Source organism: Coptis chinensis, chromosome 2 (genome assembly GCF_015680905.1).
Source record: "Coptis chinensis isolate HL-2020 chromosome 2, ASM1568090v1, whole genome shotgun sequence".
NCBI lineage: Eukaryota > Viridiplantae > Streptophyta > Magnoliopsida > Ranunculales > Ranunculaceae > Coptis > Coptis chinensis.
The window spans coordinates 20084531-20156619 of NC_141457.1; the positions used below are offsets into that span (position 1 = coordinate 20084531).

Sequence of the window (72089 nt, forward strand, 5' to 3'; positions counted from 1 at the left end):
CTGAAGAGCAATGACTAAGTGTATCTATACTGTCCCACATTTTAACTGAGCTAGCTTGTTTATTTTCACCCTACTTGATCGAACTAGAAACAACAGTTAAAAGTTCAAATAAAAAAGTCTGTTTTGAGATTGGATACAGAAGCATGAGAGAAATAAGAGACTGAGATTTAGATACATAGAATAAAGACATTGATCTAAGATAATTCACTGCATTGGATAATAAGGGAAGGTTGAGGTGCAAGGGTTTCTGCAGCCTTTGCCGAATGAAATTGATATTGCTAATAAATCTGTCTTCTTGAAAATATGACATTTGAAAATAGTTGATTGAAATACAATCTCAGCGCATTTTGCAAAAGTACAAGATTTCCAACAGTATTTTGAAAGAAAAGGAAAAAATAAACACATGAGCATAACCTGTAAGGCTGTAACCACTACCAGACATTCCATTATGTTTTCCCTTAACTAAGCTTCCTAGCTTGGAAAAAGACAAACCATTCTTCCATGGCCAGTTTATTGATTTCAAAAATTAACATAAAAGCAAAATTTTCACTACTTCAAACAAGCATTGGCATTCATAAATCACAACAAGATGCTCAAGAGATACTATGCAATAGTTGAATCAGCAATATTATTGAAGCAAATTACAAAAAGATGATGAGATATCCAGTGTACTCCTATAAAAACCAAAGAGACTTACTTACTTCCCTGTTGGGTGCGACAATGGATCATAGCTTTTCCAAAAGTATCCCTTTATATCCAGGATTAGGTGAACTTCTTGATTAAACCGTCTAAAATGACATAAACCCCGTTTATTGTATCACAAATCAGACGGCAAGGAAAGGTCGCCATCTTCCAAACAGATAGCCTGAACTATGTCGTTTGCTCCCACTGCAATGGTTTCCTGATTTATCATATAGAATGGTGTAGTTTGAACTACTTACATTCCTAGAGAAGCAACCTCCAGTACCATCATAGTTGTATACTTGTTGAGTACTTCCCAGTCCACTGGTCACCAAGTTTCCCTTTACCACTATAGAACCTTGTCCATTCTGCACATTCTTGAGTGAGCTAGCTAAGAAGCCAAACCGGCTCTGACCCAAAAAACTTTCCTCGTTGTATCCCAGGGAAACATTCGCGATTGAAGTGTAACTGCCATTTCCTTGGTCCACATTCTCATTGTACAAATAAAAGGGGGAGTTTTGGAATAATCTGGCCTTGTAGATATGAGATGGGAGTTTGGAATCAATGCTGCAGTTAGAGTTAATTGTTTGACTCACAATTTGCAAACTTCCATTTTTCCCCATCCGCATAAAGTTCGTGAAACTGAATTCTTGGAAGGAATGTGTAACTACCTTTCCATGAGACGACTCCACCCATCCACTTGAATAGATAGACCTACTTGCCTTAGTCAGGAAAGTCCCATCTAGACCACTAAAATTTGAAACCAAAGACACCGCAGGAGTTGGGCTCTTGTATTCGATCAAAGTTCCCTTAGTTTCCACGCTCTTACTGTCCAACCATATATGCAAATTCGCGTCAATGTACCACACATCCAAAGCATTTGTAACACCAAATCCAAACTTATGTTCCATTCCATCCAAAATTCTCCCCAGAAAAGGAGTAACTTCAATGTCGTAAGAAGGAAGATCAAATGAACCAATTCCAGTAATCGGTCTCCAAAGGAGTGGATTAACCCCTCCGGTATAGATCACAGTAAAAGGATAAACAGCACCAACTGCCTTACCATCAAGACTGATCAAAACTTCTCTAAAAGGTCCATTCCCAGCCAAACCCGTAAGATTATTGGCAACTATATAATCATTAGGAGGATTCCCAAACCAGAATTCATCGTTCTGATGGAACGACACGTACACTTCCAATACCGCCCTATATGCATTTCGTGGTATGGTAAATTCCTTCAACTGTACATCAGTAGAATTCTGAACTAAAAACCACTGCCCATCATTCAATGGCAGATTTCGCGAAATGGGTAGGACTAAATCAGCAGAAGAATCATACCCAGATTCTAAATTTCCAAAATGTCGATTAAATCCATGAAAGTGTTGTTCTAGTTCAGCAGGATAAAAATGGAATGTTACATTAACATGGTATATTCCAGTATAAGTTGAATCAACAAGATTACCAAGATAAACAGCCAATGTTTGAGGATTCTTAAGCAATGAAGAATACCTTGTAATATCTTTCTCAACACTCCAAACTATCCCAGTTGCTCTTGGTTCAGCAGTGCAACTTCTAAAAATCTCAACACCACCCAACCAAACACCAAAAATGCGATCAAATTGCCTTCCTTTACATGTTGCTTTCCATTCGAGTATTATTTTCGAGAAGTTTTGTGATGGGCATTTTTTAGGTGGGTTGTAGTTAGCAAGAACAGGTGGTTTACCATAAGTGTAACCAAAGTCATGTTGAAGGACAAGTGTAGAACATGGTTTAGTTTTTGGTAGTTTTATTGGTTTTGTTACTTGGAAATATTTTGTAATGGGGATGTCTCGTTTTGCATTTTGAGAGAGTAGTAGTTGTGATCTTAAGAGTTTAGTTTTGTGGAAATTTGCATTTGATGTAAATGGTTGGTAAACAAGGATGACAGAAAATGTAAAGAAAGCTAGAAAAGAAGAAGCACCCATTGTTAGTTGGTGATCAACTTGAGTTAAAATGTCAAGAGTTTAAACTTTAAAGAGATGTACGGTGAAATCTAAGGAGTGTTATTTGGAATGTTCATAAAGATAAGTTTTTAAGAATACATTATGATCACAATTTATGATTATCTTAAATGGCCTGATTAAGTGATTAGTGACTTAGTGAGCTGTAGTATGTGAGTATTAGGTTCCTCAAAGCGCAAAACTAGAACTAAGTAATTTCAAAATATTGTGAGATTTTGTTTCTTGTTATGAAATCCATGGGTTTATATGGATGCCCACCATTGATATGTGTTATTCTGATAATCATCTATCTTGGTATTTATCCTGATAATTTTCTATCTTGGTTTATCTTGTTAATCCCTTATCTTAGAAAGGAAGTTAATGATTCAATACATGTTAAGTTAGTGTAAAGTTAGTGTGGTGTTCTCTCCAAATCGATTAAATTCTAACACGTTATCAGCACGATAGTCTCTAGCTTTGGATTAAAGGTATGTGTTTTACTTACGATTAATGGTATATGTTTAAATTGTGATTAAATCGTAATCTTTTGTCTCTATCAATTAAATCTTGAGAAAAAAAAACGAAAGCTCCTGTGGCTGGTTGGGGAGTTCAATAAGTCTTAGTTGTGTTCCTATATCCGTAGAGCTTGTAACTGCTAAATTTTCCTATGAGAATTTAAATCTGACTTTCTTTTTTATTTATGGATAAATCATTAGTGTCGCATCAACATGTTTTTCTGCTGGTTCATATGTCAACTAAATATCACATCACACCTGTATTGGTCTCGTATGGAGACACTATGTTGCATGGACTCTCCACACCGTGTCGCACACCGAGCCTTCAACACTTCAAGGACTCTTCTGTGATTTATATAAATTATTTTTGCTAGGTATAAATTACTTTTCTTCGTTTGAATCAGTTTGATTTGTAGACTTTTGAATGTTGGATATTTGACCAGTCAAGAAAATAATAATCATATTACATAGAGTATCATATATGATGTTGTACATATTTTTCGGATGTTTTATGACTTCATATCCATGTAATGATAGAATAATGTTTCTTTATTTTCTCAAATTCTACTAGCTAGTCAACATTTTATCTCTGTTCCTTCTGCCATATAAGCAGTTTTTTTTTTTTTTTTAAGTATTGTTACCCTCTTTTCAGTATAAGTCAGAAGACTTTAGAATAACTCGAGGCCCTATCCTATGTACTATGTATATGCATCTGAAAGATCCCATTGATCATTTGTAAATCTAATCAGTTTCTTGCTGATCTTGCTCTATTTTTTTTAGAAAGTATCTCTTAGCATGATTCATTTCCCAAAATGGTAATTAAATAGAACTGTTTATTATGTGCCTCACCGTCTTCTAAACCCTCAAGTAATTTCCGTTTTTTTTCCTGCACTAGTTCCTTAAAGTTGTTCGGCAGTGCACCGTTGGTTTTGTGTTTGTTTATAACTTTATATATTTGTCCTCATTAGGTAATGGTAAGTTAGAAAGTATTAGTTATTATTCTGTGATTCTCTAATTACGTTAATTTATTTTATTATATGGTTTTTTCTATAAAGGTATGGATCGTGGAATGCATGATTGTGATAATAACTTATGTCTAGTCGGCAGTGCCACAACACACACAATACTGAAAAACCAAAAGTTTTTCTTAGAGTTGGTTTTTAATCCACAAAATGTATCCACCATAGCAGGACCGGTACAAATCATTGAAGGCTCCGGCAAAGCCCATATTATGTTACCAAATGGTACTCATATATTCATCAAAGAAGCATTGTTTTCAAGTAGTTCCAGAAGAAACTTACTTAGCTTTAAAGACATCAAAATGAATGGGTACCATATGGAAACCATAAGTGAAGAAAACAATGAATATTTATGCATCATCACTAGTGTGGGAAGCCAGAAGCTTACACTTGAAAAACTACGTGCTTTCTCCTCGGGATTATACTATACCAAAATATTATATGTGGAATCACACTCCGTCATGAGCCAGAAGCTCAAATCTGGTTAGAAACTCAAGCTAAGTCAGAAACTTAGTGATACTAAAGCGTTGACTCTTTGACATGATAGGTTAGGGCACCCTGGGATGAATATGTTAAAGAAAATACTAGATAACTCTAACGAGCATTCTTTAACAAACCATCAGTTAATTTTTCCAAATGGATTTTTCTGTACACTGTGTTCACAAAGTAAACTCATCACGAGACCTTCTTTCGCTAAGATAACTTTAGAATCACCAACTTTCCTTCAAAGGATACAAGGTGACATTTGTGGACCTATAAATCTTCATATTGGACCTTTTCGGTATTTCATGGTCCTCATTGATGCTTCCACACGTTGGACATATGTTAGCCTTCTTTCTTCTAGAAATATGATTTTTGCTCGTCTATTGGCACAAATCATTAAACTTAGAGCTCATTTTCCTGACCAATCTATTAAGTCTATAAGGCTTGATAATGTTGCTGAGTTTACTTCTCAAGTTTTTGATAACTATTGTTCATCTATAGGGATAGATGTTGAGCATCCTGTTCCACATGTGCACACATAGAATGATTTGGCTGAATCTCTTATTAAGCACCTTCAACTTATAGCAAGGCCACTCCTTATGCAATCTAGATTACCAGTTAATACTTGGGACATGCTATCATGCATGCATCAATGTTAATAAGGATTAGGCCTACAGCCTATCACAAATTTTCTCCTACACAACTTGTCACAGGTAATCCACCGAATATCTCATACTTGCGCAAGTTTGGATGTGTGGTTCAAGTCCCCATCTGTAACTCCCGTATTTAAAATACGTATTTATCTATTTATTAATTATTTATTTATTTATTTATTTAATATTAGTTGGATTGGATTTGGGATATGTGGGCCTGATTTCTGGGCTCGAGTCTGCGTTGGGCTTGGGTTTCAAACCCAAGTATATAATCACATTGTTCTAGAGAATAGGGTTTTTAGAGAATAAAAAAATAATAAAAATGGAGGCAGAGATAAAAGCTGGATTGCTGGAGGGTGGAGCGCGACGATTCGGACTACGAGGGATTCGTCGAGCTGCTAACTAATGTGAGTAGTTAGTTTCTACTTCACCGTATATCTGATAACAATTTTTCGTTCATCATTATTCGTCATGTCGCATTATTTATTAAACTGGATAATTATTAGTATATGGTTTTAGTTATTATTGAAAATTGTCCGAATTACTGGAACTCGGAATAAGTCAGCAATGGCGGCGCGAGACAGAGAAGTTGTCTCTGTATACGGGTTGGAACTGTTTGTAGATTATTGAAGACTGTTTATCTATTAAATCTCGTTGGTTGTTGTGGGTTATTGGAGGTTGGTTGGATGCTGTCGAAGCGGGAGCATGGAGTTCGTTAATGGTAGCGCTGTGGAGGAAGGGTTCGATACACTTTAAATCGGTAGTTGTCTTGGTTGGGTGAGAATGAATGAGTGGGGTTTGAGTGAGTGCTGGAGGTTGGTTGTTGGTGATTGGACGAGCTGTCAAAGCTCTGTTAATGGCGGCAGTAAGAAAAAAATCGCCAGTAAAAGTTAGGTGAACTGTGATTGTTGTTTTTTTGTATTGATTGAACATTGGGGTAGTAAGGGGTTGAGGTTTGGGTATTGATATTCGAATGGGGGCTGTTGAAAGCTTGAAGAACCATTAATGGAGGTCGATGGATTTCCATATCTAGTTTTGGTGAAGTTGGATTTAAGGAATTGAGGTTTATGCCTTAATTAAAGTTATAGGGTTTTTGTTTATAAGTCAAACCGATGTGATGAAGTTGGAGGAGGAGGAGGACTGGTGGTGGTCGATTTGGGTGGCTGCTGGAGGAAGAAGATGACCGGCTGGGCCTTGGGCCGGTTTTCGGTTTTTGGGCTATTTTGGTTTTGTTTTGGGCCGGTTTAGATTAAGTTGGTTGGGCCAAAAACCTTATTTTGTTTGGGCCTTTTCTAATTGGTTTTTGTTGGGCCGAACCAAATTAAGTTTTGGACCAATTTGGTTTAGTTCAATGGGCCGGTTTATTTGGTTTAGTTTGGGCCCAGTTTAGGTTAAGTTGTGGGCCAGTTCAGTTCAAGTTTTTGGGCCTAAACACTAGTTAGTTATTGGGCCGGATTAATCTTTTGTTTCGGACCAGTTTAGGTTAAGTTGTTTGGGCTAAAACTAATTGTTTTTCTTTGGACCAGTTTCAAGTTAGTTTTGGGGCCGGTCCATATAACTTAAAATAGATCTAATTGGGTCTTTAAATGTTCAGACTTTCGGGTTCTAAGGTTTGGGCTTGGCCAGTTGGGTCCGAACCATTACCTTGGTCATGAGCCCATGAGCCATGCACCTTTGACCTTAGCCATGAACCCTGGCTATGACCCTGAACCTGTCGAACATGGAAACGACAGTTTGACTTTGATCATTGACCGTTGACTTTGACCGTTGACTATGGAATGTTGACTTTTTCCAGTTTTTCTCATATTTAAGAATATGGACAAATATAATAATAAAATATTGTCGAAAATTATATAACGTTGTTTGTCATTATCTAATTAAGATTTGACGTGAGTAGTGTAAAGCATATATATATTGGGCTTTGATTGTGGACTGTGGACTATTTAATTGTGCTACATTTTATGTTGTAAATTGTATGGACAAATCAAATGCTAAAATGCTGTGAAAGCTTGTATAAATTTGGTAGTCATTATCTAATTAAGATTTTACGTTGATATTGTGACATTATATAATATATTGGGATATATATATTAAATGCACTAGTTTTGGAGAAATAAATATATAAACACTTCATTATTATATATGTGAGATGCTACTATGAGGTAGTATAGTATTGGTGAATATTTGCCCACGGGATTGTGGCTTAGTGCAATAATATATTGGCACGTGAAAGAATAAAAGTGGTTATGAGATATAATTGAGATATTTCTAAATATTGTGGCTTAGTGCAATAAGGTATTTGACCTGCACGTGATATAGTAGAATTTTTTTTGAGTCATAAATGTATGACACCTGAATAAATTACTTAACGAAAATCCTAGAACCTAGCTACCACAACTCATGTGATTTGCCCTGTGTGGGCGTGTGCAATTTGATTGGCCCTTCTGGCGTTTCAGGGAATCTGAATGGCCTTCGGGCGTAAGTAATTTGATTGGCCCTTCTGGCGTTTTAGTGAATCTGAATGGCCCTTCTGGCGTAAGTAATGTGATTGGCCCTTCTGGCGTTTCAGTAAAGCTGAATGGCCCTTCTGGCGTAGCCGAATAGTGGCTTGATTATTCTGTTCGCAAAATAGAACGAGACGCGCGATATTTTATGCCGAATAGTGGCGATACTTATATAATGGCTTCGTGGTGAGGGTTACCCGGTGTGTGGCATCCCCGGGTAGTTACGCACGGAGTGGTTCATTATGTAAGGGGAGGCATGTGGATGTACATGTTCGGCGTTGGGAAGCGATTGTAGTAGCCGTGGAAACTAGGTAAGACATAGATACGACGTGATTTTAGGGACACGCAAAGAAAGTCTTAATTAACATAATTATGGTAATGTGTTGTTTAATAATGTATCTTTAGATAGATGATTGTATATGGTTTTGCAGAAGTGTGGGTCAAACTAATTACTTGGGCAGAGACGACCCACTCTGTATTTGAGCATGAAATGCGGTACGGATATAATATGTTTGGTTGGTTATTTGTTTAGTTAGAACCTAAGGCGCCTCGATGGAGGAACTGCATGCCTTATTTATTATGAGTATAGTTTGTTGTGTGGTTAGTGGGAAGTTAAGGCACCTCAGTGGAGGAACTACCTGCCTTAATTATTGTACTTAAGGATGTTGTATTAGTCGTTGAAAGTTAAGGCGCCTCGGTGGAGGAACTAACTGCCTTATGGATTGTGTATATATTTGTATAAGAATATGTTGTATTTTAGAGCTACTCACACCAGCATTTTTATAATGCTGACCCGATTTGTATGTTTGCATATCGGGTGTGTTCATTAAATGAACATAGTTGATAAGTCTTGACAGGTTTAGTGTTGAAGAAGGTTGGTTGCTGCTTGAGGTTTGCGTTAGCGTTACATTTCAGGATATGTTTTGTTTTCTCTTGAGGTTATATAGAGTTTCCGTTGAGACAAAGTTATTTGTATTTTCATTTGTAAATTTTTGTAATGAAGAGGACTTTTGTTTAAGTTAAAAAATTTATTGGTTTTTAATTATCCGCATATTTAAACTGTTTATGGGTTTTTGGAAGTTGAGAGTGCATCACACCTCGGAGATCGAAGAGTCGGGAACAAATGATGTTTTTCCGAATTCTGTCGAAATTCGGGGTGTGACACCATCCCACCACCTCAGCGCACTAAGATGGGCCCCCAACGAAGGTTGGGGATTTATGTTAGTTTTGACTCGCCCTCTATTATTCGGTATCTAGAACCAATGACTGGAGATGTGTTTACTGCACGCTTTGCAGATTGCCATTTTGATGAGACAGTATTCCCGCCGTTAGGGGGAGATAAGAAACTTCTTGAAGAATGCCTTGTCCTAGCAGGACAACCCGTTCCAGAAGAACGACGAGAATTGAAATGGAATACTCCCACTCTGTCTCATCTAGATCCCAGAACTCCTCAGTGTGAATATGAGGTTAGGAGAATATTGCATCTACAAGAAATTGCAAATAAATTGCCTGATGCATTCAATGATGCAGAAAAAGTGACTAGGCCACATGTTCCAGCTATGAATGCACCTGCTAAGATTAATGTCCCCGTTGAACAAAATTTGAATATAGCTGCAAATGAATCTGTTGCACGCTAGAAGCGTGGCAGACCTATAAGCTCCAAAGAATCAGCTCCCCGGAAGAGGAAGTCCACTGAAAAATTATGCCCCAGTAATACTCTAGAAGAAGTTGTGCAAAACACTCCAGAAGAGGTTATGCACGAAACGCCCACTTCCTCTAAAACCCCGAAAGAGGTTATGAACAAATTAACTATGGAAACCCCTGAAGAGGAACTGGTACCAGAAAATGATGAGATCTCAATATTCCATGCGTATTCAAAAGAAGTGTGGGCCAGAAAGGATATGACCATCGATGACGTATTTACATATACGGTAGCTACTGAAATATCCAAGGGCAATGATAATACTGAACCACGTAGTATAAAAGAATGTCGACAATGATCTGATTGGCCAAAATGGGAAGTTGCTATCAAAGCAGAATTAGAGTCTCTCGATAAACGTGGTGTATTTGGACCTATAGTACAAACCCCAGAAGGTGTTAACCCTGTAGGTTACAAATGGGTGTTTGTTCGGAAACGAAACGAGAAAAATGAAATTTCTCGATATAAGGCATGTCTTGTAGCACAAGGTTTTCTGCAAAAACCTGGGATTGATTATGAAGAAACATACTCTCATGTTATGGACACTACAACTTTCAGATATCTAATAAGTTTAGCAGTTTCCGAAAGCTTAGATATGAGACTCATAGATGTAGTGACTGCCTACTTGTATGGGGACATAGACAAAGATATTTACATGAAAATCCCTGAAGGATTTGGTTTGCCTGAAGCAAAATCAAGGAGTACGTACTCAATTAAACTAAGACGTTCATTGTATGGTTTGAAACAATCCGAAAGATTGTGGTACAATCGTCTTAGTGAATATTTGTCTAAGGAGGGTATGCAAACAATGAAATTTGCCCATGTGTCTTCATAAAGAAATCCTTAAATGGATTTGCAATACTAGCCGTTTATGTGGATGACATAAATTTGATTAAAACTCCGAAAGAGCTCGAGATAACTGCTCAATACCTAAAGAAAGAATTTGAGATGAAAAACCTTGGGGAAACAAGACTTTGTCTCGGCTTGCAGATCGAGAGAAGTTATAGTGCTGTATTAGTCCACCAGACTAATTGCACCGAGAATGTTTTGAAACATTTTCATATGGACAAGGCACATCCATTAAGTACCCCAATGGTCGTCCGGTCACTGAATACAGAGAAAGACCCATATCGCCCCAAAGAAGAAAATGAAGAAGTATTGGGTCCTGAAGTACCATACTTGAGTGCAATTGGTGCATTAATGTATCTAGCACAATGCACTAGACCGGACATTTCTTTTTCTGTAAATTTGTTAGCCAGGTACAGCTCAGCGCCTACTAAAAGACACTGGAATGGTGTAAAACATGTCTTAAGATATCTACGTGGAAGCACGGATTTAGGTTTGTTTTACTCAAAGGATTCTAAAGGTTCTAAGTTTGTGGGATATGCATATTCAGGATTTCTGTCAGATCCTCACAAGTGTCGCTCCCAAACAGGTTATGTATTTCTTAGTGGTAATGCTACCATTTGTTGGCGTTCCACTAAACAAACTTTAGTGGAAACTTCCTCTAACCACTCTGAAATTTTAGCTCTTCATGAAGCTAGTCGTGAATGTGTATGGCTAAGGTTATTAATTGTGCATATTCATAGTTCTTATCAATTACCTTCTATAACAGGTGTTCCAAGCATTATTTATGAGGATAATGCAGCTTGTATAGCCCAGATTCAAGAAGGATTTATAAAAGGAGACAGGACAAAACACATTGCGCCAAAATTCTTTTATACTCATTAGCTTCAGAAGAAGAAGCAGATTAAGGTCAAGCAAGTTCGTTCCAGTGACAACCTTGCTGATCTCTTCACTAAATCACTACCGAAGCATACATTTCAAAAGCTTGTATATGGGATCGGCATGCGCAAAGTTCACCACCACACTATATAAAGACTTGTCTTTATCAAGGGGAGTAATAGAACAGGGGGAGCATCCTGAAGAATGTGTCCCAGGACATATGCACTGTACTATTTTCCCTTATCTAGGTTTTATCTCACTGGGTTTTCCTAGTAAAGGTTTTAATGAGACAGTATTAAGCAAGTCACAATGATTCTGAGTAATGTTGTACTCTTTTTCCTTCGCTTTGGTTTTTCCCACTAGGTTTTCCTTAGCAAGGTTTTAATGAGGCAACTGTCATTGGATAGTTATAGAGCATCTAGAAGAATGCTACAAAAGATGCATCCACCATAATTTCCACAAGAATGGTGGACATCCAAGGGGGAGTGTTATGAAATCCATGGGCTTATATGGATGCCCACCATTGATATGTGTTATCTTGATAATCATCTATCTTGGCATTTATCCTAATAATCTTCTATCTTGGTGTTTATCCTGATCATCCTCTATCTTACTGTTTATCTTGTTAATCCCTTATCTTAGAAAGGAGGTTACCTAGTTGTATATACAGGTAACCTCCTCCCATTCAGAATTACCTCATCAATGAATAAGAATTCTCTTTATCTCATTCTCTTAATGATTCAATACATGTTAAGTTAGTGTAAAGTTAGTGTGGTGTTCTCTCCAAATCGATTAAATTCTAACATTTCTAATTTATTACAACTGATTATCTCTAGATCAACATACACAAAATGTTCGCGTCTATCCTTATAAAAACATAGACACAAGCGATTTACTAATTTGTGTAGATGAAAAGATGTAGGTTAAGCACTTAAGCGGCAACTTGATTTAGACTTAGGGGTCGTTTGTTTTTTTAAGCCTCTGAATACTGAATGCTAAATGCTAAATGTGTCGACCCTCTGATTGCTGAATACTGAATGTCTGAACTCTAAATATTGTTTGTTTTTTTCTAGTGCTGAATGTTGAACGTTAGTGGTTCATACCATTTTACCCATTGAATTTACAAAGTTTTCTTACATTAGAAGTTTAATAAAGAATATATTGAAAATACAAATGATAATAATAGCACGTTTATTTAACATGAAAAACATGTAATTTTCAATTTTACAAATGGCTATAACACCATGAATGAGCATTAATTATGGAAGTCATGTTAGGATAGCAAAGTCTGACTTTTAAAATCAAACCCACCCTCTCAAATTAGACCCATTCTCGATGTCTTTCTTCCTAGATAGAAAACCAGGAGACCACACTCCATTATCGACCATTTCCCTGTGAAGATTATTTTGCTTCAATTCACTATTATATATAAAGATTAAGAATGAGGTAGTTGGATGGATTCTCCCATAATAGATCAAGCTTAAAGATGGGAAATTTAAAGGATTCATGTTGATGAAGGAGGGGAAATAAGAGAACAACAAAGCAAGTATATGAAGGCTTTGGACTTTTGGGGTTCACTAATTAAAGAGATTCAATGGTCGCACTATGAAAATTTGGTGTTTAGAGAAAGGGTATAACAGGTAACAATTGCTCTAAGTAATTAACTTCAGCGTTCAGCGCCGATTGCATCGTGGAATGCTGAATTTGAAATTTACCACTGAATGCTGAATCAAAAGTGAAAAAACAAACAACTATTACACCTCTAAATGCTGAATTTAAGTTATTCAGTGCCTCTTAATGCTGAACTTGAAAAAAACAAACAACCACTTACTCTGCCATAAGCTAAGCCAGTTCGCCGCGGAGTCCTACACGGGTACATAGTACACAATATCAGGATATGGGTATTTATCGATATTCAATTTCTCGATATGTATCATGGATATATCCCCTTCTTTGGGAACATTGTTTCACATGCAAATATCATAAATATATCTAAAATATCGACAAATATCGTAGATATTGTGGATATTTCTTGATATATTATGATACATTATTTATATTTAATGTGTTTCGACACAATTTCTTGGGTCAAACACAATAGAATTAATGAAAGTGATAGTACCAAAAACTCAACAGTAAACTTAAAATGATAAAGATATTGCATAAATAAAAAAGAACACAAGAATTTTATCGTAGTTCGGTAAAAGCGCCTACGTCCACACTGATGACTTATCTTTAATTTGTTAATGGTGTTGCTTGGAGATTACATGAGAATGAAGAAGAGAATAAGAGTTCCTCCCTGTGCTCTTTACATGAAGGTCTTAATTATATAGATTACAATATATAGGTAGTGATTGGATAGAACTTAAACTTGTTGATGATGATATTCTAATTAATGTGATTTGGTGTTTATCTCATTGAGGTGCGTTGTACTTGGACAAATAGAGTTCTTGCTTGATGAGGATTCTTCATGTAGAGAACGTATTGGGCCCATCTCCATAGTGGAGGTCCAAACATCGTCCCCTCTTTGAAGCATGGGCTTCGGCCTATGGGGCAAAGAAGTGAAAGAATAGAGACATGTATGTCATATTCCTTAGATAGTCAATGTCAATGTTGAAGCTCAACGAGACAATTGCATATTAGAAGAAATTGTTGATGCTACTAGTAGAGATATCGAGGAATCTATCACCAAATAATAATAGACAATATGAATAAGAAATACGTACATCCCCAAGTGGGCTTTAATAGTTGATACATTAATAGTAGTGTAGTGGGCACTCTAAATAAGCTATTTCCTCAGCCGTAAAGATAACAAAAATTGTAAATAATGTATTTTATGTGCTTGTTTTCCACGAGTCATATGCGTGGGGCGAGACTTGTACAACGGAGCCCTCTGATAGAAGCTGATATAAGCTAAGAAGGTGTCTCTGGGTAGTCTACCGCGAGCCATATTGATGTGGAGTATATCGGTGTGAAGATGGTTATACAGGCATTGATGATTCTCTATTGGCATAGAAATATACTTATTTAAAAATATCTACTACATAATTAGAACTGGTGTTGAATCTGATTTCGACTAAATCTCCATGTTCCACACTATTGTAAACAAAAGATTAAAAGTAAAAAAGACTTATCTGATTGAGTGAAAAGTTGTCTTGGCGGATTGCTGTGGATAACTTACTAATGAACTTGAAATTAGCTTTCTCCCTCACAATGACTTTTTTGCTAGTTCCCCACAGACGACACCAATTATGTTTCGACCAAATATGATCAAAACACTAAGTGATGATGAAAGAGATGAATAACGTAGAGAAGTAGTGAGAAAAGTGATGGTGATCGAGAGAATGATGAGACTGTACCTTTCGGTTGCCTACGTACCCAAATTATCAATGGGATCAAGTCTCAAGAACGTAGTTCTGTATGAAAAATAGTTTGGCATTTATATAGGTAGAGTAGAGACTCCTTGTAGCTCAAGTATTTTTGTAGCTTAAGTAATTGTAATTGAATATAACTCTCAACTAATAATTATCTCTTTGATAAAAAACGAATCTGGACATAAATTAATGTACGTTAGTGGCAAGCCATGTGGCTAAGGTTCAGCCTTAGACACATGACACTACTAAAGGAAGGGCTTTTTGTGTCACTTTTGAAACTAATTTTGAAGTGACCTAACAGCCCCCGACACATAAAGTTCTACCAAAAGTGACACAAAAGCTGTCACACCCCGAATTTCGACAAAATCGGAAAAACAATATTTGTTCCCAACTCTTCGATTTTCGAGGTGTGATGTACTCTCCACTTCCAAAAACCTATAATCTATTTAATTATTCTAATAATTTAAAACTAATAAAAATTTTAAATAAACAAAAGTCCTCTTCATTACAACACTTCCACAAATAATGATTACGTTACAAATTTCCTTTCAACAACTCTTTAATTATAATTACAACTGAAAATACAAAACAACATTGTCTCAACTGAAAAGCTATTACACCTTAAGGGAAAATAAAGCATATCATGTAATGAGACGCTAACGCAAACCACAAGCAGCAACCGACCTTCTTCAACACTAATCCTGTCAAGACTTATCAACTATGTTCATTTAATGAACACACTCGATAAGCAAACATGCAAATCGGGTCAGCATTATAAATAATACTGGTATGAATAGCCCTGAAATACAAAATATACTTATACATATATATATACATAATCCATAAGACAGTTAGTTCCTCCACCGAGGCGCCTTAACTTCCAACGAATAATACAACATTCTTAAATACAATAATTTAGGCAGGTAGTTCCTCCACTGACGCGCCTTAGCTTCCAATTCAATAATAATAAAGCATTTAGTTCCTCCACTGAAGTGCCTTAACTTCAAACCGTACTATATCAACTGTATCTAATAATAGAACAACCAAACTAAAACTTATTCTATACTTATACTGGTGTAAGCCAAATCACAAAGTGGGTCACACCTGCATGAATAATCAATTCAACCCACCCTTCTGCAAAACCATTGTGAATGCAACCTAAATCACAATAAATCATTTATAATAGATTTAACGTACACTTTGATATATCATTACAATTATTATTTAGAGTTTCTTCAAGTGTCTCTAGAATCACGTCATCTCTATGTCTTACCTAGTTTCCCTGGCTACCACAATCGCTTCCCAACACCGAACATGTACATCCACATGCCTCCCCTCACGTAATGAACCACTCCGTGCGTAATTACCCTAAGCGGGATATCGCATACCAGGTAACCCCCACACGAACGTCATTACGAGGGTACTGCCACTATTCGGCATAAAATATCGCGCGTCTCATTCTAATTCTGCGAACGGAATAATCAAGCCACTATTCAGCTACGCCAGAAGGGACATTCAGATTCACTGAAACGCCAGAAGGGCCAATCATATCACATACGCCCATTACAAGTGCCAAATCACATGAGTTGTGGTAGCTATGTTCTAGGATTTTCGTTACGTAATTTATTCAAGTGTCATACATTTATATCTCATAATCATTTTCCTATATCACGTGCATGTCAAATACATTATTGCACTAAGCCACAATATTTGGAAATATCTCAATACATCTCATAACAACTTTCATTCTTTCACGTGTCAAATAAATTATTACACTAAGCCACAATTCCGTGGGAAATATCCACAAATATTATACTACCTCATAGTAGCATCTCACATATATAATAATGGAGCGTTTACATTTATTTCTTCAAAAATATTACATTTAATAGATATCTTAACATATCATCTCATTTAACAGAACAACAATTTTAACATTCCACATAATGTCATAAATTTCTCCAAACGTACCGTATAACATTTTTATAGCGTTTTAGAAATATTATATCTCCTAAAATTTCACTCTCGTCACGTGTCAATAAATTATATAATATCAACGTCAAATCTTTCTTAGATAATGACAAATCAGTTTATACAAGCTTCCACAACATTTTAGCATTTGGTTTATCCATACAATTTACAACATAAAACATAGCACAATTAAATAGTCAAATGTCCACAATCATAGCCCAAAACCAAAACCCAAAAGTCTAAATATTTAAAGACCCCCATTTGGATCTATATTAACTTATATGGACCGGCCCCAAACCAAATTAGAAACTGGCCCAAAGAAAACACTAGTTAGCTTCGGCCCAAGCCAACCAAACAAAACTAAAAGTGAAAGTGAAACTGGCCCAAAACACAACTGGGTTCGGCCCAAAGAATTAAACTAAAATCGGCCCAAAAACTTAAACTAAAACTGGCCCAAAACAAAACAAACTAAAGCCCAAGCCCAAGCGAAATAGAGTTGCACTGGTGAGATGGGGAGCATTGGATCCAAATCGCAGTCATCCCCTCCACCACACCAGCTCGGTTTCCGACCACCACCATCCTCCAAGCCTAACCGAAAATGCTCCTTATCAAAACCCCTATAATTTCAACAAAAGCAAAAACCTCAATTCCTGAAATCAAAATTCTTTATCCAAAACTAGATCTGGATCTCGACGCTATTAAAGGCCCCTCCGGAGCTTCAACAGCCCCACCCCATCCAACATTCAAGCCTCCCACTACAACCAATCCTACATCCAACCAACACACAACATATTAAATATAATTAAAAGTTCAAACAGTATACAGGGACAATTTCTCTGTCTTGCGCCGCCATTAACGACCTCGTCCGAGTTCCCAACAACATCCCAACCAAACATCAACAACCAACATCAAACCCTTACTCCTCTCCCCCGACATCAATCCTCCTTTAAGAATCAACCAAAAACCACAACAATAATAGTTCACATAATTTACTGGGTGATTTCTTTATCTCGGGCTCGCGACGCCATTAACGGGCCCAATCAAGCTTCGACAGTTCAATGTCGATTTCAGAGTTTGAACAGAGTTTAACAATACAATAGGACGCCGAATAATAACAGGAGAATAAGCAGAAATAAATATCTCTGTATACACGTAAAACAACTATAGGTTCAATGAAATAGCAAAATAACTACTCACATTAATTAAAAGCTCTACGAATCCCTTATAGTCCGAATCGTTGCGCTCCAACTCTTTAGCAAGCGAGTTTTTTTTTTATCTCCGCCTCCATTTTATTTTATTTTTATCTAAAAACCCTATTCTCTGAAAAAAAAAAATATATTAATATATATACCTGGGTTTGAAACCTAAGCCCAACACAGACTCGGACCCAGAAATCAGGCCCACATATCCTAAATCCAATCCAACAAATTTTAAACAAAAAAACTAATTAATTAATAAATAAATATATACAGATTACAAATACGGACGTTACAAAAGCCTTACTAAATGTGTCACTTTTTGTTAATAAAATGACACTTAAAAATAACCTCTTGTGTCACTTTTAAGAAAGAGTGTTACAGTGCTTGTCAAAAGTGACACTAGTTGTATCCCTTTTGGACCAGAGTGTGACATAATTTTGTAAAAAGTGACACATTAAGTATACTAGTTGTGTCACTTTTGAACCAGAGTGAGATATAAGTACATCAAAAGTGACACATTAAGTACACTAGTTGTGTCACTTTTGAACCAGAGCGAGATATAAGTATGTCAAAAGTAACACATTAAGTACACTAGTTGTGTCACTTTTGAACCAGAACGAGATATAAGTAGGGCTGTCCACGGTTCGGTTCGAGTCGGTTTAGTCCAAATATATGGACCGAATCACAAGGGTCGGTTTCTAACTTTCCAAACCGTAACCGAACCACAGCTGAAGAAAACTGAGTTCTAACCGAACTGTAAAATCGGTTCGGTTCGGTTTAAAACCGAATCTATGACTTGAAACCCAACTAACAACAATTTTCACTTCACCACAGGCTCATTTAATAAAGGCCCATTCCAAAACCTTTGGATCAAGTCCTGCTGCCCAGGTGCATGCTTACTATTAGAAACTTGGCCCAAACTATCTATAACCGTTGAAAGAAACTTGGCTTGCTCATAGATGATATGGGACTAAACAAACTGAATAAAAATGGAGTTTTATTTTGCAACCTAATGATCCTAACACCGCATCAATATCTTAAGGAGTTTCGTGCCGATAAACGATATAATCTTCATATGTTCTTTGGAGAATTATAAGATTGGTCGGATCGAGTTAGGCGTTGTATCAATATGCCAAGTTTTAGTTTGAATGTGGAAACTACTGCAGTGCGGTGACTTTTTGTATCAAGACAGGGCTTTATGCACAAACAAAGGAGGAACTTGAGTGCATTATGGGGAAAGCTTGCCGTTGAAATCTTCGATCGAGAACATTTTGCGACTTGACGAGCTCAATCATTTGAGGGAGATAATTGATGCAAAGAACCTTCAATCTCCACTCAATCAGCTGCAAAGTAGAATTTGGCTAATGCATTGGAGCCTTTTCATATTTTTCAACCATGAAGGTGGCAGAAATGGGATAATAGATCTTTTCCTCTATGGCAATTCAGACAAATGCACCCCATCATCTTTTGCGATATCTAGCTACTGCATTGATTATCACCAAAAAGAGAAGGCCCCAGCTCAAAGAATTTATCAAAGTAATCCAGCAGGAACAGTACTCTTACAAAGACCCAATTACAGAGTTCTTACAGTGTCTATATGTGAACTATGACTTTGATGGTGCACAGCAAAAGCTGCGAGAATGTGAGGATGTTATATTAAATGATCCTTTCTTGGGAAAACGTGTTGAAGAAGGCAACTTTACTACAGTACTTTGAGGGATGAGTTTCTCGAAAATGCCCGTCTTTTCATATTTGAATGATCCGGTTTGGTTCGGTTATATCGGTTAACTGAGGTACAAAACCGAAAACCGATTTAAAGTGGTCGGTTCTTAGTTTTCAGAACCGTAAGCCGAACCGGTTATGTCAAAAACTGAAAAAAATGGCCGGTTCAGGCTGGTTCGGTTCGGTTTTTCGGTTTTCGATTATTTGTAGACAGCCCTAGATATAAGTACGTCAAAAGTAACACATTAAATACACTAGTTGTGTCACTTTTGAACCAAAGCGAGATATAAATACGTCAAAAGTAACACATTAAGTACACTAGCTGTGTCACTTTTAGACCAGAGCGAGATATAAATACGTCAAAAATAACACATTAAGTACACTAGTTGTGTCACTTTTTGGACCAGAGCGAGACATAAATACGACAAAAGTGACACATTAAGTATACTAGTTGTGTCACTTTTGGATCAGAACGAGACATAAGTACGTCAAAAGTGACACATTAAATATACTAGTTGTCACTTTTAGACCAGAGCGAGACATAAGTACGTCAAAAGTGACACATTAAATATACTAATTGTGTCACTTTTATTAGATATTATGCCACTTTTTCCAAAAGTGAGACAATTGAAAATAATTTGTTTTTTTTAAATATTTTCTCATTTTTGTATTCGATCGTATTCATTTCTCAACCCAAAATCTCATTAACTTGCTTTATGACAGAAACAACATCCACATACATTTATCAAAACATCACAACCAAAATCATTTTAACCTGCTTTATGATATGAAAACAACATCCACTCGGGAAAAAAGAAACAACATCCACTCGGGAAAAAAGAAACAACATTCAAAACAATTAACTTCTATTGATTTCATGGATCAAACCTAGTATCTATTATCTAGTTTAACTCCCAACAAAATAAGTCATTCCAATACCAAAATAATCACAATAAATTAAAGCAAAAAAACAAAAAAAAACAAAAAAAACAAAAACAAAAACTACATAATGCCAACGCTATCCTAGCAATATCTACGCTTGTGCGCACTTCCAACACCAAAACAACTAGTTGCCATCTATTCATTTGTTAATCGATCCATACACCTGTATCATATTATGAAGTCGTCATTCCACTATGACTAGTATATAAAATTAAAAAGCAAGTGAATCAAAAAGGATATATTGCACAAGTAAGAAAAAAAAAATCGATAAGAAAAGTAAATATACATAAATAAAAGAAAAATATGGAAGCCCACTTACCCAATTTTTCAACTTCTCGTTTTGAGCTTCTTTCTATTTCAACTTCGCTTCCATATCCTCTTGATATTTCTTTGATCTGTTATTAAGAAGATTGAAGTACATAGTGGGAGTGGTATATTGTCCACCTGCCTTGACTCGACCAATAGGCTCTGGAGGTCCCAATGCCATAGTAAGTATGTCATTCTTTCCTTCCGTTGCCAAAACCCCCTCCTCTATCTTATTTTTTAGCTCTTCCTGCAAAAATAGATAAGAATTCAATATTTCTATCAGTACAAAGGCAGTACAAGTACAAAGGAACCCAATGGGAAACTGCAATAGAGATGGTTTGTTTTAGATTGATGATCAATAAAATTATGCAAACACACATATTCGTATTTGCATTACAACATCTCTTACTCGTCTTCTAGAGGTAATGAAAACAGGAAAGAAACTTTCGTTTCCACTTCTTGGTGCTGAAACTCTTGACCGTTTTAATGTGGTTAATGAAGAAAACTCTATGCTGTCACTCATCTTTAAGTATGTTGTTAAGCCCGGCCTGCTCTCATCAGGGGAAGAGACGTTAACCGCAAGCTCAATCAAATGATTTCTTAGTTTAACCCATAAAAGTGCAAGCACTAACCCAGTGCAGCCATGATGTGTACGCTACTGCTTCTTCCATAGGTTTTTCAACAGAATTTTAACTATTTCTAGCCACTATTCATTTCAGACAATATTTCAGACATAAGCTACATATAAGAGAACTATGTATATAGGATTTAAACAGTAACAAAGGGGCCTAAATGCAGAAGTCATTTCCCAATAATGTATATAGTGTACAGTGTACACACAACAATCAAATGATTTCTTAGTGCTTGATTCACAATGGAACCGCTACGAGAGTACCAGTCATTGCTTTATGTGTCAGGTGGCATCGGGACTAGACTTCTCATCATGCACACCACTATCAAATGATCTCGGAGGGCTTGATTCACCATTGAACCATTACCCCTCATCTCACCATATCCTCCAGTCCTTTCTCTGTCGAGCTGTACGGAATCTTTTGTAGGATGCTTTATCTAGTCTAGTTATCACTATAAATGTACTTAGCTACAGTATTAACTTCAAACTATTTTCTATGACAGGAAGCAGTTGTAGCAACTCTTGATGGGAGATCTATCATTGACATAAATCACCGGAGAAATTACTACATCATTCCACAAAACAAACTTGGGGTCAGGATTTATTCATACGAGCTACTGAAATGCGGGGACTCGCGAACATTGTTAGGATGCCATCTAGTGATATGAAGCCACTGAAGGTTCCAGTACCAGAAAATATGTTGAATTCACACTTGAAAGGAAAAATTGGTAGGAAACTTAGGATGATGGTGACTGTTATCATTGCAGATGGACAGGTAAATTAGCTTTGTGTGAATGACAAAAATAATTCGATTTCATTGAAACAATTATTTTATTTTTCTTATATGGTCCCTTTTTTTCAAAAGCATGATTATAGAACGTTGAATTCTTTTAATATAGTATGTTTTCCACCTAGCATCAAACCTGTAGTAGCCTCTTCTTGTAGAAAGACTAGACAATTAATAGATACATCTATGGGATTCTTATTCTTTCCCTTTGGAAATTTTGGTTAGGTAGTTGGTGCAGTGACCACATGGTGACTCGAGAACCTATGAGTTATGCTGTCAACGGCACAAGGCGGGGCGGGGCAGCAGACCAGTTTCAACCCGCCCAAGTGCCGCGTGGGCGGCACTTTTGACCAGCCAACCTACAGTTTGACCTCAAAAATCATTTAAAACCCTATGTTCTACACTGTTCTACACAGTTACAGTAAGTCAATAACATATGCCACATCGTTTCTTGCAGTTTCTAAAAACTTATGAATATATTCTTTAAGTAATAATGTATACTTCATAAACATTTAGAAATTATTATATCCACACTTGCATAGCTTTCACGTTACATTACGGAAGTTGATGAAAAAAAAAAGTTGAACTTGGAGTAGTGAAGTGAGGAATCTAAAAAAGAAAGAAAGAGGAGGATTTAGAGTACAAAACTTACCTGCTGTGTGGTGGAGACTGGAGACGTGAATGCTGGAGTGGAGTGAGGAATATGATTGGTTTTAGAAGAAAAGGACATTCATTTCTTCCTCAAAACTGCTGGACTCTGACTGGGCATTTTCTTTTCTTATGTATCCTGGGCATTTTTGGGGCTGCCCTATTTTTTTCATACTCACAAGTCTTCTTCTGTGAAGACCTTGCTAAACGAACACTTCAATGGGAGACAACCGCAAAGGAATGTTTGAATGAAAGCCTAGGCTTACTCCTAGTCTCCAACCAGTTAATTTACTTGACTATGCGTACCTTATATACTACGTTACTGTGTCTTCTGCAAACACTGGAGATGTTGGCACTTTCATGCCCATCTTAGTTTAAGACCTGAGATCAGTTTTCTTTTTTCTAATCTAATTTAACCCCTAATTCCATCCCCCGCCCCCAGTGAATATTGGACTGTGGTAATCAACCAAAGACGGTGTGTTTTTCCTAATAAAGGACGGAAAAGTTATAAGAAAGCTCAACACATAGAAAGGCCAACATATCAACAGTCAAAATGAAAATTACTTAAATTGGTACTATAAATTCTCAAACTCTATCTTCTCAGCCCTCAAAGACAGGGGAAGACATGGGATGCTGCAGGATAACATAATAGGTTCCTAAACAGTTTCCACATAAGCTTGAGAACAGTGAAAACTATTCCAACTCACGTAAGAAGACGAAAAAGATCCTTGCAAACGATGATCGGGGTATAAGCACTACAACTCAAGTTATTGAGTGCCTAACAAGTCGTCCAAGCATCTCATGGCGAAAAGAAGTCATCAACTCATAATGTGTATTAAAATGAACAAACAAGATGCAAGATCAATCAACCCTTAAGTATCAAAACAAAATGTTGGCCAAATGGTACAACGCCTCACAACCAAGGAACTTACTCTATTTCACTTACTTAAAATTGTTGCATTACGACTCCAAAAGATACTGACTTCTTTCACGGTTTTCTACTTCCTACTGACACACCCACTTCTATTTGAATGAGGATAGTGTCCAACTTAATATGCAAGAAGCTAGTTATAAAAACTATTTCCTCCGGAAGGTACTATAGACCTCAAGTTGTTGTCTGAGAAACAACACAAGGGAGAACCCTAAACATCTATTCTTTCATAGCCCTCATACCTTATTGATGTAGACAAGTATGAAGAATGCTATTGGTCTACTTATTCAATTTGTTAACTCTAATCATATGTGGTTGGGATTGCTGAAGTGCATCAAATCACACTGTTGCAAAGGTTTACAAACATTTCTCGTGACTAAAGATGGAATTCTTGCAAGGACAACTCAACAAGTTGAAGGACTCACCACAGGGTCAGATTACTTATGGACAGATTAGGCATTAAGGTGAAACACAAACTTATTGCAATCAAACAATGCAAGTGGGTTAAATAAAAAAACAGTTGTGTGAACACTCTCATGTACTAAGAGCTGTTAGAAACTCAAAAATGTAAACTACTACAAACTTATAGAGGATCAGATCATAAAAGCATTCTTAAGTTCAATTAGAATATAAATTTAAGACTTAAAGGTTTTACATTTGGAACGTTCCAAGCCTTAAGCTTCCCATAAGGCAAACCACAATTTGTTTAAAAATTGTGAATGGCTAAAAATCAAACTTATTTAAAATCTTAACCCTCTCAAAGACTAATCAAAGGAATAACATGGAATTGAGAGGCAGCAAAGAATAAGGTGAACAAAATCAATCGAAAAACTGATTTTTCTCAAACAATAGATGTGAAAGATATGAAATCAAGAAAAAAAAAAAAACAAATTTTCTTTTATTTTCGGAAATCATGCAGCCAGAGTGGGAGGAGGGCATACCTTTTTCCACCAAAAATATCAGAGATAGATTCGAGCTCCTGACCCTGGCGAAAGTTCTTCATCGCTTTGGCGTTGAGTTTTTTTTCCCCTCTGTTGATGAAAATAAAGAAAGTGCAGGTGTAAATATGGACTTTGTCTTTTGTTCTTTTTCCCCGATGGGGCACTTATAAGGCACATGTGCGCAAGGGGTTTGGAAATTTTTGCTTGTGTCCCTTTTGTTCAATTCCGAAATACGGTAACTACAGGTGACACATTAATTTCTCTACTCGTGATGCTTCTTACCAAAGTGACACATTTAATTTCTCTATTTGTGCGGCTTTTGACATAAGTGACATGTAAACATGATCTCTATTGTCTCACTTTCTTTAAAAGAGTGACAACCAATCCAATGTTCTAAAAAAAAAATGACACGTAAGACTTTCGTGTGTCACTTTTATTCAGAAAGTTACACAGAGCTTAAAAAAAGAGTAACACAAAAAACCTTTCTCTTAGTAGTGTGAGTTAATGCGCTTGTACATTGATCCATAGTATTGCAAATTGGGTTTTAGCCCTGTCGATTAAATTAATAAAAATTGAGACCCCTATTAATGAACGTTTGCCACGTAGGTGGGAGTCGAAACGTAAATATTAAATAAAATTGTTACATACACAAAATATCCCCAAATATCGCAAATATCATAAATATCATCGAAATATCACCGATATTTGTAGTTGTATATATCTATAAACATATCGTGATATTTATATATCTTTCTCTGAAATCTCGATAGATATCGACAAATATCACAATATTTTGTACTATGCACTGGTATGTATACCTCAATACCATCATACGGGACTAGTGGTGTCAAATGGGTCGGGCCGGGCTGGCCTGACCCTCAAATAATGAAGCCCTACCCTCATTTACCTCGAGGGCCAAGTCGGGTTGGGCCAATGCTTAAATCTCGAAGCCTTTACCCACCCTCAACCCTCTCGAGAGGGCTTAAAGGGTCGGGCTTGAGGGCCAAACGTGAGGGCTGGATATTATGTTATACATTTGATTTACAAAATAAATTTAGAAACATTAGTTAAAAATGATAAAATCGAATGCACTTCACAATTAAACTTTCAAACTACTAAAAATACTTGTTAAAATTGTATTAGTCAATTAAGATCAGTTAAATTCATTTCATAAAACATTATAATTAAATTATAAGGTTGGCAAACTTAATAGATAAACGTTCTTTTAAGTGATTTTTAGCATATTAATGCTAAAATGAAATATATTGTAAGAAAAATTATTAAAATATATGTAATAAATGTTGATGGCCTAATGAGGGTCGGGCTTAAGGGAGAGCTTAAGTTTTAAAGTCTAGGCCCTTACTCTCCCCTCAAAGGCTTAATGGTCGGGTAGGCCCAGCCTACGAAAGTGTGAGAGTCTCATTTTGAAGGTTTTTTCGGCCTATGGGCCGGAGCGGGTTGAGAGTTTGAGGGCCATTTTGACACCCCTATCATACGTACACAAATCCTACTCTCTGGGAGTTGAAAATAAAATTAACTTTACAAAAATAATAATTCTTAATGTTGGACTAGCTGCCACAATACATATATTATACAGCATCCACGTTATTGTTAATCCTTTTACTTAATATTAATACACATTCTTATGTCTTGTAGGCCAAGTGTAACAAACGAACCCAATTCCAATGCCTCAAACACCCTTGATTTATCCAAGGATTTGTTCTAAATTCCACTTACAATGCAGTAGTTACGGTTACTAACAAAATGGACATGCTTCGCACATGTGATATACACTGGTGTGCTTTTTAATGTGCATGGCGGCTTTTGATAATTCAAAGTACTAATAAGCAATGAAATAACAACTAAAATGGGCAACAATATATTAAATAACATATAAAAGAAAATAATTAGTGAAAGGGTAAAGAAACTCACAGACCACATATATCAAATGAGTCAAATGAATGACCAAATATCATTCTATTCTAAGAGATTAACTCTTACACTAAAAAATAAAAAATAAAAAATAAAATAAAATAAAATCGCTACAATAGACACAGATAATAATAGTGAGTATCCGAAAAAAAAACAAATAAAGTAATAGTGTACCCCTTCTTTTTGCAAGGTAAGCGCATATGTATTAGACAATAGAAAGGAACGTATAAGTTACAATTGAGCCACTAAGAAAACTCCCTGCCGGCAGTAAGGGTCCTTTACAAATTGTGGCTAGACATCAAACCTGAAGTAATTACCATAGGATCATCCCATTTATAAATGAATGACAATTTTCCTTCACACAACCATACCCCACTGTTCACCAAGGTAAACACCATGCTTGGCTGTAGCATCAGCCAATAAATTGGTTTTCACTCCCAATTCCAAACGTAACAATCTCATAGATTCATATGTTACCATTACATTTGGATAAAATACAACATGTCTATGTCATCAATAGATCGATATTATTCGAAAGAAAATCGCTTTAGATAACTTGTGATGATCCATCCAATAGTTCAAATATAAAGGCTAACACATTTGCATTTGATTAACACCGTACTTCATCTACTGTGTGAAAAATGAAACAGATGCTAGTTCTATTAAGCAAGGTGCATGTCACTTTGGTTCTTTGTGCAAAAATATCAAGGGATCTGCTGGAAGTAAAGCTCTTAACAAAGATGAAAACCACTATCCAAAAAAAGTGCAAGTGATGTACATAAGTTAATATTACAAGAGTTGGAGAGAGGAGAAAAAGGATACGCATGGTATTCATGCGAGGCTGTGTCATATAGCACACCACTATATTGCAATTAAAACTTTGAACTTTAACAGTATCTAAGGTAACCAAACTTTCAAAGTCCTACCACAAAAGTCATATGCCATTCTAGGTGAATGCATACAAATGTAAATTATATTCCACCAAAATGTGAACTATATATGACACATGAGCAGTAATAGTATTAAAGGTAGGAAAAGTTGGTATCAAAAAGTCTAGCTAGGTGTGCACTATCTTATCATCGACAAAAAAACTATATATGTACCCATCTAACTCTTCTATATATGTACCCTTCTAACTCTTCGTTTCTGTGTACTGTCATAACGTTGACAAAAAAAAAAAAACTATAACTTCTAACAACTTCCAATTCTATATACTAAATTTAAAGAACAAAACTCCAGGTCGAAATTGATCGAACTCTAATACACAATGTTATTCCATGTTTTTAATTCAATCATTTCTGATTCTATTGGCTTTTCACTATTTCGTTTGTAAACCCTAACAATTTATTGGAACATAACTAAAGCATTAATAACCAAATGACAAAAAATACAGCTAATCATTTGAAAAGAAAGAGAATAAAGGGTGCATACCTTATATGAGTGCATAACATGGACGTGTACACATGTTTCTTTGGTTTGGTTATACGCTTCAACTGTGAAATTTGGTGTTTAATTAATGTGTGACCACTCCACTATATTGATCACAACAAAGGACACATCATCACCACACCGATCAAATATTCTTTCTCATATGATGCAATATGTAAATTCAATTGTCAAGATTGGGTCTACTGCTCTTGCCAAAAGCCTTCTCAACCAAACGTAAAGATAATGCCAGTAAAGCTGCTCCACCTAATGTGAAAGCTGAAGAAGAACCCAAGCAAGTACTTCCCTATCACCATCTAACATTTCGATGTACGAAGTTTGAAGTTATGTATATTATAACTGCACACATATACTGCCAAGGTCAGCCTAAGATCCTCTAATTATGAAGTTAATATAAAATAAAATATGCTTTGATGTTTACATGACCTACACAATTTGGAAATACCTTATAAGAACTTTTGAAATAAGAACTCCCAAAATCCTTCTTTGACATGACATGCGAACTTCATACTTATGGAATATGCATATGCTTTGCTCAAGCTTATGTGTTGGAAAGCAAAGTGTGCATCACTACTGCTTCTCTTATCCACTGATCTTTTCAGAGGTGATCCATTTTGGGCCTTTGGCATGATTTGTTCCAAATCACCATCACATCTACTAACATCAAACAACTCAATTGACGATATTTATCAGTATGCAAAAAACAATAACTACTTGCAAATAAATTAGTGGTTTTCGAAACATCGCTCCATAGAAGCCCATAGTCTAGCCCAAGCCTACGTAGTGTTCAAAACACCGCGGTTTAAATTTAAAACCGCTGGAGATTTTTGATATCTTGACCAAAAAGCAAACACCAATTTTTAGCCAATTTGGTGTTTGTTTTGGTGTTTTCATCAAAATGTGTCTCTCCTAAAGATGAAAAAACATAAAAAATTTAGTGTTTTTTCATTTTTAGGAGAGACACATGTTGATGAAAACACCAAAAAAACATCAAAGCAAATACCAAATTGGCCAAAAATTGGCCGGTGTTTGCTTTGGTGCTGTATCAAATCTCTCTCGCTGTTTTGGAAAAACCGTGCAATTTTTTTAACACCACATAGGCTTGGGTTAGAGTGTGGGCTTCAATCACACGGTTTTGCAAAAACCGCGTGAGAGATTTGAAAAGAGAAGAAAGAAGAAAGTTGATATGCGACACATTGCGCGGTTTCTGGAAAACCGCGTGGGCTTGGGCTTTTGTGGTAGGTGTCTATGACGCGGTTTTGGGAAAGTTGCGTGGGCTATACGGTGCGGTTTATCCAAAACCGCGTCATTTGATGTCAACTATTCGATATCGCTTCTGAAGTTGGTTGGCGTTTTTTTGGTTTGATATTTGGTTTGGTTCAAATATTTGGTGTTTCCTTGGTTTCTCTCCTAAAGATCCTCTAACTATAAATTTACTATTTTTTTAACTATTGATTAACTCTAGTTAATTGAAATCTAACCAAATATTTATTTTATTCTCTTTTCCAATCATTTTATTTTTTATACAATAAATAATAATAATAATAATAAGCCTTATATAATAAATTGAAAACTACACTAACATTTATGAAAAAAATCTTAAATTTGATCATAATTCTTAAAAAAAAACATAAATATAATTATAAATTGATACTTTATTACAACCCAAAATATTGATAATAATAGCTAATACAAAATAAAATTGAGAAATTCGCGCTACAATTGAATGAAGGAGAACCCTTGAAAAATCTGTAAAGAAAAATTAAAAATTTATTTGCAAATTTTTAAATTTAAATTTAAATTAATAATTTATTATTTTTTATGGAAACATAAAGAAATAAAAAAATAGAATAATTTGGAGAGAGAATAAAATAAATATTTGTTTATATTTTAATTAACAGTAGTTAATCACTAGTTAAAAGAGATGGTGGATGTGTGGTGTAGGTGTCAAAATTGTCAACTTCCACGATACTTATTATTGGACCAAGTTTTAGCCGACCAAATATAAATCTAGCTACAAGCCTCGTCTGACCTGCGCAACTATTCGAGGTCGAATATGCGAGTTTGAAGGTTAGGTAGGCTCATCAGCTGCCAAACCTGATCGATCTCCTGAGTTGCATAAATAAAGCCAAAGACCAATGTTCCCTATTTGAGATCGAGGTGGATCATTGTTCAAATTTGGCTCGACCACGCTCGTCTATAATCTGATTAATCTCAGACTAACCATAATCTCACTAAATTTCGCCGAAATCCAATAATTTCACTATCGAAACCTGTAGCTTTTAGCCTTTTCCAACAAATTGGGGTCATGAACATGGTATTGGTATCTTCTGACTTTCTGACTTTCTGACTTTGTCTCGAAAACAAAACAAATAAAAAAAAAAAAAAACTGCGCACCCCTTCCCTTCGTGTATCTCAAGAGACTTCCACCTCGTTCTCTCCGACTCTTTAAAAAATTTCTCTTCTCTTTCTTTCATTCAAACAAACAAACAAGAAAGAAACAGAAAACAGAAAACAGAAAAAGAAAAAGAAAAAGAAAAGGAAATGGCTTCTACTATTTCATCATCTCTTAATTGCCCAACATCTTCATCATCTTCATATTCCCGTACTACCCCCGCTTCTAGAAGTTGTTTACATTCATTATCTTTTCCTCCTAAACCATTTCCTCTACCTAAGAAGATCTCCCTTCGTAATGTCGTCAACACTCATGATGGTTAGTTTTTACTTTGTTTCTGACTCTGACTCATAATAATTTCATCTGATGTGTCGTTGACTTTAAATGAATTTGAAGTTTTGTTAAAGTGTAATGGTAACTTGGTATATAGGTGCTGTAGCTGCAACTGCAACACCACCTGAAAATGTGTCTTCTTTGGAGGAATTGAAAGATGAGTTATTGTCAATTACAGCTTCATTAGAAGAAGATGTACGTTTTGATATTAAGGAAAAAGAGGACACGGTTAGTATCACCGTGGTTGGTGCATCTGGTGATCTTGCCAAGAAGAAAATATTTCCTGCTCTTTTCGCACTTTATTATGAAGATTGTCTCCCCAAGGTTTGACAATTTTTCAGTTGTTAATTGATTGGTGTCATCTTCAACATTATCCAATTTAAATCAAATACATGTTTGGGATTCTTTGGCTGCAGCATTTTACTGTATTTGGATATGCTCGGAGTAAGATGACTGATGCAGAGTTAAGAGTCATGATTAGCAGAACCCTTACTTGCAGGATTGACAAAAGGTATGCAGATTGTTTTACTTTCCCCGATTTGAAGCTTATTAGTTACATTACCTAAGTAACATGGACACTTCATATATTCTTAAAATTATCTGTGTCGGACACACAGACACTCGTATCGGATGCCCAGACACGTTGTGCATACGATTTTAAATTAGAGTTTCCTCTATTCACTAAAAAGACTAAGAAAAAAATATGTTAACATATTTACAACTCCATGATATGCCACGTTGTGCATGCTATTTGTAAGGTCTTGAGCCCAATAATTAGTTGTGTAAATAAAGAATAGTAATAGATTTCTTTTTAATTAGTTGTGTCCCCGTGTCCAACTTCATATAGGTCGCCGTGTCGGACATTGACACATGTATCCGCGTCAATGTGACTTAGGTTATTACTTAGTATTTGCTATCATGGTTTTTGAATTCTTTTGGAAATAAATAATCTTTTATATCACCTTCTTCTTGGCTTATGAGTTCTTGGCTACAATATCAATCGTGCCTTCTTTTGATTTTTCAGCGAAAACTGTGGTGAAAAAATGGAGCAGTTTCTGGGAAGATGCTTCTACCATTCGGGTCAGTATGATTCAGATGAGGGATTTGCAGAACTAGATACGAAGCTGAAGGTTCATGAGGTAATGTGTAAGAGTAGTTGCAAATGTTTTCTTAAACAATGCTTTTGTGGATCAAGTTAGTAGTTAATGAAAACCGATTTCCAGTCAAGTTGTGCTGGATTGGCTACCTGTCCAAAGCCTAAAAATTAACTATATCCAAAGCTAAAATATGCCTTTCTCAGTTCCTCGAAATGGGTCGCAAAATTTGTTCACTGCTGTCCCAGTGAAAATTGATACAAGAGGAAGATTGACAAAGCATTAAGCGTGGGAAGCTTAGAAAATAATTATCTTTAGCCTCTATAGGTAATAATATCAATGGAGAAAGGAGTTGAATTTACACTATACTGTGCATGAGAAAATGCCTTACAACCAGAGAACATGTTTTGACTTTTTGAAGTCATTTCAGGGAGAAAGGGGAAGGAAAGTTTTTGGTATAACATATTGAACTCCCATGCTTAACTTCTCCTGTTGGATTAAGAGAACCTTAACTGCATCAAATCTACAACTCTATATCTGATATACTTAGATAAAGGTGTCCAGTGGCCTATTGATCAAGCCTAGGTTCGATCCTCACCTTCACTGGGAAAAGGGTATTTAGTGGGTGCAAACTATGGACCATACTACCCTTTGCGATTATGTGGGGTCTGTGACTGGAAAGGAATAGAAAACAATTTGAGGATAAAGCCTTAACTATGGACCAGATAGTCATTTCGATAGAAGGTTTGGTGGCTCACTGGGCTTTGATTTTGGGAGGAGTGGAGGGATATTCATTTTGGTTGATTTCTGTTTAGATGGGACTCTCTTTTGGGGTGCTTTCGTGTGGACACTTGATGTGCCCTATTACTTTTATGTTGTTTTGTTTCCTTTTTTATATTTTTGCCTGATGTATATATGATGTCTCATCCTTAAACTTTCATATTATCAATATAATACATATACTTACCTATCCAAAAAAAGAAGAAGGAAACTACTAAAATAAATATTATTCTGTCAATGCAAAACATGTAAATGAGACAATTGTAGCACGGTAGTAAAATTAGTGCACACATGATTTGTACTCCATTCCACGATAACACCAATGACCTGATGATTCTGATACTCAACTAGACCTGACTGTGGAGTACTGCACCTGCTCTCGATAGTGCTGATTTTTTATTAGAGGGGACTTGCAAGATTTCATTGGTCACATATATATGATTGGTCCAACTGAAGAATGTGACATCCAATTTTAAAAGAATTGGATAAAGTTCTTGTGAATGGGGGTCAGAGGAGAATTTTTGATTTTTTGTTTTTTTTAAAAAATAAGTACTCTTTATTTGATGGGAGTCCACCCATCAAATAAAGACTACTAGATTTGCATATAGTTGAGTGAGATCCTCACATGTACAGTGCACGTAAAGGCTAAAGCAAAAACAAGGGATCCCCAAAGACAAATAGGTAGAGCCTTCTCCCTTACACAGTATGACCTTCCACTCTAGAACCCACAATGACATTGAACCAATTCAGCATCAGGTTACGGAAATGGTAGATCCTCCTATCAGTTGAAGTGGACATCTAGTACCACAGTACACCATTCACTGTGATTTCTATTATTGAGCTGAGCATTATATGTTTCGGAAGTTTGGTTGTTCCTTGTGTTCCGGAATACTCATAAGATTGCATATGGTAGCAAACTCTAAAGTGTTAAACCAAAGGTTTTTCTCCTCTTTTTTGGCCTATTAGATAAGAAATCCTGAATTGATTCAGCTTGAGCAAGCAATGAAAACACCACCACCATTGGTTGCATCAATGATGTCCATACCTCCAGCCAACCAAACAATGCATGAAGAGGTGGTTAATGTTTTCCGCTAACCTATTCCACATCGAACAATAGGGAGATGTAGTAGTACCTCTGTGAATTAGCTCATCAACAGTTAGAATGCACCAAAGAATGGCCTCCCAAAAGAATATATTCTCTTTCAAAGAATTTGGAATTTCCACACCAGTTTGGTGGGGAAAGAAGTAACGGGATTCGAATCTGGATTATGACTTTGGAGTAAGAGTGTGTCATAGAAAGAACTTACTGAGAACATTCCATTGTTCATCCAACACCATTTTCAAATATTTTCATCTTTGTTCAATTCCACTGTTTCAGCAACATCGTCAGGTTGGCGTATTGTTGCAATTCCCAGTTGTTGCAACATCTCCTCAAGAACAGGTTCCATGTCAAAAGCCCATTTCCCATATTTGCAAACTCATGAATTAGACCCCTTCTGCTAGTGGAGGCTTGAAATATTATAGGAAATTGATCGGCCAAAGGCTTGTCACCGAGCCAAATGTCCAATGAAAATTGGCATTTGCGACCATTTTCCGCTGTAAACTTGACTCCATGGATGAAATTGGATAGCACATTTAGAATGCCTTTCCAAGGCTGCATCCATATGATTGTGCTGTTTGATTGGACCACTTTGTATGCTGTTCATCTCCATACTTTGCAACAATCACATCTAGCCATGGAGAGCAATCTTGTATCATATACCTCCAAAGCCATCGCCCTAAGAGTGCTTATTTGTAGTTGAAAGTCTTCGTCAACCAAGACTTCATCCTTTTTTGGTAAAAAAAAACTTTATCCCAACACACAAGATGGTATTTCCTTTTGTTCCTCTGTAGACCCTCAAATGAAATCCCGAATCAAAGTTCAATAATATAGTTAACCAAGACTTCATCCTAAGAGTGCTTATTTGTAGTTGAAAGTCTTCGTCAACCAAGACTTCATCCTTTTTTGGTAAAAAAAAAAACTTTATCCCAACACACAAGATGGTATTTCTTTTTGTTCCTCTGTAAACCCTCAAATGAAATCCCGAATCAAAGTTCAATAATATGGTTAAAAATGCTGAATATTTTTGATGATCACACAAATAAGATACAAATCATACAACAATGCTTAAGTCGGGTTGATTACTGTTGAGGCATAGGTGTCATGTGTTTCGCTTATGCCACCCATAGTATGCAGGTTTTAAGTTTTCTTAAATACTGTTTGTCAGGGATATATAATTGGCTCAAAAGACGAAAATCTGATGTCCTGATCTTAAGAAACTATTCAGGTTTCATCTTAATGGGGATTGGGTGAAAGATGGTCCTCGCTGGTGCCACTGTCTTACTCCATTTGTGTTTCATTAATTAGTAAAAAAATATTTTACTTTGTGTAAAAAAGGACATTTTGGATCAAGGTGTTTATCTGAAACAATGCATGAACGTCAGTGAGTCATCAAGTCCATCAGTGATGTAGCTATTGGATCAGTTCTTGATGTGCAACTGTTTAAAAAAAATAAGCTTTTTTTTTTCCTATTATTGACTGAAATTGATAGATGCTTACCAGAGTGATTACACTCCATGATAATGTTCAACGTAGAGACTAGGGCTAGGTGTAAGGGGTAGCCTTGTCCCCAGACGCTCGCCTAGCTCATGGTACCAAATCGCTAGGCCTAGGACAAGACATGCCTTGCTCCCGGGGTAGCTTCTTTTAATTTCGTAAGACAATGCATATTTTAATCATTTAATGAACAGGATGTTGGTATATCACTAGGTGTGTTTACATTGTATAGAATATGTCTGCAGAGACATGGTTAGCTCTGTAGAGTATGGACTTCATATCTTATCCTTATTCTTTTTGCCTAGAATCTGAAGAACATGTTATATGATTATAAAAATGAAACAAGATATTTACATAAATAGAGGATTTTATTCAATGCAAGTTGGGTCTACCTACATCATACATCTAGTTAAATAAAAGGTCCTTAATATGGTGGATTTGGGTTATATGTAAGTATATTAATACGGATATCATGACACACTAAAATGAGACTTCAAAACATGCACGCTTTATTGAGCCCACGTAGGGAAGAGTTAAGGGCGGATTTTTTTGTGGAGATGATCTTCCCGCCATGAAAACCATCCTCACTAAAAAACAGCCCATTGAGTATGTTAACTTTGGCAGATGTTGTCTTCATTTTTTGGATTTATCTAATATTCCTGAAGCTCCCAACTTTGCAACAGTTTTTAACAATGCTAATGAAGATCATTATCCATGACAGATTAGGCATTATCTCTTTTTCATGTGGGCCATAATTCTTTCCCAAAAAGCATGTGTCTTTTTAATGTGCCATTTTAGCTGTGTTGGATGGGTACGGCCGTACGGGTACGAGTGTCCGATTTAGACACCTTTACAGAGATTTGGACACAGCATGATTTATAAAATCAGATTCTTGGACTCGGCTAATAATTATTTTATTTTTATTAAAAAAAACTATTTGACAAGAAGGTTTAGAAGAAGATATATACAATTTTGTAGTTACAGGATTTGAATTATAATAATTTATGTTTTTTTGGGTAATTTCTTATTTAAGGTACATTATCCTCCACCTCTTCATCTAGCAGTTTAAGTGTCGAATCTGAGTCGTGTGGACACGCCGACTCGGGACACGGCACCAAATATGAAGTACCCATGCAACAGAGCATTCTGGTGTGTCATAGTATCCTTTCCCATAACGATTGATGAATACTGTTATGGTACATCTAGGTGATTTTGTTGAATTGAGACAAGGAGAACCTGTTTTCAGTTTTCTATGAATTTCATTGATGTTTTGAACATCGTATGACAATGTTTATCTCTTTATACAGGTTGGAAGGGTTTCAAACCGCCTTTTCTACTTATCAATCCCGCCAAATATATTTATAGATGCTGTAAGATGTGCAAGCACCTCGGCTTCTTCTGCTAATGGGTGGACAAGGGTCATTGTTGAGAAACCCTTCGGTCGGGACTCTGAATCTTCTGCTGCTTTGACAAGAGACCTAAAGCAATACTTAGTGGAAGATCAAATTTTCAGGTGGGTTTTAGACAAGCTTGTTTCCATGGTGGTCATCTGTGTAGCTGTGGATATTACGATGGACTAAACCTTGCTCTCTGACATTTTGATTTCTTTTACAGGATTGACCATTATTTGGGAAAAGAATTGGTGGAGAATCTGTCTGTGCTTCGCTTCTCTAATCTTATATTTGAACCATTATGGTCAAGGCAATATATAAGAAATGTGCAGTTCATCTTCTCAGAGAATTTTGGCACGGAAGGAAGAGGAGGGTACGCTTGCCTTAATTAGTCTTCTAGTTAATCTGATCTTTTTTAAGAGTATCTCATTTGTTTTCCTCATGTTGATTAAATCAGATACTTCGACAATTATGGGATTATAAGAGACATCATGCAGAATCATCTTCTTCAAATTCTGGCCCTATTTGCTATGGAAACTCCAGTCAGCTTGGATGCTGAAGATATTAGAAATGAAAAGGTATGTGTGTACAAAAGAGGATCTCTGCTGTCTGCTAAATTTAGTTTTGAAATTATTTTAATAAGCTCCCAGTGTTTGTCAGGTCAAAGTTCTGCGCTCAATGAAGCCTTTGCAACTTGATGATGTGGTAGTTGGGCAGTATAAGGGCCACACCGAAGGGGGTGTTACATATCCTGCCTACACGGATGATAAAACTGTACCTAAAGGCAGTCTGACTCCAACATTTGCAGCAGCTGCACTATTTATAAATAATGCGAGATGGGATGGGGTGCCCTTCTTGATGAAAGCTGGAAAAGCATTGGGTAGTAAAAGGTGGGCAAGAAGTTCTATTGAGCTTCATTTATTCTGACTTGTGTTTCTGTATTTCCAGAAAGGGCGTTTCTTTTTTCCTGTGTGAAATACTGATCTTTGTGAAGACTAAATTGGTATTATTTTCAGAGCAGAGATCAGGGTACAGTTTAGGCATGTTCCGGGCAATCTTTTCAAAACGAAACTTGGTCCTGATCATGATCGATCAACAAACGAGCTTGTTATCCGAGTGCAGCCTGATGAAGCTATTTATTTGAAAATCAATAACAAGGTCCCTGGGCTGAGTATGAGGTTGGACCGCAGTAATCTAAATCTTCACTATGCGGCCAGGTACATTGGCAGTTTCATAAGGGTGACATGCTTCTGCTCTCTTATACTCCGTGTTCTCTCTACTACCATTACTGCTATTTATTCTAGGAGCACCAGTTTGCTGTGTCCAATGGATCAAAATGCATGGCCATCCTTGATTATTATTGCTTGAAACACGTTAAATTAACAAATAAAATGCTTAAAGTATTCTGTGTGCTACTTTTTACCTGGCTGCAATCAATTGATAACAGCTAACGAAAGTACTCTAAGTGGTACTTGACTAACTTGCAGGTTGCAGATTTATCCTGAAATGTCTTTATGGCTGTTTCCTTAACATGGTCCTTCTAGTTGGCTGTTGTTGCATGTTGTGAATTTATTTGTTTCCTCTACTATTTGTTTCCTTAACATGGTCTTTATTTTAAGTTGCAAACATGCGACACCATGGTCCTACTGCCTATGCAAGTTAGGACATAATTTTAAAACAGTTTTAAATTCCTCTCTGCCAATTCAACTTCTCTATTCATTGAGATCTTACTGTTTCTTTGTAGGTATTCGAAGGAGATTCCCGATGCTTATGAGAGGTTGTTACTTGATGCAATAGGAGGAGAGCGCAGATTATTCATCCGAAGTGATGAACTGGATGCTGCATGGGCGCTCTTCACTCCCCTGTTGAAAGAACTTGAGGAGAAAAAGGTGGAGCCGGAGTTATATCTTTATGGGAGTGAAGGACCTGTTAAGGCTCATCATCTTGCATATAGATACAAAGTACAGTGGGGTGACTCCGATAATGAGCATCGTTAAGGTTGAATTGACGGATGCAGCTCGGGTCAATAGATTTCAGGGTATAGATGATGTGCTTTAAACCAAACGACTTGTTCGGAATTGCAAAGGGTTGATATAAATCCATTCTGTGGAGATTTAATTGAGGTGTGGTTTGAGAATATGTGAAGATTAGAGAGCATTTTTTTTTTAAGAAAAAATTGTTGGCGATGAGCTCCCCCGTTTTTGTTTTCTTCCTTTAGAACGGAAATTTGTTAGGCTGAAAAAAATTAGAAGGACCAGAAGACTGAGGTTAAAGCTGCCTAATCAAATACTTAACATCATACTAATATTTCTCTTATTTTCTTTGCTGCCGTTGTTAATTTGTTATTAGTTTTCCATCAATCAGATACAAATCCTCTTAAGATTCGCTCAGGACTATACCACTGAAGGCAACGTTGCAAAACTCTCCAATTGATGTGACATCTCTTAGAACATTTTTCGCTTCCTGGGATTTTCTATCGTCGATTAGGTGGTGGCCAATGCCCACCGCGATATACTAGACTCATATGTCGAATATGGGGAACACAGTACCAGCCAGAAGTTATGATCCTGCGGACCAATATTTCTGTCCAGGTGATCCATATCATTTTGCTAGCATTTGCAATGCAGGTGATAATTCACCTCTATCACCGCCACCTCATCACTTATTCATCCTTTTTTCACTAATCCGGTGAAAAACAAGGTGAAGCTGTGCAATGCAAAGGTGATAAAAAATATCTCGGACGGGATGTTGGATTCCGTCTGGACGTAAAAATTGAAAAAACATTCCGGACGGAATGAAACATCCCGTCTGAAATTTAAAAAAACCGAAAAAAAGTCGAAAAATAACGCGAGACAGAATCTAACATCCCGTCCGAAAAAAAAACCCATTTAAAAAAAAAAAAAACACACGAGACGGAATCCAACATCCCGTCCGAAGTTAACAAATCAGTGAAAAACTCGGTGGAAGGTTTCACCTTGTTTTGAACTCGGGAAAACTATCACCGAGTTTATCACCCCCGCATTTGGCGCTTTTGGACCCAACTAGGTGATAGTTTTCACAAACCCCCCTCTATCACCTGCATTGCAAATGCTCTTAGGATCGAAGAGGTTATTTCTATCTTGTGTTTGCTGCTGGGCAAAAAGGCATTGTACACCCTTGAACTTGTCGCGTTTTACCACTTATCCCCACAAACTTCACTTTAGGCAATTTTAATCCTGAACTTGTAAAATGTATCCAACTCCATTTTTCCAGTTTATTTCCAGCACCTAAAGAGTGACGTGGAATTATGTTTTCTTACGTGGCAAAATTAAAATTTGACACATGGCAAAATTAGAAATTTCACGTAAGAATACATAATTCCACATCACTCTTCAGGTGTCGGAAATGAACTGGAAAAATAAAGCTGGATGCGTTTAAAATTGCCTAAAGTGAAGTTTGAGGAGATAAATGGTAAAACGCGACAAGTTCGAGGGTGTAAAGTGCCTTTTTGCATTTGCTGATGTGGTAATGAAATCTCAGTGAGTCAAGGATATGACTGCCAAAGAAAACTTAAAGAAAGAAAAGAAGATGGGAATGCTCTTTGGCCTCTAATCTGCATTCCATTTTAGATGCTTGTGTTCATGATAGAAAAAAACACTCCAGTTGCTGAGTTTGAAACCTACGTAAAACACTATCAGAAAGAACAAACACCAGTGGTAATGAGTACGAATATTTAATCATTAAGGTCTAAATCTTATTTTGTAAAAGTATACCTCTAATCCTCAATTGAAAAGACATCACTCCTACAAAAGTGACTAAGCATGGTGTGTCGACAGACTGCTAACAAACTTTTGGTGAGATATATTGGTTGTTCTAATGTTCATTGAAGAATTAACACCTTTCAAATTGGAAAATTAAGTCAAGTAGTGATCAAATCTCGCCAATGAAGCTCATCATGCGCAAAGAAACGGTACATTACACTTATTTCATATAGCAACTTATTCTAATAAAGTTCTCCTTACTTTGGACATAAACAAGAGAAGTATGCATGATGACTGTCGCAACCCAATTCCGCGACTTCAAACCTTACTCGTCTTCAAGCTCTATTTTTAGATCTGCTGTACCAATTAGGTTGCCTACATACCTATTTCGGAATCAAGCCGCCCTAGTTCACCTCCACTCTTTCCCTTTCCCACCCCCCTTTTTTTTTTTTTTTTTATATTCCTCTCTTAGGTTTACTTCATGGGCCACAGTGTGGTCTTGAGCCCACTCTCTTGGCCCAATACATATTGTGGTCTGGACCCTATATCTTGGCCCAATACATGCTATGGTCCATCTATGAAAACGGCTACTACATTTGCCCCCTCTCAGGTTCGGCAGCGATGATGTCAGCGGGCCCGAGAAGTCTCTGATCTTCCTTGTCTCTCTCTCCGAACTCTAGATATCCGCAGTATCCTGAGACTGTATGCATTTTTCTTCTCCTCGGGACGTTTCATACCCATGTATTCTGCTACTGGATCGTATATCTGTAAAGTATTCAGTCCCTATTCTCTTTGTCCGCGTACTCTTGCACTTTGCACTCTCATCTTTCTTGACTCTGTGACTTTGTTGGTCGCGAATTGTATTATAGTCCTCCCCTCGTCTCGCTCTTCCTTCCCCACTACTTACCCAAGTTCTCCAACCTCAGCCGATAAACTATGTGTATCTCAGATCTCCATAGGCTTTTGTTATATGTAGGTGCATTACATCTCTTCTAACCCCTTTCCTTGATTACGCTTTCCCTATCTTTCTAGCCTCTCTGCTATGATTATTTCTGTAAACCTCCAATGGTTCCGCGAGAGCTAGCCGTAAATAACTCTACTCTGCAATCCCTCTTTGATAGTTCGGGACTGAAGAAGTCTTACTTTCGCGGTGTTTTCTTTGCTAAACGTCCTTGGTCGCGTGACCCGAAATCTTCATTCTCTTTCTACCATTAGCTCTCCTTATAGAATTCACTACCCTTTCTCGAAGGGTTTCTTTCCCTTAGTACTCACTCTTCCACATCAATCATCATGCTCGCAAAGTGTCTCAATCCATCGGTTCTTGTTCATATAACTCATTGACGTATCCACGAAAGGTCTTATCCCATTTGCTCTCACTCTTTAAACTCAAACCTCATGCCAGCGAAGTGTCTCAACCCAGCTATCCACTCTCCTCTGCAAAATTCACTACCATGTCCATGACGTGTCTCCATTTAGACACCAACACTCCTTCATAAAACTCTCTTTCATGTCCGTGGAGGGTCAATTCCCCTTCGCTCTCACTTTTCAACTCAATATAATGCCCTCGATGTGTCTCAACCCAGCCAACACCTCTCACACAGAACTTACTACCATGTCAGCGGATTATCTCACCTCAGTCACCATCTCTCCTTCAGAAAACTCACCACTATGTCCGCGTAGTGTCTCAGCCCAGCCATAAGCTCTCATTCACATAACTCACTACTATGTTTGCGGAGTGTCTCAGCCTAGCCATAAGCTCTCCTTCATAGAACTCACTATCGTGTTCGCGAAATGTCTCACCCTTTCATTTCCCTTTCGTAGAACTCAACATTGTATCCACCAGTCTCATCCCTTTTGCATTTACTCATGGAACTCGATATCCCGTCCACCAAGGGCCTCATCCCCTCTATTTCTCTTTTGTAGAACTCAATAGTATTGTTCCTTCTGGATATGTTGCTTGCTCCCAATTGTAATTTGGAACTCCGGCTCGTGGAGGGCTCATCCCCCCCTCTGTTTCTTTTTCATAGAACTTATCATTGTATTTGCAAAGGGTCTCATCCCCTCTGCTCTCATTCGGAAAACACGAAGCATATCCAGGGACATCTCAGCTTGCCCCCATGTCCGCGGAGTGTCTAACCTCAGCCACCCTCTCTCTATCATAAAATTCACTACCATGTCCGCGGACTGTTTCGTCCCCTCCGTTTCTCTTTCGTAGAAATCAGCATTGTATCTGTGAAGGGTCTCATCCCCTCCGCTCTCATTCGGAAAGCACGAAGCATATCCAGGGATAGCTCAGCTTGCCCCCATGTCTGCGAGGGATCTCATCCCCCCCCCCCCCCCCACCCTGCTCTTTCTGGCTCAGAGGCAACTCATTCTGCCTCAAGCTTGATTCGGACGTGAGGGTCCGCGGAGGGCTCATCCCTCCTGCACTCACTCGAATAGTCCCATAGCATATCTGCGAAGGTTCTTCTCAAACCCCTCCGCTCTCATTTGAAATGCACATCCGAGAACAGCTCAGCTTGCCCCATGTTTGATTCGAACACGAGGGTCCGCGGAGGGCTCATTCCCCCCGCACTCATTTGAATAGCCCCACGACATATCCGCAAAGGGTCTTCTCGAACCCCTCCGCTCTCCTTCGAAATGCATATCCGGGAATAGCTCAACTTGCCCCATGTTTGATTCAGACACGAGGGTCCGCGGAGGGCTCATCCCCCCGCACTCATTTGGATAGCCCCACGACATATCTGCGAAGGGTCTTGTCGAACCCCTCCGCTATCCTTCGGAATGCACATCTGGGAACAGCTCAGCCTGCCCCATGTTTGATTCGGACACGAAGGTCCTTGGAGGGGTCATCCCCCCCGCACTCATTCGGATAGTCCCACAGCATATCCGTGAAGGGTCTTCTCAAACCCCTCCGCTCTCCTTCGGAAAATGTAACAATATATCCAATCGCACTTGTTGTAGTTTTGTTGTGGTACCACCGCACTTCTAAGCAGCATAATCGCCTACAGACAATAAAGATAGCACCACCTCCATCAATCACCACCTACACAAAATCAACAGTCAACACACCATTTCTTCCTCTACCATCGACATATAACATCACCCATTGACCACCACCACAACAATGGACCGCATCTGAATTCACAGAGAACCAATCAAGAGCACCACCCTTATTCAGTCAGCATTACCAGTCAGTCACACCACTCATATCCACCACCGAAACTGACCTTTGTATAATGGCAGCCGCACAAGCGTACAATAACTGCATAACCACGTGTAGCACACCCAACGACATCATTTTCTCGTAGTCCACCACCGAAATTGACCTTTGTATAATGGCAGCCGCACAAGCGTACAATAACTGCATAACCACGTGTAGCACACCCTACGACATCATTTTCTCGTAGTCATGTGAAGCACCTTTAGAGTTTCTGCAAAAGTCCATCATGTTCACTAATCGAGCGCGTGGTCGCGGAATAGTAGTAGTAACCTGAACTGAATGATTTGTGGGAATAGAATCGAAGGTTCTGGATACTAGGAACCTGATTGTTGGTCTCCAATACTCACACTCTGTTACCATGCGCAATCTTACTTTGCCATTTTCTAGTAAAAAAGGATCAACTAGGCTCTGCAATTAATACTTCTCTAATCGCATTTACATCGAAGCTGAACCGTTGGGCATTGAGGGTGAGGTGGAGCAGTGACAAACTCTTAGCTCACTATAACCGCGACCTCCTTTATAGAGAAAATATCCAAGAGAGAAGACCATGTTCATGAAACAGCAAATACCAGCTCTAGAATCACAATCGCCACACCCAACACCATTCCTTTCCACTTCATCTCCTCCTTGAACACCAACAGATGAAACAAAGCAGGCAACACAAAACCCAAAATGCAGCACACACTACTTCCCAGCAAAGATAAGAAATCGGCAAAATTAGTCACCATTAGTGCTACTAAACTCACTCCTAAAACCACCAACCATCTAAACGAAAAACAATACCCATAGCTCCAATATCGACAACATCAGTGCAAATACTCAAAGGCGCAAGATGGGTAAGAGTCGGAATAGTTTGATTAACTAATGGCAGCCTTGGTAATTGCATTAGACTATGGGTGGACGACATGGAATGATGTGTATCCATTCCCATACCCATTTGTGATATGTATGCTGGACACCTGGAAACATCATCGACGCCATACCACTCCCCATCCCCATCATATGAACTTGTAACTGAAGTGACTTCAAGTACTTTATAGCTTCCTCTAGCATCAATGCTTTGTCTGACTTGTTACAATGAGGTATTAATTCCTGAAGTGCTCTCATCTTCTCATTGATTCTGTCCCTCCTCCTCCTCTCTGACAGATTATGAATCTCAGAAGCACGACTTCTGCGGGTGGACCTGATAGCGGAGGCGCCTTATTTGCATTGGCAGACTCAAACTCAGCATCCTCGCTATGGTACTTAGATTCATCGGCATCTCTTTCTTTCCTTTTGTGACTATGAATGCTTGCTGATTGTCTGTCTGTACCTATGAAACTACCCCCAGATCCACCAGAGGATGAAGTGCTATTTGTCTCAAGAGTCTTGGTAAGCCCTCTCTCACTATGAGGAAACACCTTTCTAGTATCCTCCTTCACCGGACCCTGAAACATGCCTGTGGAACCAACCCCATTACTTGAAACTCGACTCAAATCAGTCCCCTTTCGTAGTTGGTTGCTACCACAGTGACTTGATCCAATTGTCATCACGGAAGACTCGCCAAAGTCTCCTCTACTCGCAAGGCCTGACCCTGACCCTCTTTCAATGTCAAAATATTCTTCAAGCATGTCTGTAGAGGTTCCAAACTTGATGGTATAAATGAAATCCCAAATGAATCTAGCTCCAGCAATTCCACGACTCCAGAGTTAATGTTGAATGTGAATCCTCGTACCTTTCCAATTTTGCGTCGACTTTGTGTAATGACACTATACCCAACCAAAGTATCCAAGCCCATCATTCTAATCTGCTCCTCCAACACACGCTCATCCTCAACAAGAACTACATCCCCAATCTGGCAAACATCTTGAAGAATAAATTGTTCAATTTCCCCAGAAAGCATGCTTGGACGCACTTCAACAGCAACAACTTCCCACAAACTAGTGTCGACCCAAAGCTGAGAAACAAAGCCCAAGCTGAGAGCAGATTGAATGCAGACAACTTGCTTAGCAATCATGTTACTTCTCCTTATCACTTGTCTTATTCCTTTTCCCAATAACTCCCTCTTCCCAACAATCTCCTCATGAGACTTCACTTCAGTAACATGATTAGTTTCTTTGTCATCATCCATTTCACTCTCTAACTTCACTAAATCATCAAAACCTTCATTTTTACTTTTATCCGGCTCAATTTCCTTAAAGTCCCATTCTTTAGAAAGCTCAAAATTCTCTGATTTGTTATTAGTAACTTTAGGGGTTGAAGAAATTAACAAAACCCAACTTGAGAAAGAACAATCATAGCATCAACATCAAACCTGCCAATCCTTCCACATATACAAATACCCATCCTGTTTTCTTGAAAGTGTATGGTAAACCCAGAACTCCAGCACCAACTATAGCTATGAAAACATTTGAAAAGGTTTGTGATTCTCAGCTTCGCTGTACATAACCAAACTTCTCATCAGATCTAACGGAATACAATTTTACTAATCTCCCCATAGACGGTGCCATTTGTCGCAACCCAATTCCGCGACTTCAAACCTTACTCGTCTTCAAGCTCTATTTTAGATCGGCTGCACCAATTAGGTTGCCTACGTACCCATTTTGGGATCCAGCCGCCATAGTTCACCTCCACTCTTTCCCTTCCCCCCTCCTCCTCTCCTCTCTTTCTTTTTATATCCCTCTCTTAGGTTTACTTCATGGGCCATAGTGTGGTCTTGGGCCCACTCTCTTGGCCCAATACATACTGTGGTCTGGACCCTATCTCTTGGCCCAATACATGCTATGGTCCATCTATGAAAATGGCTACTACAATGACCCTAGCCATTATAAAATATCTTGATTATCCATGATTTGATCAACTTGAGCAAAATTAAACTCCATTGTAGTATATGAAACGATATGCAGAAATTAGATAAATAAGGATTCACGATTTCAGGATATACAAATAAATAAAAAATAATCGATAATATATTGAATGAACTCAAGAAATGAAATGAGAGATGTGGATGTAAACGTGTAGGTACTTCTTGATGTATATGCAATTAACTAGACAGATGAATCAACGAAAATAATTCATTCACATGGAAAGAAGTAAAGAACTATCTAAAATTTTCAATCACTATTAGCACTTAGAGTTGTTACTTGTTAGACAATGTGTTAGAACCGGTGTGTGGAAACAATAAGAAGTTGAAGACAGAAGGAACAGTAGCAACTAAGGCGTGTATGACACTGTCCTTAAAGAAAGATTTCGCCTCTTCTAACGGTGCAGAAAGGCTACAATGACATCTTCTTCAACAGGATACAATGGTTAACATAAGGCTGAATTGCACTAAACAAACTTCTCTCTAGAATGGCAAATAACTCTCTCTGGCGGTTAATAAAGAAGAAGAGAAGAATAAACTAGGGTTTGTAATTTTGAGTACTTAGATTTGGACGTGAGTCCTGTTATTATAGCAATCCAGACGGTTCAGTTTCTAATATAGTATTAGAATCGTATTGTAATTAAAACACATAAATGTAGTGGAGAAGCAAAAACATCGTATTATAATTAGAACACATAAATGTAGTGGAGAAGCAAAAACACTTTAGGGAATTGGCCAAGCCTACTACCACACAGTAGGCGGTGCGGGCGGGCGCATGTGTGGCTTTGTGTGCATCCTCCCTCTTAACACAAAAGCCTTTGTACCCTAAGGGCACGCCTTTATGCTAGAGGAAGTCCTTAAATACTTAAAAAGTTAACGGTGGCTTACCAATGTGGGACTATTAACAAAGCACAAAAGTGGAGAAAACACTCAATGTTCTTCTCCTCCACTTTGCACACACATAAGTAGATTGAAATAACTAAAGAAATTCCAACAATCCCCTACTATTTCAAAATACTTATAGTCCCCCACTATTTTGGAATATGATATTACAAAAGGAAAGGTTTACGAAGTGCCATATAGAAACGAAATTGCAATGCCTAAGATATTGGTGCCTTACGGGCTTAAACCAGTCATAGGGTAACATGTCTTATCTCATGTGAAAGTGGTAGATTTAAAATCTTTGAACCAACATACCCTTGTAGTAAAATAGATGACATGCACCCACACTACTTTTTCATTATATGTCAGTTCTACGTGTTGCGTTTTTTGGCTCTGCGCTACCTGTGTTTCATGAATGCTCTAGGATACATGCCTAAATATCCATAAGAACCAACCCAGTTCTACATTCATATAGGTGGATTTCCATTAAGTGTACATTGTAGTTAAAATATACTATCTTATAATAAAATGGACTAAGGAATCCAATAAGAGTAAAATAACTCATTCTTACTCACTGCAATTCTAGTTATACAATGTATACAAAATTACTATCTCGCCATAGGGTGGGACATCTCAAAATTAAAAGACGATAGTATATCAAGATGACGAGGTGACTTGTTTTTTCTTTTGAACCTATTTTATGGGATTACCAATCACATAGGTAGGGTTGCCATCAGTGTCCCCCTATATCTTAGGCAAAAATCTCATCCCTCTCGACGTATCAACCACTTGCCTCCTGCTAAGTGGTTTAGTCAGAGGATCAACCAAATTTAACTCTGACCTCACATAATCTAGAGCCACAACTCTAGATTCCAGCAGCTGTTTTATAGACTTGTGTCTTAGACGTATATGTATGTTTTTCCCATTGTATAATTTGCTATTTGCCTTTGCTATTGTGGCATGACAGTCACAATGCATGGGTACAACTGGAGGTGGTTTTGAGCTAATAGGAAGATCTGCCAAGAGGTTTCTAAGCCACTCAACCTCATCACCTGTTTTATCTAAAACAATAAGCTCGAATTCCATGGTTGAACGAGATATCATGGTATGCTTAGAAGATTTCCAAGTGACTGCACCTCCACTAAGGGTGAAAATATAACCACTAGTAGACTTGATATCTTGAGAATAAGATATCCAGTTTGTATCACAATAACCCTCTATCACAGGTTGAGTTTGTCTAAAATGTATGCCATAATTCATTGTTCCACTCAAGTACTTGACTAGTCTTTCTAAAGCAATCCAATGTTCCTTGCTAGGAAAATGAGTATATCTGCTTGACCTGCTAACTGCATAAGAAATGTCAGATCTAGTGCAATTCATCAAGTATATGAGACTACCAATAATTTGGGCATATTTAAACTGAGAGACACTATGTTGATTATTTTTCTTAAGTTCACTATTTGCCTCATAAGATGTAGACACAGGCTTACTATCATAATAGTTAAAAATTTTCAAAAATTTCTTAACATAATGCTCTTGCGATGAAAGCGTATAGCCATCACTGTTTTTATAATGATTTTGATTCCAATAATCACATCAGCCTTTCCTAAATCCTTCATTTCAAATTGGGAGGATAAAAACATCTTGGTGTTTCTCACAACATCAAGGCTAAGACTCATGATTAACATGTCATCCACATAAATACAGATAATCACATATGTATTCACATAAAAAGTTTTAAAGTAAATACATTTATCAGCATCATTAATTTGATATCCATTAGACATCATTACACTGTCAAATTTTTCATGCTATTGTTTCGGCGCTTGTTTCAACCCATATAAGGACTTAACCAATTTGCATACCTTATACTCATTCTCTGGTACTATAGTACCCCCAAGCTAAATCATATATATTTCTTCATCAAGATCACTATTCAAAAATGCAGTTTTCACATCCATTTGATAAATAAATAAATTATGAATAGCAGCTAGAGCTATTAGAACTCTTATAGAAGAAATTCTAGTTACAAGAGCATAAGTATCAAAATAGTCAATGCCTTTTTGCTTGGAGAATCCCTTGACTGCTAATCTAGCCTTGTATTTATCAATGGAACCATCTGTTTTCAGTTTCTTTATGAAGATCCACTTGTAAAGTATAGGTTTCGCCTCAGGAGGTAGATCAACTATCTCTCATGTGTGATTAGATATAATCGAATCTAGTTCTGAGTTAATTGCATCTGTCCATAGAGGTGCATCTCTAGAACTAATTGTCTCATTATACGTTACAAGATCATCATCAACGAGAATAAAAGTCATCACCAAAATTGGTGGATTTTCTATCTCTTTTACTTTTCTGAATTTCTTGTTCAGAAATTTTAGGATTTCTTTATTGCTGTTCACTAGGAGCAACCAACCTCTCAATACCAATTTTCAAAGGAAACATATTCACAAAGAAATTGGCATTTTTACTCTCTATAATAGTGTTAGCATCAACAAGATTAATTATTATCAGATTTTACTACTAAAAATCTATATGCAACACTATTATGAGCATAACCAATGAACACACATTCAACAGTTCTAGGTCTCAATTTTCTCCTTTTATGTTCGTTCACTAGAACATTTGCAAGACACCCCCACATTTTGAAGTATTTCAGGTTAAGTGCATGACCCTTCCATACTTCATAATGTGTCTTTTCTGATCCCATGTTTTCTTGTTGGGTATTCTATTATGTATATGGCAAGCAAATAGAATTTCTTCCCCCCACAAATTCAAGGAAGCTCCATAACTTACAAGCATAGCATTCATCATTTCTTTTAGTGTTATGTTTTTCCTTTATGCTACTCCATTAGATTCAGAAGAGTATGATGGAGTAGTCTCATGAATTATGTCATTCTTGTACAAAAGTCCTGGAATGGGTTGGACTCATATTCTCCACCCCTATCAGACCAAAGTCTTTTAATTTTACAGTTAAGCTGGTTTTCAATTTCAGCTTTGTATTTGAGAAACATCTCACTTGCCTTATGTTTGTTTCTAAGTAAATATATCATGGTGTACCTAGAGAAGTCATCTATGAATGTAATATAATAAAACTTCCCTATTCTAGACATGATACTTCTAAATTCACCCAAATCAATATGAATAAGGGTAAACAATTCAGTTTTAATTTATCTCTAGAAACAGGTCTGCAAGGTTTCTTTGTGGCTTTAGTCTTAGCACATATTTCATATTTATCAGTAGAAAAATCAGAAATATCAGACAATAAGCCACATGCTTTCATCATTTTCATATATTGAACATTCACATGTACTGTCCTAATCTACCATATCGTATATTAAAAGAGTCAAACAAATAAGCAGAAACAGATTTGTTCTCATTCATAATAATGTTGTCAAGTACATTCAACATGAATAGACCACTATTATTACAATAACCTTTCCCAACAAAACTCTCATTCTTACTCAGAACAAACTTATCATTTTCAAAAGACACCTTGAAACCAACTTTTCCTAGTAGTACGTGACACAGAAATCAGATTCTGAAGAATCTCAGGAACATGGAGAACGTACATTACTAAGTGAAAGGGTTTTCCCTAAAGTTAACTTCAAAATAATCTTGCATGTTCCCTCAACAGGAACATACCTTGAGTCACCTATATACACTTTTTCATCTTTCAATGCATGTAATCTGAGAAGGCTTCAACATCACCATAGATGTGGCAGGTAGCACCAAAATCTAGTACCCAGTTCTTCATCCCAGTGGCCATGAAAACCTAGGACACTACAACAATGATTATATTATCTCCCTCAACTAAATTAGCATTGGGAGGATCATCTGTGTCCTTCTTGTGCCTGCACTAAAAAACTCTATGTCCTGGTTTATCACAAACATAACAATTTTTATTGCCAGTACCACTCCTTTTAAAAGAAGTGCCTTTGACTTTGAAATTCTTATTTCTTTTGAAGTTTTGCTTCTTAGAGTTTTTGTTGTACTTACTAGGATTACCTTCAACTATATTGGCATTGGAATTGAATTCTGATAAGAGCCCAAAACTGTAGTTTTAACCCCTTAATAATCATACTGTTAGACCAATTATGTGAATAATAAGTAAGAGTTAATACTGATTAAGTGTTTTTTATGCATTTCAGGCTTCAAAGTCCATTATGTGCAGAAATGTGTCATTTTAGCGAGATAAAGGAGCAAAAGTCAGTAGAACTTCCGAATGCCATATCTTTGGACTCAGACCTCGGAATGAGGCCTACCTTATGTCAAAACGACCGGCTCGGAAAGAGCTTTCCAATGGTCCAAGCCTTGACCCAATCAGAGGAGCAGAAGTGGACGAAAAGTCTGTGGAAGCCAACTGCAGCTGAAGAGGCCTTTTTGGACTGAAAGAATTGGGTTTTGGGCCTGATTCTCTGGCCCAAAACATGGCTCCAAGCCCATGCACGATTTTTGGATCTGAATGTATAAAAACAAAAGCTTAATTCTTTGTTAATGGTAGATAAAATAGTAGAGAATTAGGGTAGATAGCTTAGAATAGAAAGTAGCCATTAAAATAGCTTCTAGATCTAGATTTAATTGTTTTATTTAATTAGTTTCAAATCCTTTATTAGATTAAACCTTTGGATCTTGTTCTTCAATTTGATTAGATCAATAAAGTAGTATTCTTTATCAATTTCGATTTTGTCAATTCCAATTCTAGATCTAATTTCAATTCATGTCCTTATTTCTAATTTAGTCATTAAATTAGATTTCATTATTGTTAAATTAAGTAAATTTCAATGCTTTATATTATGTTTAGTTTTAATCTAAATGGAAATGATTATGAATGATTCAAGGCTAAACCTCCATTAGAGGGGGTTGTGAAGCCTTGATGAAAGCTTGATTCGATTATCGTAGAAGTCGTCATTATTTTCTATTCCACTCTAGAAATGATTAGTTCACCATGAGAATGGGTTTAATTGTTCACATGCTAGTTATGAATTGGTAGAAATGCCATGTATAATTAGGGATTAGGAATAACCAATTGTTCTGCGAAGCGATTCATTGGATTACGATTATTCGTCGTTAGTGGATTAAGTTGAGTTAAGGTGGAATCAATCCCCTCTAACTCCTTATCATAGAATCAACGTAGCCTTCCCATAATTATTTAGATAATCGACTAGTTGCATCTTGTGGGTAGTTGCATCGTAGTATAATTCCCTTAAGTAAAACTCTCATAGACTTAAAAGCGACTAGTTAGATTAGAAAACATCCATGCTAGAGCACTAGGAGTGGAACGAACTTATCTACTCCACTATATCTCATAGGATTGAGAGTAGAATTCTTTGATAATTCAAGCACGTAAAAGTATAAGTTTAGTTTACTTACGTAGTGAATCAATCGTTCATTCGTAGGAAAACTATTCATTTTACTCTTATCAAATTCCTTAGACAATACATCATCCCAAGTCTTGTTCTTCTCCTCTATGTGAATGTGAATAATCACATCCTCAAAAATCATCTATTTGCGTTAATGCTTCATATTATTATTATAGTGCTCCCAAGACTCAGGGAGTTTTACAATTAAACATCCAACAATAAAAGGTTCGGGTAAATTAATACCCTCAGTTTTCAGCTAGATCACTAACTAGAACATGAAAGTTATAGATTTGAGACGTTACATCTCTATCCTCGACCTCTCATCTAGAACTTAAGAAAAATTCTCTACAACATATTTTTGAGTACCAACATCTTCAATTATATATTTCTTGTTCAAACTATCCCATATATCATGTGCATTCTTAGATGAACAATAAATATCAAAAATCTCATTAGACAGGGTACTCAAAATTGCATGGCGACATACCTTGTTACCTTTGAGCCAAAAAGTGTGATTTCTTTCGAAATCAATAGAACCCTCCATGGGTGCAGTTTCAGTAAGATACCTTGCATAATTGAGAACATCCAGGGCTGAGTACACCCTCTCCTTCCAACGCTTGAAGTGAGAACAACTTAAAGATTCAATCTTGGACACATCAACTGGTAGGTTGTGAGCAGACAGTATATGCATAATATCCTTCAGATCAGAAGTGACCTCAACGATTCCATAATTTGTTTCCTTGTTCAGTGTGGTTGGTGGTGTAGACATCTCAAAAGTCTTTCCTTAAGATTGTTAGAACCAGTGTGTGGAAACAACAACAAGTTGAAGACAGAAGGAACAGTAACAACCAAGGTGTGTATGCATGACACTGTCCTTAAGGAAAGATTTCGCCCCTTCCAACGGTGTAGAAAGGCTACAATGGTGTCTTCCTTAACAAGATATAATGGTTAACAGAAAGCTGAATTGCACTAAACAAACTTCTCTCTAGAATGGCGGGCGGATAATAAAGCTTTAATATTGTAGTGAGTATACTTCAAAAGAGTTTAGATTAAGAGTTGAGGTTCATCCTAAATTGTTTAGAGTTTGAGTGAGAGAGATATGAAGAAGAAAGGCAGACTCTTGAATATTAGAATGGTTCTAAGCTAATGAACTTGAAAGCTTTGATTGTTTGATTGAAATGACTTGAACATATGAAAGGAAGATTGATTAAAACATTGAAATGAAAGCAACAAACAAGATTGAAGATTAAAACAAAGAACAAATAACAAGTTTGATTGAAATAAAGAAAATGAAATAACAAGTTGATTGTAATAAAATAAAACAACAAGAAATTAAAGACATGAATTGAAAAACAAGACAAGAAAATAAACAAACTAAATGGTTTGGATCCTAAGACAATGGATGAGTTATCTCTCCTTTGCTTTTTGTTTATATACCCCTACTTTTGCCATTTACAGATTTTCCCTCATCCATTATAAACTAGACACCTCACCCCTTTCACTTTTGGTTTTGCTTTTACTTTTTGGCGCCTTCTTAATCAAGATAGGTTTAGGGATAAATTTTCATAATTTGAAATAAGGGCCTCTATTATTGGCTTTCTGAATTGAGGACTTTGACTGTTGACCGTTGACTTTGAATGGTTGACTTTGACTATTTCAACACTTTTCCATAGCAGCTACTGGTCTTTTGGTGATTAATGCTCCTTTTGGTGTTAAGACGCAACTTTTATGATAAGTGGTCTAAAATACTCCTTAACCTGAAAAAAGCAGCAAAAGTTATAAGTTGTCTTTTCATTAAGCGTAAGAGTGACTATAATGTAGCAATATACTGGTAATAAAACACACATTTGGGAGCTGATCACCACCCCCAAATAGCATCTTGCTTGTCCTAAAGTAAGGATGAGAGAAAAAACTAAGATCACAAATGAGTGATTTATTATACGTTATACTAATCTCATTTCGTAGAGTGTGATTGCATTGACCATATTCAACAAGGCCTTAAGCCACTAGGAATTCCCTAGTGGATGAGCTTTAAGCCTTGTGAGAGTTTTCCAGTAAAAGTACTCACAAACTTCTTCAATTTAGTACAAAGGGTCTTGTTTCTTTATTTATTCTCAGAAGTTCATACATCTCATTAGCAGTGAATAAGGACAAGCTCCTTTGAACTCAGAATAACATATATATAGTAATTTAAGCATCTAAAGATAATTGTACAAAACATGAGCAATGAAATGCAAAAACAGAGTTGTTTTCGAGGCTTTCGGAGAGCTTCCTTAAGATGGGTTCTCACAGGGGTGTGTTGTAATCACAACTCTCTGATAGATTCACTCAAGGTTCATTCTCTCAAGTTCAGTGGGCACTTATATTCCTAGCATACTCAAATGACGTCCAAAGATCGGGGTCGATTGATCACGCTTGCCACTTACTATCACACCATCCTATTCCTAATCGAGCTAGAGGTCTTTTATGAGGAGTTACGGGGCTAGGGTGATGGTTTAGAAAGAAAAAAGAAGGGAAAAACAAAATCTGATAAGTCAAGAAACTGGGTTTTCAAGATACTTGTAACCAGAGAAGAACCTCGTTTTGTTCTTTTGCTTCCAAATTGTGATACATTCTTTTAGCCCTTTGGCTTTGTGACTCCATATGATTTTAAATTTTGGGAGTTCTAACTTTGCTTTTGATTCTTTTTGTTTTTGATATCGTCTCCTTTTGATTTTGAATTTTAGGGAGATTCGATTTTTGACTCCTTTGGATTTTTGGAGTTTTGGTTTTTGATGAGTCTTTCTTTTATTTTATTTTATTTATTTATTATTATTTTTTTTGGAAGCAAATAACTATTCTGTATTTTTACAAAGTCTTCTCTTCTCTTTTTCTGATAACCATCCAATTCTCAACTCATCAGCTGTGTAAGCTTTCTATTGTGTGTTGTGATGGGTTAGGAATTATTGGTGAAAAATAAAAAATCTTTTAGAAAGGGTGAAGGCTCAAGAGGGGTAACTAGAGGAAAACTATCTTTTTGGGTAACATTTATTTAACTATATCGATATAAAAAGGGCCTAAATTTCCTCATAGGATATGGCGTGGTGATCAAGCAAGTGGACGTGTGGTCTTTCTATCCGGACATCCTTTGTGTCATCACTTAATAATCATTCAGATGAGGCTTTTGGCTAGATTCTCACAGGATATGGAACTTAATTGTTCTAACTTTGGCTTCAGAAACAAACAAATGCTGATGTATGACATTCATGAAAAGATGTAGAAACTATTATACGTATATTAGTCTAAGTACGAAGAACAAGTCCTTACTCTATTGCTATAACGAGACTTCTAAACTTTTTATTCATCATAGAAAAAGGAAACAAGACTTTTTAATACTAAATGGAAAAAATATTTTTGGTATTTTTCCAATTTTTTTTTAGAAAGGAAGAAATATACTATACTATATACTATATAGAAAATGCCTAGTTTGGGTTTTTGTATTTTTGAAAACATGCATGAAAGAAAAAATGGAAAATTTTGGCATGATGTATCTGTTTTACCTTCTACTCATAAACCAAATTCCACAAGAAAAACAAAATAAAACAATCAGATAATATTAAGCATAAATTAAACTTATACTATGTCATACAAGTGAAAAAGAAACAGAATAAATAAATAGATCCAACTATACAGACACTAGGAATCCTAGTTAGAAGTCGTGCGTGACTCATCTCGACGTCTAGAAGATCCTTCTCCTTGCTGACGTCGAGGACTGACATGTCTATCACTACGCTGGAGCGCGTCTCTGATACTGATAAGAGCCCAAAACTGTAGTTTTAACCCCTTAATAATCATACTTTTAGACCAATTATATGAGTAATAAATAGGAGTTAACACTAATTACGTGTTTTTTATGTATTCCATGCAGTAAAGTCAATTATGTGCAGAAATGTGCTACTTTGGCGAGATAAAGGAGCAAGGATTGGTTGCTAAGAAGTTCTGTGATAAAGGCCAAGATTCAAGGAGACAAAGCCTTTCTAAAGCCCGGTAAAAGCTAAGAAGTCAAAGTCAACGCGGGCATAAACAGCACACAAAGTCAGCAGAACTTCCGAAGGCCGTATCTTTGGACTCAGACCTCGGAATTGGGCCTACCTTATGTCAAAACGACTGGCTCGGGAAGAGCTTTCTAATGGTATAAGTCTTGACCCAATCAAAGGAGTAGAAGTGGATGAAAAGTCTATTGAAGCCAAATCTAACTGAAAAGCCCTTTTCGGACTAAAAGAATTGAGTTTTGGGCCAGATTTTCCGGCCCAAAACATGGCTCCAAGCCCATGCACGATTTTTGGATCTGAAGCATATAAAAACAAAAGCTTAGCTCTTTGTTAATGGTAGCTAATTAGACCTAAACTATAGGTAATTCTAGATCTAGTTTTAATTGTTTTTAATTAAGTTTAGTTTCAATTCAATTCTTGTTTTAGATTAAACTCTTAAATCATTGTTCTTCATCGATTAGATAAATAAAATAGTAGATTCTTGTTCATTTCGATTTTGTCATTTACAATTGTTTAGATTTAAATTCCTTTATTACTTGTTATTCATTTCCCAGTTATTACCTAAGATTTCAATTATTGTTTAGACAAATTGCATAAAGATAGAATTTTTATATGATGTCTAGTTTTAATTCAATGAGAAATGATAGTTGTATGAATCAAGGCTAAACCTCCATTAGAGGGGTTGAAGAAGCCTTGATAAAGCTTGATATTTGTTAAACTTAGAAATTGTCGTGATAGTTATTCCACTCTAGAAACGATTAATTCACCATGAGAATGGGTTTAATCGCTCACATGCTAGTTATGAATTGGTAGAAATGCCATGTATAATTAGGGATTAGAATTACTATTTTGATATGCGAAGCATTCAATTTGGATCACGACGAGTCTTTGTTAGTAGGATTAAGTCGAGTTAAGATGGATTCAATCCCCTTTAATTCTTTATCTAGATTCAAACCCTTAGCATTCTATCATTTCGTTATTCGTGGTAGCGTGGGCATAAATAAGACCTGTGGTAGCGTCCTTGACCTCCACTAGGGCGTTTGGTGCTTGGAATCTCCAGTGCTGCATGATCTTGGTGACTAACACTAGTAGAGGGGAAGATGTCTTCTTTGGTTTACAGAGTTGCTCAAAGATAAAGGAGTCGATGCAGAAGATGTTCTTCTACTCTTGAAGAACCCATAAAAGATGAAGCATCTCCTTACCTATATTCGAAGGCTTAGCCGAGCCTAGTAGGTTGTAGGCTGTCCACTGAGATACTGTTAGCTGGTTCCTTCGTAGCGAACTCTGGTAAGCGCAGTGAGACTTGGGGTTTTTAACCCCCTCGAGAAGTGTCTTTACCATCATCACGTCGATAGTTTTACCGTCTGGGGACTGTTCCGTTTGAACATAGGCTTTCAGAGGAATCTCCAGAACACCACTCACCACCTCCTTGGTGAGCTCCAGTGAACGGCCATCCTTAACAACCGTAATGCAGTCATCCTCCCCTCTAAGCATGCAATTATAAAATGAAAGAGTAAGAGAGGGAGAATAAACCACATCTTCCAACAAAACCAAGAGTTCCCATCCTCTTCTTCTAATCTCAGCCCTTAAGTGTACTTCAAACAGATCAGAATAGAAGAGGTCTTGAAATTTTTGCTCCGGCACAATTTTAAGAATTAAAGCAATTTAGAGTAGGTATTTGAAAAATTGGGGGTTTGAGTTGGAATGGGGGTCGAAAATGGGGAAGGCTATGAAAAAAATGTATGGTGGTGTGTTGGGGTGAGGTCGCGACTGCGAGTGGAGTAGGGGCGGGCGCGAGCTAAGTGAGGCGGCTAAGGTTGGGAATTTTTGGGGTGGAGAAGAAGGGAAGGGGTGATTGTGTGGGTTAAGAGGTTTGATGGCACGTGCCTCTTTTAAGAGTTTGAAAATTTTGGCCCAAACCCAAATGAATAAGGAAATTCCGATCTGTCTTCCGTGCCTTGCCAACTTCCAGAGCCGATCTGCACTTCGTTACTTGTCCGATCTTGACCCATGAGGTACCAAAACGATCAGAATAGAAAATGCAACGTAACGATATAGGATACACTTACATCCAACGGTAGATGAAAAATATATGATGGAAAGAACTGTACAAGAACTGAAGGAAAATATGTACAGATAACAGAAAGAAAATTTTAATTAATTTTTTTTGGGTTTTGAATAGGTTTGACAGAAATTTTAAAAAGGTGGGTCGTTTAAAGTCAGATCCCCAAGACTTGGAAGTTTTTGAATACTCGAGTTAATCCCAACCAGATGGCTGAATTACTATCTTCAGCTGTGCTCGATGAGCAGGTGGCTGGCACATGAAAACTGTAAAAACTAAATTGTTATGAGGTTGAAGACCGGGGCAAGTTGATGTTTGACAATTCGAGCACCAGCTTTCTTTCTTAGCTCGTCTCTTATGTGCGTATGAACTCTTACCTAAACCAGGAATGAATTTCGGTATATGTGTCCATATCTTAAGCTGCAATTATCTAGGAAGTGCTTGTACATGATCATTGAAACTGATCTATCTAGTCTTGTTAGGTGGAGGGTTTTTGTTTGCTGCAGAAAATATTTTTGAAAAGTTTTTCAGAAACGAGAGAGATTTAGAAGGGGAAAAGATTTAAACGAAAGGGGAAAGATTTTTAAGAAATGAATTTTTTTGAAATTTTTGAGTCTTTTAACGTTATATTCTCGAGACAAAATAGAGAGGTGGAGGCAAAAATATAGAATTAAAAATAGAATAGTATCACGTTGGGTTACTCTATTCGTTTAATTCTCGTTTAGAGACGTCTCGTTTTTTGTTTTTTGTTTTTTGTTTTTTGTTTTGTTTTTGTTTTTGTTTTTGTTTTTTGTTTTTTGTTTTTTGTTTTTTGTTTTTTGTTTTTTGTTTTTTGTTTTTTGTTTTTTGTCCCCCTCATTCAAAATATATCTCTATCCATATAGATGTTTTGCCAAGAAGATAAAATTATACATTAATCCGGTATCATTTTGGTTACTACGGACGTATAACTTTCATTTTTTATATCTTCTGGTTTTGAAAACTATGGAGAGATGTTTTAAGAAACTCGTACTCAAAAGCAGTGATTCTAGATGTTACTACTTTAAAACAAAATCATAACAGATATTCTTAGGCAACTTTCGTGTCGGCTCTGTAGCGAACCCAAGTTAGACAGACAGAGCTTCAGCTACACGAGTTGGAGGATTTACCATGAAGACATAGAATGTCCTGACCATGGCGAATAGCTTGGTGATATAGGCGACCCTTAGTAAGCAAAACTGATCCCAAACTGCCCCTAGATTGCGTAGTTCTAGGGGTTGGTCTGTGTAAAATTCATTGCCTGTTTTGAAAAAACACTTAACTATTGATATGTCGAGAATCTATCATTAATAGCACAAAGAAATCAAACATTTTTGAAAAAGAAGTGTAAAATAAAGAAAATAAAAATTGCATACTCGCTCCACAGGTTCACACTTACTCCAATGACGAGTAAAAATTGTTTTACAAAGAATATGCGAGATATACTGTGGACTAAGACTCCGATACTTACAACCACAGCCTCCAAGTGGAGAGGTCTCGTTACCTTATTGATGTATCCCCTGAAAGCGAAAGATGGAATGGAAATAAAAGGGATACATCGGAACAAGATGAGTCAATCCTCGTAGATGGGATGCTTAAGAAAGAGTTTTTAGTGCTCCAGCTTCGTTCACATCACTTGTCACTTCAAAGGTTGTGTTTGTTGGTTTAGAATTAAGAATAGCTTTACCTAGGAACACACCTTTCTGGGTTTTATCTTGGGTTAACAAGTTCAGAGATTGTTGCATGGATGCTAGGATTTGGGTTTGCTGTTGCATGACAGATAACATTATTTCGGTGGGCTTATCTGTTTGGACACTAGTTGATGGAGTAATGGGAATTAGGTCTCTTTGGTTGTTGATAGGTGGGTTTTGATAGTTTTGGTTAAACTGGGATGTAGCCAATGCTCTGTTCTGATTGTTATAGGTACCTTGTCCTTGTCCTTGTCTGAAGGTATTTGTCGATTTTTTGAAACCTGGTGGTGTTTGGTTTTGTAGAATGTTGGTCCATGCAAAGTTTGGCTTTTGTCTCCATGGTGTATTTGGTACATTGAAAGCATATTATTCTTCTAGCTGAAGTGATGATATGTTTGTGATCAAGGGACAGGTGGCATCTATATGATTTAAGCTTAGACAGAAATTGTATGGTAAGGTATTTACATTCATGATAGGATGAGGGTTTTGGTCTTTTTATTTGGTTGTGAGGGCATCTATCTTTCTTGTGAGGTTTTCTATTAAGGTTTTGATTTCTGGATCTGAGTTCACCTTAAAAATACCACTAGCCTTAGACGTACTGGGTTGGGATGTTCTGGAATTGTTTATGTTGCACCAATGGGTACTCTTTTTAGCTTGGTTTTTAATAAAGGTTAAAGCTTCGGTTGCACCTCTATCCAAAAAATTGCCATTACTCATGATGTCGAGGGTTACTTTGTGTTTTGGGAGAAGGCCTTTGAAGAAACATTGGACAAGAGTTGATCTTTCTAGTTTATGGTGAGGACATGAATGGAGTAGGTTAGAGAATCTATCCCATGCTTCGGAAAATGTCTCACTCAGACTCTGTATGAAGAACTGTATCTGGCTTTTTATCTCTTCTGTTTTATTCAGCTGAAAGTACTTCTTCATAAAGGAGAACACAACATTTTCCCATGTATCGAAAGAGTCGGCCATCTGTGAGAGAAGCCAAGTGTGACTCTTACCAGCTAGAGTTAAAGGAAACACTCGTAGCTTAACCTGATCATCGGTGACGCTTGGATGATGAAAGGTATTACATACTTCATGTATCCGGAGTAGATGCTTGTACGGTAACTCGTGTTCTAACCCATGGAAGATGGGTAGAAGATTGAACACGTTTGGTGGAATCCTAAAATTGCTCGTAAGTGGTGTGAGTCGTATACAAGATGGAGGCCCATCTTGCAACATTGTGTAGAAGTTGGAGAGAGGCTCTTCAACTTGCACTACTTTGTCAGCCATCTTAAGAGATGGATGACTAGAAACAGGAGATTGCCTAGGGTGACGAACTCTCCTACGTGAGTAAGTTTTATTTTTGCTAATACTAGAAGTGCCTGAATGCAGTATCATACACGTTTAGCAAGACCCCAAAACTATCCTAACATGCGCAAACAGTGCAATGTATGCTTAAGCAATCGAAATTCGTTTTTGCAGGTATGGAGTTTTGAAAACTTTGCTTTTGGTCTATATTTTACTATGCCCCGCTTCAGGAGGAAAGGTTAGGCCAGAACTAGGATGACTCTACTACTACATCGTCGAAGAGTAGGCATTCACTTCACCAAGTGGTGTGCTACCAAAAATCTCACTAATTATGAATCTGGGGGAGGGGAGTGAGGAAGGTAGTTGGTCCACCGGAATCTGGTAATTGATTACTCTAAATCCTCGTGGCTATATTTTTGTCCTTTTCTGGAGGAGCGTAACTACTTGGGCTCTAGTTGATTGATTTTAATTAATTTTTTTTTGGTCTAGGGCTTTCAAGAATCAAGCAACGTCCAATTTACCTACATTAGGCAATGACTTCAATTCCCAATGGTTGTTATGGCTCGGGTTCAGCCTTATGCGCGAATGTAAATTGTAGTGTGGAAAGTAAATTTTAAACAATCGCGTAAGCATGTTTGAACACACAAGTATCCTCTAACTTGGGCTTCGAGGAGGTTTAGAATTTACCTTTCAAGCTGTGCTTACACGCTGCTTGAGGAGAAGATGACATCGGTTGGCGCTTGATCTGAGAATCAGGCCTAACCATTCGAGCTTTACCCTGTTTTAAGTTACAATAAAGGTCCACTTAAAAAGCCAACAAATTGGGTTTTTGACAATTTATACAACTTTGCCTTCAAGGGCTCAAACTTAAAACTAAACTAAGATTATACTAATATAATTACCTAGTTTTAGATTAATCACCTAGATTAACTAGAGTCAAATGGACTTAGAGTGTTGATTACCAAGTTGAGCCATAGTGTGTGAGCTATGATCCACAACTTGCCCCACACAGTTGAACTTCCCAAGGCAATTAACACTCTAATCCCTTGGTAAGTATTAAACTTAAACCAAGTTTAACTCCTGTTCATCATAAGAAATTAACTAAAAACCAAGTTTTATTTCTTTTTTTGTTTTTCTTTTTATCACTAACTATTAGAAACAAGTTCCACTGTTTTCTCCTACTCGATTACAAAATATGGGCTCGGAGTACAATTGCTCGTCACAAATGAACTGGACTGCAAAAAAATCGCACACACTTCGTTTGGGGTGGTGGTGGTCGCCTCGCCAGGTCTGCCCGGCCGCGCCGTTACGGTGGGATGCTAAATGTCTTTTGCCTGTTTGATTAGCTCCTCTCCACCTTTGTTGTCCCGCAACCTGATTTGTAAAAAAGTATCTCAGTATAGAGAAACAATAAAAATAAAATGACGAAAAATTGAAATGGAGAGATGAGAATGATGCTCCCTTATTAGATTCTCAACCAATCACTCTCACTCCTTCAATCTATGATGGTGGCGCCATTTGAGGCTTTAATATTATAGTGAGTATACTTCAAAAGAGTTTAGATTAAGAGTTGAGGTTCATCCTAAATTGTTTAGAGTTTGAGTGAGAGAGATATGAAGAAGAAAGGTAGACTCTTAAATATTAGAATGGTTCTAAGCTAATGAACTTGAAAGCTTTGATTGTTTGATTGAAATGACTTGAAAATATGAAAGGAAGATTGATTAAAATATTAAAATGAAAGCAACAAACAAGATTGAAGATTAAAACAAAGAACAAACAACAAGTTTGATTGAAATAAAGAAAAGGAAATAACAAGTTGATTGAAATAAAATAAAACAATAAGAAATTAAAGACATGAATTGAAAAACAAGACAAGAAAGTAAACAAACCAAATGGTTTGGATCCTAAGACAATGGATGAGTTCTCTCTCCCTTGCTTTTTGTTTATATACCCCTATTTTTGCCATTTATAGATTTGCCCTCATCCATTATAAACTAGACACCTCACCCCTTTCACTTTTGCTTTTTGTTGGTGCCATCTTGGCCAAAATATGTTTAAGGATAAGTCTTCATAATTTAAAATAAGGGCCTCCATCTTTAGTCTTATGAATTGAGGACTTTGACTGTTGACTGTTGACTTTGACCGTTGACTTTGACTTTTTCAGCACTTTTCCATAGCAGCTACTGATCTTCATAATAAGCGTGATTAATGCTCTTTTTGGTGTTAAGACCCAACTTTTATGATAAGTGGTCTGAAAACTCCTTAACCTGAAAAAGGTAGTAAAAGCTATGAGTTGTCTTTTCGTTAAGCGTAAGAGGGACTGTAATGCAGCAATATACGAATAATAAAATGCACATTTAGGAGCTGATCATATAACTCTCTCTGGCGGTTAATAAGGAAGAAGAGAAGAAGTACTTAAGATCTGGACGTGAGTCCTGTTCTTATAGAAGAGAAGAAGTACTTAGATCTGGACGTGAGTCCTGTTCTTATAGCAATCCAGACGGTTCAGTTTCTAATATAGTATTAGAATCCAACACATAGTAGAGCCCACTTTAGGGAATTGGCCAAGCCCACTACCCACTAACCTGTCTCACAGTAGAAGCCCAAGCCTAACACATCATGACGCAGTGCAGGCGGGCGCGTGTGTGGCTTTGTGTGAGTCCTCCCTCCTAACACAAAAGCCTTTGTACCCTAACCCTTATGCTAGAGGAAGTCCTTAAATAGTTACAAAGTTAGTGGTGGCTTACCTGTTAGAAAAATGGATTTGCACAAATCCATTGAGATATGAATGAATAATTTGTCTCCCAAGTTACCCACTTGAGATGAAATGGGTTTCACTTGAAACAGTAGGTAAAGAGAGAAAAACTTTTTTGAAAGGGTGCATTGGTTCGAAATAGTGCATTATGCCGAAAAGGTGTGACCTTTCGAAATAGGTATTGGTTAGAAACAGTGCTTTATGCCGAAAAAGTGCGACCTTTCGAAATAGGTACTGGTTTGAAACAATACTTTATGCCAAAATGGTGTGTCCTTTCAAAACATGTGACTTTTCAAAGAGGTGCCTAACTTTTCCAAAGAGTCACTGTGTTGTTTCGAAAAGGCACTTCTCACCTATAAATAATGGATGAATTTGGAGAGAAAGACATACCAGATCACATATTTCTGATCTTTCTCTTCTCTTTCTGTTCTTAGTCAAATATTATGTTGTGTTCGCTGATTCTATAGAATTGAAATTCTAGCTTTCTATAGAAGGAAATCCGTTCTATCTTGGGAGACAGTTTCCCATCAACTTTCAAGCATTGTGAGGGGGAAAATCTGTCTTAAGGACATAATGTATCTACACTAGGCTCGGATTTAACTAAGAAGTACAAGATGTACACTTACAAGACAAAAAGGTTTGTATAGTTTGGTAATTGGTAAAGAGTAAGTACAATTAATTTGTATATTCCTAACATCTTAAGACATATTTCTCTTTTTTTCTTCTTATTTACCGAATATAATTTGTTTATGTTTTCTTTTCTTTTTTGGTTTAAAGGAACAACAAGGTGTGGTTGTATTTCAGAGAAATGGCAACATCTCGAGCTATTGTTTCTATTCCTGCTGTTCCAGTTGCTAGTCTTACTACTTCATTGAATGGTATGAACATTTCGGTCACCGATGAGGACCTTATGTTCGTAAAAGTGGAACTCAACAACTACGGGTGTATACTAGCAATGGTGGATACCGATTCGACTCATACGTTAATCTCAGAGTATTTATCCGAGGATATTGGATTGAAACTCGTAGAATGTGAAGGCTATATGAGAGGCTTGAACCAAGAAGTTGAACCGGTGAAAGGACTTGCTTTGGAAGTTGACATTAAGATGAACAACTGGCGAGGAAAGGTGGACATGATAGTAGCTCGCTTAGACCATTTTCAAGTTATTCTTGGAATGGACTTTTTGAAAGAGAACAAGGTGGTGCTAATGCCACACTTTGGGGGATAATCCTCAAACGTTCAAGGATGCAATGTCATCTCCAGAAGCTACTTATTGGAAAGAAGCAATAAATAGCAAGATTGAATCTATAATGCAAAATCATACATGGGAATTGGTGGATTTACCACCAGGTTTTAAGACTTTGGGATATAATTGGATATTCACAAAGAAATTTAAGACCGATGGATCAATCGATAGGTATAAAGCTAGACTTGTAGTTAAAGGCTTTAGACAAAAGAAAGGATTGGACTATTTCGACACTTACTCTCCAGTTACAAGAATAACTTCCATAAGGATGCTAATAGCAATAGCAGCAATACATGGACTTGAGATACAACAGATGGATGTAAAAACGACATTCTTGAATGGTGAGTTAGAGGAAGAAATATACATGGAACAACCCGAAGGGTTTATTGCTCCTGGACAAGAAAGGAAAGTTTGCAAGCTTGTTAAATCTTTATATGGATTAAAGCAAGCACTTAAGCAATGACATCAGAAATTTGACAATGCAATGTGTCAAATAGTTTCAAAATAAACTAGTGTGACAAGTGTGTCTATGTCAAAAGCACTCAAAAGGGATGTGTTATTGTTTGTCTCTATGTGGACGATATGCTAATTTTGGGGAGTAATATGGATGTCATAAAATCTACCAAACAAATGTTGTCTAGTAAGTTTGACATGAAAGATTTAGGTGTTGCTGATGTTATCTTAGGAATTAAGATCTCTAGGTCGGAGGATGGACTTGTTCTATCACAATCTCATTACATTGAGACAATTTTTGAAAAGTTCAAGAACTATAATATCACACCAAAAAGGTCACCAGTTGACGTAAATCTTCATTTAGCCAAAAATACTGAAGATAGTATATCTCAACTAGAGTACTCTCGTATACTTGGTAGTTTAATGTATGTCATTAACTGTACAAGGCCTGACATAGCATACTCTGTGAGCAAGCTAAGTCAATATACGAGTAATCCTGGCAAAGATCATTGGATTGCCATACTGAGAGTTTTGGGATACTTAAAGTATACTCAGAATTTTAGTCTCCATTATACAAGATATCCAACCATTCCAGAAGGGTACTGTGATGCTAATTGGATATCTGATACTAAAGACTCAAAGTCTACAAGTGGATATGTCTTTACACTTGGAGGTGCAGCTGTTTCTTGGAAATCCTAAAAAAAAATGTGCATAGCGAGGTCCACTATGGAATCAGAATTCATAGCATTGGACAACGCTAGAGAAGAAGCAGAGTGGCTTCAAAATTTCTTAGAGGATATTCCAAATTGGGCTAAACTTGTGCCAGCAGTGTTTATACACTATGACAGCCAATCTGCTATTGGTAGAGCACATAGTAGCATGTATAATGGAAAGTCTCGACACATCCGTCGTAGACATAACACCATTAGACAATTACTCTCAAATGGAGTTATCTCAATCGACTATGTAAGGTCAAAAGATAACATTGCGGATCCGCTTACAAAAGGTTTAACAAGAGAGCAAGTGGAAAGATTATCAAGGGGAATGGGATTAAAGCCTTTGAGATAATCAACTAAGAGTCCTCATAGTGGAAAAACCAACCTAATTGACTGAAGATCCCAAGATTTAGGTTCAAAGGGCCAACTGAATTATGTCTGTGACTCAATAAGCACTACAGAGTAATATTATACTCTAACCCATTCCTATATAAGACATTGCATATCTGCCGCGAGACCCAGGATAAGTCAAGCTTTTAATAATTTACTATATCTTAGAAAGTTATGTTATCCAAGTGGGGTATTTCAGGATACTCTTTATAGAAATCACCTATGTTAGTGCGAAGTGGGGCCACTTCTATGAGAATTTTAAAGGCAAATGTCTCAGAAGCACTATCTAAAACCAAGAAGTGTTCAAGGCCAAAATAAACACAAACGTTAGAACCAACAGTATTCAATAAGGTACTGTGTGAAGATGATTGTCTAGGTTTATACAAATGGCTGGTAGTTCAAGGACATTAATTGAAGTCTACTGATCATCCAATTAAATCCGATCATCTTTCACTAAGGCAAGTTCAAGGCCTCCCATGCTACTTGACCTGATGCGGTATCTTTTCATTTGTAAAAGAACAGAAATATGATGTTTATGATAGAAGAAGCCAAATCTTCATTTATGTGGGGGATTGTTAGAAAAATGGATTTGCACAAATCTATTGAGATATAAATGAATAATTTGTCTCCTAATTTACCTCACTTGAGATGAAATGGGCTTCACTTGAAACAGTATGTGTAAAGAGAGAAAAACCTTTTCGAAAGGGTGCTCGTACTAGTTTAAAACAGTGCATTATGTCGAAAAGGTGCGACCTTTTAAAATAGGCACTGGTTCGAAACAGTGCTTTATGCTGAAAAGGTGCGCCCTTTCGAAATAGGCACTGGTTCGAAACAGTGCTTTATGCAGAAAAGGTGCGACCTTTTGAAATAGGCACTGGTTCGAAATAGTGCTTTATGTCGAAATGGTGCGTCATTTCGAAACATGTGACTTTTCAAAGAGGTGCCTAACTTTTTCAAAGAGGCACTGTGTTGTTTCAAAAAGACACTTCTCACCTATAAATAGTGGATGAATTTGGAGAGAAAGACACACTAGATCACACATTTCTGATCTTTCTCTTCTCTTTCTATTTTTAGTCAAATACTATGTTGTGTTCGCTGATTCTATAGAATTGAAGTGCTAGCTTTCTATATAAGGAAATTCGTTCTATCTTGGGAGATAGTTTCCCATTAACCTTCAGGCGTCGTGAGAGAGAAAACCTGTCTTAAGGACATAATGTATTTACACTAGGCTCGAATTTAACTAAGAAGTACAAGACACTTACAAGACAAAAATGTTTGTATAGTTTGATAATTGGTAAAAAGTAAGTACAATTAAGTTGTATATTCCTAACATTACCAATGTAGGACTATTAACAAAGCACAAAAGTAGAGAGAACACTGATAAGAGCCCAAAACTGTAGTTTTAACCCCTTAATAATACTACTTTTATACCAATTATGCGAGTAATAAATAAGAGTTAATGCTAATTACGTGCTTTTATGTATTTCAGGCATGGAACTCAATTATGTGCAGAAATGTGCCACTTTGGCGATATAAAGGAGCAAAAGGTTGGTTGCTAAGAAGTTCTGTGATAAAGACCAAGGTTCAAGGAGACAAAGCCTTTATGAAGCCCGGTCAAAAGTTGAAAAGTCAACACGGGCAGAAACAGTGCACAAGTTAGCAGAACTTTCGAAGACCATATCTTTGGACTCAAGCCTCGGATTTGGGCTTACCTTATGTCAAAACGACCGGCTTGGAAAGAGCTTTCCAATGGTTCAAGCCTTGACCCAATCAAAGGAGCAAAAGTGGACGAAAAGTCTACTGAAGTCAAAGACAGCTGAAACGGGCTCTGTGGACTGAAGAAATAGGGCTTTGGGCTCGATTTTCCGGCCCAAAACATGGCTCCTCAGCCCATGCACGAAATTGTGGATCTAGTTTTCTCCTTTACATAAAACAAGACTTAGCTCTTAAGAAAGGGATAGTTAGATAATCTAGAATAGAAAGTAGCCATTAAAATAGCTTGTAGATCTAGTTTTTGAATTCAATTGGTTAAATTAATTAGTTTCATATATTGTTTTAGATTAATTCTTTGAATCATAGTTCTTCATTGATTAGATAAATAAAATAGTTATTTTTTGTTCATTTCGATTTTGTCATTTAGAATTGTTAGATCTAAATTCAGTTGTTGTTATTCAATTCTTAGTTATTAATTTAGAATTCAATTATTGTTAGTTAAATTTAATAAAGTTATAAACTTTATATTACGTCTAGTTTTAATTCACATCGTAGTATAATTCCCACCATTGCTCTCATTAAACTTTGAATAGATTAGTTAATATAGGAAACTTGAATGCTAAAGAACTAAGAGTGGAATAGACTTTTTACTCCACTCTATTTCGATAGAATTGAGAGTATAGAAATCTTTGATAGCAACGTGTAATTAAGTTTAGTTTCACTTGCATTTTGAGTTTCATCATTCATTTCATAGGTAAATTAGTCAATTTTACGTTTATCAAATGGCGCCGCTACCATCTTAGTACTCTTTAGTATTGTTTTCTGTAGACTTGCTAGTTTTTCAAAGTCCCATAACCCACCCACCCTTGTTTGGATTCTCACTGTGGTTGTCTGTTTCAGCTTTGCAAGTTTCCACGAAAAATTACTCGGAGCGCACCTGCGCCCTGGGCAAGCCAAAGTGGAGTGCACCCTGCGCCCACACGCCTAGAATCCCGCCCTTTGGCTGAGCGCCACCTGCGCCCTACCAAGGCCAACTTGGAGCGCCACCTGCGCCCACACACCTGGAATCCTACCTTTTGCTCGGCGACTGCGCTACCTGCCTAGAGCATATTCAGGGCGCACCCAGCCCCGCTTAATCGCCCGATTTCCACGGGTTTGTTTGAACTTCCATTTCTTCAAAGTTTTCGGTGTTCTAACTTGTTATATACACCGAAAGCACGCCAGTAAATAAGACGCTATTCATAAGCGAAGCAAGGAGGCTTTCGGTACTCTTTTTCTTCCACACCTCGCGATCTTACGTTAGAGGTTCATACTAGCATATCAGGATTGTTTGGAGTGTTGTTGTGTTTCATTAATATTGGTCTTAACCTTGCATGAGATTAAAGTCGGGCCGAAGAAAAACACCTAACGTAATTAACCGACAACGGCAACAAACAAGTCTTTCTAGTATACCACTCATTACACCTCTAGCTAGCATACCACACACACCACCTGAAGTAATGGCTGAAGAAAGAGAGTCTCCTCTCTCTGACTTTTACAAAGTCTTGAACGATAGCCCTAAATCTTGCATCGTTCTATCAGACCCGATTGGGGATTTCGAATCCCCAAATATATTTAATTTGTTACCCGTTTTTCATGGGTTAGACCATGAAAAGCCCTATCAGCACATGCGTAGGATTGACCAAGTCTTTACTACATTCCACCATCCTACGGTAGGTGCTGAACAAATTAAACTAAGAGTATTTCCCTTCACCTTAGCCGATAAGGGGCGTCTTGGTTAGCGCCCAAAGCCTAATTAATTCTCAGGCTCGTGGGCTAAACTTGTTCAACTATTCATGGAACATTTTTACCCACCACTGAAGACCGATGAAATGCTTTCCAAGATTCATTTCTTTCGACAAAATCTTCATGAATCATTTTCAGAGGTTTGGAATCGCTTCACCGATCTACTTATAGAGTGTCCACATCTTAACCTCGCGAAAGACACGTTAGTTCGTGCTTTTTTCAAGAGACTTCTACACCACCATAAAGAAGTCCTTGACATAATGAATGGGGGTACTTTCTTAAGTAAAGGAGCCTCAGAAGGTTATAAATTTTTAGAAGATCAGACTAAGCGTAATAATAATGGGGGTAGTGACGATATCTCCGTGAACGCTAGTTTCTTCTACAATGAAATGCGCACGGTATGTTTGAGATGAAACCCGATCCGGAACTTAAAAATTTAATCGAATCTCTAACTAAAAAGGTAGAGGCTATTTCTATTCAACAAACGCCTACCCCCGTCATGAATATCAACTCTAATCCATGTAATTTCTGTTTGAGTTTAGAGCATCTTGACTCCTATTGTCCTTTCGCTTATGAGCAACAACAATCACAACAAGATAACGTTTGTTCCATTAATAGCGAACCTAACGCAGCTTGGCGACAAAACCCCAACTTCGGTTGGCGGAATAATCAACAACCTCCAATGTTGTTTAACCCAAATGTTAGGCAAACAAACAATTATAACCAAGCTCAACCACGACAAGGTCAAGCACAAGGTCAGGGTAATTATAATAATTATAACAATAATAATTATAATGCTAATAGAGGTATCGTTCTGATAAATAATAACTACCAAAATCAATTCATTAATAATCAACATGACATAGTTCCTGTCACACAACTAGTAGCAAATACTACTCCACAACCGGATAGTTTTGATACCTTTATGCAATCTCAACAACAGATTTTACAAGCCATCCAACTTTCCTTACAGCAGTTAGCTCAAAATAAAGTACAACTCAAAGATGTGTTTCCAGGACAAGCAATACCTAATCCTAAAACACCAAACACAGCCTTTGAAGTAAACGATAATACTAGTAACGAAATTGCAAATGGAGGAGAGATAAATTCCATCACCACTCTCCGTTCAGGCAGAGTGGTGGATAACAAAGTAACTATGTCTATAGTTACCCCACAAGGAGTTCCTACACCAGATATTATACTAGATAA

General features: G+C 37.1%; 1 protein-coding gene, 2 long non-coding RNA genes and 2 pseudogenes across 6 annotated transcripts in view; 2 read left to right on the forward strand and 3 right to left on the reverse strand.

Annotated features, from left to right (window-relative positions):
* Positions 1-2752, reverse strand: part of LOC147515271 (peptide-N4-(N-acetyl-beta-glucosaminyl)asparagine amidase A pseudogene) — a 4182-nt pseudogene extending 1430 nt beyond the window's left edge. The window contains exon 1 of one of the 3 annotated variants that reach the window (XR_015210051.1): positions 702-2752. The product of XR_015210051.1 is annotated as a peptide-N4-(N-acetyl-beta-glucosaminyl)asparagine amidase A pseudogene, transcript variant X3 (transcript). Of the gene's footprint in view, positions 1-543 lie in introns of those variants that run through there. The other 2 variants (XR_015210049.1, XR_015210046.1) reach the window with 2 other exon arrangements.
* Positions 2753-15146: 12394 nt separating this feature from the next.
* Positions 15147-17920, reverse strand: LOC147515272 (uncharacterized). Its single transcript, XR_015210062.1, has 2 exons — positions 17801-17920; positions 15147-15372 (listed from the first exon to the last, which is right to left on the reverse strand). It is a non-coding gene; the product is annotated as an uncharacterized LOC147515272 (long non-coding RNA).
* A 936-nt stretch (positions 17921-18856) lies between these two features.
* On the forward strand, positions 18857-19710 carry LOC147515273 (eukaryotic translation initiation factor 3 subunit E pseudogene; annotated as a pseudogene).
* A 663-nt stretch (positions 19711-20373) lies between these two features.
* Positions 20374-24893, reverse strand: LOC147515274 (uncharacterized). The gene is made up of 3 exons (XR_015210054.1): positions 24711-24893; positions 20786-21019; positions 20374-20629 (listed from the first exon to the last, which is right to left on the reverse strand). It is a non-coding gene; the product is annotated as an uncharacterized LOC147515274 (long non-coding RNA).
* Positions 24894-30436: 5543 nt separating this feature from the next.
* Positions 30437-38993, forward strand: LOC147515275 (glucose-6-phosphate 1-dehydrogenase, chloroplastic-like). The gene is made up of 10 exons (XM_086586463.1): positions 30437-30801; positions 30914-31140; positions 31233-31327; positions 31841-31955; positions 36594-36799; positions 36901-37050; positions 37135-37255; positions 37338-37567; positions 37694-37894; positions 38422-38993. The coding sequence occupies exons 1-10, from the start codon at positions 30633-30635 to the stop codon at positions 38672-38674; spliced, it is 1767 nt and encodes a 588-aa protein (XP_086442589.1). The 5' UTR covers positions 30437-30632; the 3' UTR covers positions 38675-38993.
* The last annotated feature ends 33096 nt before the right edge of the window (positions 38994-72089 follow it).

What these genes read in the sequence shown, in the direction of transcription:
- LOC147515275 (XM_086586463.1), top strand. Translation starts at nt 30,633, where the DNA reads ATGGCTTCTACTATTTCATCATCTCTTAATTGCCCAACATCTTCATCA. An exon ending in TGTCGTCAACACTCATGATG is followed by an intron (nt 30,802 to 30,913) that starts GTTAGTTTTTAC and finishes CTTGGTATATAG; the next exon opens with GTGCTGTAGCTGCAACTGCA. An exon ending in AAAGCATTGGGTAGTAAAAG is followed by an intron (nt 37,568 to 37,693) that starts GTGGGCAAGAAG and finishes TATTATTTTCAG; the next exon opens with AGCAGAGATCAGGGTACAGT.